Below are 60,948 nucleotides of genomic sequence, written 5' to 3' on the forward strand. Positions count from 1 at the left end.
TTACATGGGGGTCAGAATGGGAAAAAGCCTTCAGAGCTATAAAAGGGCCCTTGGTTTTGGCTCCAGCTTTACGACTTCCAGACTACACAAAGCCTTTTGATCTGTATATATGTACAAAAAAAGAGTGAGTAGTGGAGTATTAATCCAGAAATCAGGACCTCATCAAAGACCTGTGGCATTTTATTTTATCCAGCTGGATCTGGTGGCAGCTGGAGCTCCAACATACATTAGATCTGTGTCAGTGGCAGCTACAATAGGAGGGGAAACTCCACCTTTAGAATTAGGGCACCCAATATACAATCTATGTGACGTATAAAGCACTAAAGACACAAGCTCTGTGTATCACACTTTGTGCACAATGTGCACAGAAATACAGTCTTTTAAATGTAAATGTGTGATTCCACCTGGCAACACTATTACCAGTACCAGGAGAGAGGGAACAGCTCCACTGATGTGACGTGGTGATCCAGACTATTAGTGAGGCACAAGCAGATCACACACAGACAAAACCCAGGTCTTGTTTTATCCACAGATGGATCATCCTACTGCAGCCAGAAAAAGCCTGGCTACCCAGTTGTGGAACAGTGGCAGGTTGCAGATGCCAGAGCTCTCCCAGCAACAGCTAGTGCTTAAGGGGCAGAGTTAATTGCCTTAGCCTGAGCAGCAGTGCCTGGGAAGCAGAAAGTGAGTACTCATACAGGTTCTAAGTGTGCTTTTGGCATATGCCACACAATATTGTGGAAGAACAGGGGTGTCCCACCTCCTCAGGAAAAGGTGTGGCTAATGGAACAGAAATTTGGGACTTGTTGGACACAATCCAATTTCCCAAAGAAATTGCTGTGGTTTGCTGTCCATTCTGTGCAGGGGACACTACTGTAATCACCAAGAGAATGTCCTAACTGGTGCAGCAGCCACAGTTCCTCAACCTGCAGTGAGCATCATGGCAGTCACTTCAGATCAGAGCTCATGGCCTGATGTTGGCCATCCAGAAGGATTATGGCCAATCAGGTGTGAAAAGTGAAGAAAAGGAACTGTGGAAAAAGTTGGAACAAGTGCAAGACTGAAGATGGAATATGAGGAATAGGAACAAAACCTGTCTTAGTGAAGAAATAACTGATAACTCAGTGGTTCCATGATGAAGCTCAGGGAAGAATGGAAGTGGTGGCTAATCAAGTACAACAAGTATGGGCAGATCTGTGTGTCTACACAGCTGCAAAAAGAGTTACTAATACCTGTCCCACCTGTCATAAATTATTACCCATAAAATTGATTTGTGAAATCCACCACGAGCATTTTTCCCATTCCAAAGGCTGCAAATAGATTACATGGATATGGCTGCAGCATGTAGACATAAACACTCACTAGTGACAGCAGCTTAATTTTATTAGCTTCACAAGGGAGGGCATGCACAATCAGTAATACCAGTTGTTGCATGTACATTGACCAGAGTGGAAGGACTTCGGCCAATGCCCAAAGCTGTGGGAACAAGTAAAATTAATGCAAAAAAAAAAAAAAAAAAAAAAAGACAATATTTTGTCACTTTTTCACCAGTAATTTAGCAAGAAATATTGGCTCACCTCCTGGTTATCAGATGAGAAGCTTGGGCAAAATGAATTCGTTATAGGTTATTCATTTTTATGATGATCTTTGAAATAATGTTTGTTTGTATTGAATGTGATAACTCTTGCTGTACTCAACACCTTAGGGTATTCTGTTCCCATTTAAGAGCAATGTTAATAAAAACAAAGGGAGGACTTTTGTAGAAAATGTTAGTTTCAACTTAGCAGTAGTATTCTGTTCCCATTTAAGAGCAATGTTAATAAAAACAAAGGGAGGACTTTTGTAGAAAATGTTAGTTTCAACTTAGCAGTAGCAGTTTAAACTTTAATAGCTAGACTATGCAAAGCCTGTAGATTGTGGTATATGTGCTGTGACATCCACATTACAGCATGTGAAGTAGCTAACTGCAGAACCAGAGAAAACAGCCTAAGAGGATGTGAAACAGGATACAGAACCACTGTATATTGTGTAAGGAGATGCCCACTTAGTACTGTCTACTCACAAAACAGCAAGAAAAATCAATAAAAAGTAAGAAGCTTCCAGGCTCCAATATTACCATTGGTCCTAGCTGTCACATGTGGAGTGAACTTAGATTGTAAAGGTGCAATTGCCAAGGGATTTCTTTGTTTGGGTCCATCTTTGGAGGTGCCTAGTTTGATCTGGAGCACTGTTAATAAAAAGGACTTCATAGAAGAGTCTGTTTTCGACTTACTGATTCTGCCTAAGCCTAGAGCTGAGCCCGGCTATGGTGCTTGCTCTGCAGAACTTCCACAGCACCATCTGCTGGACAGCCACTACCTCCCGAGATCCCTGCTCTCCAGCTGTGGGAAGGCAGTCCACCACTTCACAGAAGATTAGGACGGTCGTGACATGTGGGACACAAATTCCCACAGGGTACAACATATCTTCTAGGTTTTAATTTCCATTTTACAGTCATAAAATCTCCTGTTCTGTTTAGAAAGTACATATCTGTTACAGCTGCATTGTTCCAAGTTTCACCATTCATACTCACTAAACCAGTCCATTGTCATCTTTGGCACCACACCAGGTTTGTCACTGCTTTTCTTCCACAGAGATTTGGGGACCTTGTCAAAGCACACTTTCTTCCACCAGTAATTTGTGTCCCTGGCTCATAAGATTAGGGATTAAGGTAGGATTGAACTCAGTCAGCTGCAGTTTTGGAACTAAGCCTGATAACAGCCTGAAGGTGTGGTAGAGGCAATCAGCAGCTGACAATCTCCCATGAGATCAGAAACACCAGCACAGGATATGCAGGAGAGGTGCCAGTGACTGTGAAATCACTGTGCAAATGAGCACGTGTGGACACTGAGTAATTTGAACCTAGGCAGGGTCCTGAAGGAAAGCCAGGGAATGGCAGAAGTGCACTGTGAGATGCTGGGGGCAGCCCCCACGGCTGCAGAATCCACCTCTGCAGACCCTGCTTATGTGGAAGGCCTCATGACAATGCTAGAAGCATGACAGGGCTGTGTTGCAAAAAAGGAGTACTTTGGTGAGGACATAACAGGAAGGACATAACAGGTCCTTTAAGTATTTTAAGAGTATTTTGGGGAAGATCAGATTCCTCTAGGTTACAACAGTTATTTAATCAAGATATCCCATAATGATATTTTCATCTGCAGTGGACCACATTGCTTCTCAAAGTCGAGGAGTTGGGGTTGTTTTTACCTGGGTGACCTTTCAGGCAGGCCATGAGTGGAAAAAGAAACATTGCTTCTTCTCTTTCCCTGGGAAGCAAGGGATGATGTCACTTATAGTGAAATTGAGTATGTAAGGAATGGCACTGAAATAAACCATAGGGGTTTAGGTTAGAATGGTCTCTGCCCACTACTGCTCAGTTATGGAACATCCCCCCTTTTGGCTGGGGAAACCTGCACATTGGAGCTGATGGTAGGAATTATTTTTCTCCATCCCTCCTTTCCAGTGGCTCCTGGCTAATAGCTGGAACAGGCTGGCAGGGAGAAAGCAGAGACAGGATAAGGTTGAAAGCAGCCCCTTATGATTCACTCCCTAGGTCAGTGAATGCCACGGACAACCAATCCCCTCACACACCACCAGGGCAAAGGAGCGATGTTGCCAACAACAGACAGAAAATCTGTAACTGGGTTCAAACAATGGCATTGAGAACATATCTGATGGTCTGCAACAGGAGCAGTGCCTGCTTTCCTCCTGCTCTGACTCCTGTGATCTGCTGAATACATTGACCAGAGATTTTCTACTTATGCTGCTTCCTGTGTGGATTTTACAGTGCCTTGTAAGATCCTGGCTCACCCACCGCTCGTCCTTCAAGCTAGTGCCCTCACGAAGCTTCCTCATCTAACAGGCTGCTTTCACAAAACCTGCAGGAACATAATCGTCCGTGAAAGCTCTGTCCCTTTATCTGCCTGAAGTAGCAAACTCAGCAAATGAACACAGCTGGAGGAAGAGCATTTCCTCTGCTTACAAAACTGCTCTGATTACATGTGTAGATTTTTACCTGTCATGTCTTCTTTACTGCGCACAGCAGCTTTTCACTGCCTCGCTGTAAAACACTAAGGACTAGAAACCCAGAGGGGGATGAGCTTTAATGCATTCAGGGATTTTCCAAAACGTCTGCTGCAAGAGCTGCCATCACTGCAGGGAGTGTACAATACTCAGGGTATACAGCAAAAGACAGAAGGAAATATCTTACACTTTGTCTATGAACCCTACAAGGATCTAACCAGAAGCAATTACAGAGCATATAAATGAAAAAATGAGAATATTTTATTAAAAAATTAATTAAGACAAAATAATTTCCAAGAAAAACTAGAGATTTTGTCCATTCACAGACTACCGCATCATGGCACCAGGACATTTGGTGCTCAACTCATTGGTTGCAGCATTGTGTTACCTTTCTCTCAATCTTTGTTAATTTTAGGACAGAATTTCTTTCTAAGGTATGCCTAATGCTTCTCTTGCATGGGATGCCATCACCATTTTTGTGTTTTCATGGTTTCCAATAGCCTGCACTTATAAGAACTCAAGATGTGAGATTTTTATAGGATTGCAGTTATGAGTGGCTGTACACTGGACCGTGAATCTGTAGAGGTGAGTACATTCCCACAAATGGGCATGATTAGCAATCTTTTCTCCCTCAAAGAGGTAAGTTGACATTAATGGTGTGAACAGGATCATCACAGTACTTGCCTTTTGATTTCACACCTTTAGGGTCACATCCCCCTGTAGAGCATGATCATGCCTGCAGCCAAATTCGGAATTAGACATATTTTAAATTTTTGCTCTCACATGTTTGCTGAGGGTTCACCCTCCAAATTCTGAGAACTCTGTTATGTCTGAAATACTTTCCTGTTCCCAGGCTCTTCCTGGTGAGAACAGAACAAGAGGCAACAGGCAGAGACTGAAGCACAGGAAGTTCCACACAAACGTGAGTCAGAACATCTTTATGGTGTGGGTGACTGAGCACTGGAACAGGTTGCCCAGAGAGGTTGTGGAGCCTCCCTCACTGGAGATGCATCAAGAACCATATGGATGCAATCCTATCCAGCTGAATGGATTCAGGACCTTGAGAGGCTGGAGAATTAGGTGTACAGAAACCTAATGAGGTCCAACAAGGACAAGTGCAGGATACTGCACCTGGGGAGGAATAACCTCAGGTGCCAGTGCAGGCTGGGACAGACGTGCCAGAGAACAGCTCTGTGGAGAAGGACCTGGGACTGCTGGTGGATGACAAGCTGACCATGGGCTGGCAGCACCCTTGCGGCCAGGAGGGCCAGCGATACCCAGGGGTGCATTGGGAAGAGTGTGGCCAGCAGCTCAGGGCAGGCAATCCTGCCTCTCCACCCCTCCCTAGTGAGGCCACATCTGGAGTGCTGTGCCCAGTTTCGGGTTTCTCTGTACCAGAGAGACAAAGAGCAGAGATGATGAGGGGTCTGGAGCGTCTCTTACAAGGAGAGACTGAGGGAGCCCTGTTCACTCTGGAGAAGACTGAGAGTGAATCTCACCAATGCGTATAAATTACCCAAGGGCATTTGTCAAGAGGATGGTGTCGGACTCTCTTCGGTGGTGCACAGTGACAGGGTGAGGATAGCCACAAACCATCAGAAATTCCACCTCAGCATGAGGAATAACTTTACATGGGAGGGTCGCAGAGCACCGGGACAGGCTGCCCGGGCGGGTCGTGAACTCTCCCTCTCTGGAGACACTTCAGCCCCGCTGGGGCGGGTTCCTGCGCCACCCGCTCTAAGTGCTGTCACCGGCTCCTTGCAAGGGGGGTTTGGACAAGATCCAGAAATTTCTTTCAGTCTTAACGAACCCGTGACTCTGTGGCACGTTCTCTGAGACAACCGTGCTTTAGCAGGGAAATCAGCCCCGACAGCCACAGCCGCCCTCCACCGGCGCGGGCCGCGCTCCGGTCCCGCGGATCCCGGGATTCCGTGACCAGGGGGCGGGGCCTTGGCCCGGGCCAATCGGCGGCCGGGCGGGGCTGTGGGCGGGCCCGCCGGTGACGCCACTCGGGCTATGGTGGCTGAGTAGTGACACGTCTCCTTGCGCGGCCTGCCGAGGGGCGGGCGGCCGGCCGAGCCTGCGATCTCGCGCGATCCCGGGGCGGCGGTACCGGGGGCCGCCGGCGGCAGCGGCGGCGGGGACGGGCGGGCGGCCGGCGCGGCCATGGCGGGGCAGCAGTTCCAGTACGACGACAGCGGCAACACGTTCTTCTACTTCCTCACCAGCTTCGTGGGGCTCATCGTCATCCCCGCCACCTACTACCTGTGGCCGCGGGACCAGCACGCCGGTGAGCGGCCCAACCGCGGGCACGGCCGGCTCCTGCGCCGCCACAGAGCGGGGCCGGGCCGGGCCCACCGCGCTCGGGGCTCCCGTCCGGCCCTGCCCGCGGCCCCGGGGCCGCCTGGAGGGGCTGGAGGGGCGGCGGCCCCGCGCTGCGCTCGGCGGCGGCCATTTAGCGGTACCTGGGCCGGAGGAAGGGTCCGGGTCCCGGGGCCGCCGCCCCCCGAGCGAGCGCGCCCGGCTCCGCGCCGCGGCTCCTGCAGAGTCATCGCCGGGCTCCGCGCTTTGTCTGGGGCTCGCGTTTTCCCGTGGCTTCCCGGAGTGTTTCAGCGTGGATGACCTAAATTTTGGTCGTGGGGAAAGAGCAAGCTATTGAGTTGGGGACGAAGAGGAAAAGTTACGGGTTCAGCTTTTATGTGCCATAAGGTCACAGCGGGTGCGAAAATGGGGATTTGTTTTTTTTTCTCATTGCAAATCACAGTTAAATGTCCGAAGGGCTGAATTTCTGTTTCACCCTTCGGGATGTTGCTTTGTGTCCCTGAACGGTGTTATAAAGTTTCTTTGACTAGTTCCGAATCTCATTTCCAAAGTAATTTTCCACTTTGTCTTTCCTGCAGCCCTCTATTCTTGGAAGGAGAAGGCGTTTTGGTATATAGGCTGCACAGGAATGCATTTTTAACAGCAGTTATAGGATTAAAAAGGCTGTAGAAATTGTGTTTAAACGCTGGGTGGTAAGTGCTTAGTAAAACAGGGATGCTTGATACTGGTTCCCTTTGTAGAAACCTACTGACTTCTTAAGAACAGTTCTGCTTTGCCATCTGAGCAGAATCCCTTTTGTTCCTTGCATCTTTTTACATTCAGTATCTGATGGTTACTTAGTGGCTTTGATGCAGTTTTAAAGGGCTTGCCAGGTTCTGCTTAACTTAGTTTTATATGTAGAAGAAATACCTAGCAATGGAATCTTAGTCCTGTGCCTTCTAGCGAGGAGTAGGATAGAACAAATGTTGTTTTGGTGCCACATGACAGCTGTTCACAGTCTTGGCTGCTGGCAGACCTGCCGGTGGCCTGTGGCAGGGCCCTGGCTGGAGAACCTCTTTGGAGGGTTGGTCTCTGTCCTCCAGGTACTCACTACCTGTTGTGCAGCTGAGGAGTTGGTTCTCTCTTCTGAAAGGAAAGGTTTCTCTGCCTCCTCTTTCTGCATCCTGACTGTTGCAAGAGGGAGGCGTTACTGTTGTTGAAGGTGTTTTGTAATCTTCGGGTTGCTCTTGAGGAGCGGGGAGTCAGAGAGAAAATGCTACTTCTGTAACCTTTTTCCAAACACCAAGATTTTTATTTTTGTTCTGGTGAAGGTTGGGAGGCAGTGGGGGAGAAAATCGCTTTTTATCTTGAATGATGCTTTCCGTCCTCCATAGTTCTTAAAAGCTGCTTCTTGGGAAAATGATTGTGTCTTGCCTGAGATACTGTGCAGAATGGTATGGCCAGCAGGGACACTGTGATGTTAGCATCAGTTTCAGGAGGCTGACAGAAGCAGGAAGAGCTGTAGAAATGCTGTCAAACTTGCAGCACTTTACCAGCCTTACATAGGTGATTGTCAACTATCCTTACAGAAAGTCAGAAAATGAAACCTGACTTTGGAATATGGCTGTATGGATTTCACCACATTTCCAAATAGGCCTGCCATTAAATTTATTACTAATTTCTTTCTGTCTAGCCAGCATTGTCCAGTATGTAGAGGGCCTGCTGCATATTATTCTGCATTCAGTGCTAGATTCTTCCAAAGCTGTGTCAAACCATACTTTCCAAAGCAAAAGGTAGATTTTATCATGCTGTTGGTGCAAAGTAATGAGTCAACTAAGTGAAAATCACCGGTGGAAATGAAGGGAGATGGAAGAATGATTTCTGCCTCATAATTGTCTTAATGGATTTTAAAATGTGAATGTAGTCCAGTTTTTAGCATATGCATTAATGGCATGCCTGCAGTCTCTTGATTGAGTTCTGTTCTTCAGGCTCTGTTTAAACAAAGAGTTGAGGTGTCATACAGATCATCATTTGGGACTAATGTTGGTCTGCTAAGTAAGTTCTTATGAAGTAAATCTGCTAAGTAGCAGAACATTGGGATGTTTAAGTTGTTTAAGTGTATGGTTCTTAGGCAAGTAATTTCCAGCAAAATCCTCTGAGTATTTTTCTCACAGCTTTTTTGTATGTATTCAACCATGCCTGTTCCAGCATTTGAACAAGATTTCAGGAATAAATTAAAACCTTGTGATGGTGGAAAATACTAATTGTTTAGCCACTGCTTCTTGTTTTCAGTGTAATTCACTACTTTAAAAAAACAGCAAAACCACTTATTTCAGAAGCAGAGAGAAGGCCTGTGTCTTCAGAAGAGAAATCTTCCAACACTAGTCCATCCTGCTTCCTTTGATGGGCAGAAATATCTGGATGTTGATGTGAGATGTTATTTTGATGCTAGTTTAGAGTGGAGTTTCCAGTACTGAGGCTCAGTATTGGGCCAAAGAGAACAAGTTCTGCTAAGAGCTCTGCCCTCTGTGTGTGGAACCAAGTAACATTTTTGTTCTGGGGTTGTGTTCTGCCCTTCCTGTGCTAGAGAGCCGAGCCTTTGTCACCCCTGGTGGATTGGGGAGCTTGTACTGGTGAGCTCTTTCAGCTCCAGCTGCAGGAGCAAAGAACACCAGATCAGGGGGAGCTTTTGAAGCAAATCAATGCTTGTCCTCCTCACTTCAGGACCCCTTTGCAATGCAAACCAGAGCATCCAAAAGACACAGAGCAGATTCCTTTTTTGGTAAAAACTGTGTTGGAAGAGGAGCTTCAGCCACGTTGTGTTGTAAGAGCAGATGAGAGCTAGCGTTTCGCAAGGGTGAAATGCTCACTGCAGGAAGGTCACACCACTGGTGCCTGCTGCCTCCATCTGCAAATGTGCTGCCATGGTTTGCTGGTATGTGATACACTACAGAGTGCCAGTGGAGGGAGAAGTACAGCAAAAATCTGGGAATTGCTGATGGCCTGGAATATTTTAGGATTTGTTCTGTGCTGTAGTTTTGTAGTAAATGCTCATGTGTGGGATCTCAGCACCTCAGGACTGATGTGCAGAGTGACCGAGACCACCCTTGGGGGGCTCGGGAGTCCTGGAATGTTGCCAGAAGTGTCTGGTGGCTGGACTTTGATCCTGCACGGGAGATGACACCTGTATGAGGATGGGAGGATTTCACTGGGGTGAATGGTGAAGGGATAAGTTAGTTAGAGTGAAACACAGGGTTTAGGATTTCTGTACAGGGGGGTCTAAAGAAGTAAGATGGAGGAATTGGGGTGTGTCCTGTCCTCCTTCTTCTTCTTCTTCTTGGCCTCCATCTTTTCTGGTGATGTTGGCACTTTGGGATTGGTTATTACTAAAAGTGCACTGGTTAATAAGGGTGAAAGGTATTGGGGAAAATTGATAAATATTGTATACATAACTTTGAGTATAAAGATAGGTGACCGCCCCGGGGGCTCTCAGTGTGCTCATGGCTGGCTGCTGAGCAGACCTCTGTCGGGCCGAGAGAAAATCTTTTAGATAAACAATTAATAAACACCGAGACCGAGAAAAGATCTGAAGTCTCTCCTCGTCCTTTGAAGCATGGGCTGTCCAAGGCCATCCCTGGGCCTTTCCAGGCCACCTAAACAGCCGAGAAACCGACACTCATGGAATGAATAACCCCCCCCAAAACTCCGTGTTTGTTTTTGCTATAGTGAAGCTTGGAAAGTAAGACTGGATCTATATTGCTTTACTACTTCAAGGAAAATCAAAATGTGTTACCTAATGTCAAATTTGTAGTAGAATAGTTTTTTGGCAAGCCATTAACCTTTTGTTTTTAGTTCTTATAATAAACTCTTGGAAAGCCTTTCCAATACTACTGTCTGGAAGAACAGCATGATGTAACTTATGTCTCTAAAGTACTGAGAAAAATTGAGCTGCTTTTTTTCCTGAGTGTCTAAGCCTGCTTTTTCCAGGCATTCTGATGGGGTCCATATGAAGTGTTGCTGCAGCCTGTGGTAGGGATTGATGCTGGTATCTGGGAGGGTTTTGCTCTGGTGTGCTAGACACCCTGTGAACTGTCCCATAATTTCATTACCTCAGCTTTGATAAACCAAACAAGCAGGTAATTGACTTTGTAAACTGGATTTGTCCAAATGACTTTACCTCCTTGGTGTTCACTCCAGAGCTAATAAAGCCTTTGTGGAAGGTTAATTATTCAGCTTTGTGCCTTGGACTGAAGTTTCATAATAGCATCGAGGCAGCAGTGCTCTGACAGAGTTAAGTGTTGTATTTCTCCCCATCCCTTGTGCCAAATAGAGCACCAATGTATGGGAGTGGAAGAATGTAATTTTAACTAAAATTGATTGTTGTCTCTTTTTTCTTTCTTCTGTCTTGTTGTCCCTTTTTTCTTTCTTCTGTCTTATTTTTAAGTGTATTCATTTCTGTGTAAGACTGTGTGTAGCTGGGATGGTGCAGGATGTGACTGAGGGAAAGCAGACTGATTCTTTCAGTGTTGGTGATGGCTTCAGGTGATGGTGAATATGGCTTCAGGCTATATTGTTTATCCTTGACTTGTTTCTTTAAAACATATATGTGTGTATATATGTTTTATTACCAAAAAAATCATACTTTTTCTGGGTTACCTTTGTTTTGGGCAAATACTGGTATTAATTTAGCCTAATTACTGTGAGTAAAACCATTGCAAGGACTGCTCTTGGAACAAAGAATGTGGTTGCTAAAAAGTTATTCTGGTGCAGATTCATTCTTAGCTAAAAAGGTATTTTCTGCAATGGGAATTTTCAAGTTGTTTTTCTAAATGTTAATTGTGAAAGTTGAAGAAAAAGTTTCTTTTTTTTCCCCCTCAGCAGTTTGGGGTGGAGGAGTGTCCATCAAAGTACTTTCCTGCTGTTGGACTTGCTTTGAGGTTTCAGTGTAAGCTTGTGTAAGCTTAAATGTCAGCATCTAGAAAGGAAATAGGGAGCAAGGGGTGAATTAATTTAGTTGGATAATATGGCAGTTGTTGCACAATGCTGATATGTTTGCTGAACTTTGTGTACTTTTTGACTTTTACCTGTGCTGCTGGATTGAGGCACATAATTATAAAGCTGTGCTGAACCAGGTGGTCAGAGATTGTGATGTGCTTTGTAGTTAAGTACATGTACCTGGAAGCTTGCTAGTTCATCTCTTTTAGTTTCTTTTGGTCTTCATTAAATAAATTGTCCTGTTTTAGGGCATTGGGTATTCATAATTTGTTACAAAGCTGATGGAAAGAATGGAAGTATCTATCCTGAGTTTTTTATAGTAACTTGAACAAAACAAGATGTTGAAAACATTTCCCAAACCCCTAAGAATAACAGCTGTGAATTCAAGGATAATGCTAGAAAAAGATTGCAGTCTCTTCTCTGAGAGAAAAGAGGCTGTAGGAACTGTTCTGTTTGGAATGTAGATCTTCCTTCTTGAAGTTTAAGAACATAAAAACCTACTGTTGGGAAGGGAAGAAAACCAGATGAATGGCTGCATTTTTGTATCTAGAAAAAGTATTGATATGAAATAGATAAAAGCTATTTTGATAACTTTCATTATAATAGAAATCCATACAAAGTCTATGGTGTTTCAAAATTTAAAAAAATATATTTGTTTGGCTTTTGTTTGTTTTTTTTTGGTTTTGTTGCTGCTCCCCAGCCTGGCTATACGTTGTCCTGTTGCTCACTACTAACATTTTTCCTTTGCACCCTCCCCTCTCAAGTGTTTCTGTGTGAGATATAAAGTTTTCTTGAAGAACACTGGGCTAATACCAAGAAAAACTTCTAAAAATCTGCTTAAAGAAGGCAATTTCCTGCTAATCTTTGAAGTTGCCATACCTGTAGCAAGTAGCATAGGCAGTTAGAGAACCCTAAAAATATTGCAGCCATTTTGGTATTGAGGGTGGACAAATATACAGAAATATTTAAAAATGACAGCTTACTTGGTGACTGTTAAAAGGGAGAATATAATACCATGTTGATACTTAATTTATTTCTTTTATTTTTTACTGTACTGCTATTTTGAAGCAGTAGGGCTTTTTGGGTAGCTCTCTAGATGGTTTAAATGTCAGAGACAACTACTAAGGTTTAAAACCTTGGTCAGAAGTCCTGAGAAAGTTGTTCTGTAAAGGTTTGCTTCGTTTTTTTGCTTAGTTCTTAGGAACCATACTTCTCGGTGTATCTGCCCACTATACTGGATATGTCTATAGTGTCAATAGTGAAGGTTTCTCTGTAATTTTTTGGTGTTTTTTTCATCTGTGTCAGTTGAGGCTGACCTCAGAGAGTCTCACATTAATCCCCTGCTTTAAGGTGCAGGTAGGGAAACTGAGGCAGTGACGTTTATTTGGCTGAGGACAGCAGTGAGTGTGCAACTTGCATGTGACTCAAGCCGGTGCAGAGAGTGCAGGCAGCACTTCTTCAGTTTTATCAGTAATGGACTAATGAGCACTTGTACCTCACAGCAGCTGAGGGAGAGGAAGAAGCATTGCTGCTGCTCCCACTCTGGGTAGAATTCTTCTGTGATGCTCCTGATCCTCTGGTGTGAGATAAGATTGGTTGGAGTGGGTTAACTGTGATGCCTGTCCTTGCCCACAGCTCACTGAAATCTCATTAACCTTACTCCAAAGTATTTCACAGCATTTTGGCATATGGTTATTCAGGATAAAGTACAGGATGCTGGTAAAGGACAGGATAAAAGGACAGGATAAAACCACAGGATGCCATGCTCATTGCTAATGTGGTGGATAAGAATGGGTGTGAAAAATTGATATCTGTGAATATAAGCATTTTGTGTCCGTATGTGTGTGCTTATCCTTTCCTGTTAATATAAACCTTTTATCATTGTGTCAGGAAGTGGGAGGAGAGCCAGTGAAACTCAGTTATGCATCTAAGGACTGTTACTACCTACAAACTGAGCTTTTTGAGAGATTGAGTATGCCATGGTTTGACATAAACCATTTCAAGTTCTGAAAAATACAGTTTATTAGGTGACTGTTTGAAGGCAGAATATGATGTAATGGTGATACTTTACTTTGTTTTTTTGTTTTTGTTTTTGTTTTTGTTTTTTTTTTTTGAAGCAGTAGGGTTTTTTTGAGAAACATTTGAAGACGGGGCAAACATAATGAGATGTCACTAGAAATGTCTAGCAATTACCTCTAAAAATATTTTTCAAAACAAAGCATTTGCACAGAGTTATCCAAATTTCTCTGTTATTTGGAAAAAAAAGCCTGTCTTTTCATGGAATTTTTAAAAAGTATTATAATCTTACTATAACCACTATAGCTTCCTAGCAGTAAAATAAAATTAATAACCCTCTATTAGAGATTAGTTTAGAAGCTTCAAGACTGTCCAGAATACAAAATGCTGAAAAGCTTTTTTGTGGCCAGTTAAGGATCAAGCTGTAAGAAGAACTTTATCTTTCATTACATGTACATAAAAATAAAGTACTTTCTATTTTTAAAAAAATCATCCTATGTTATGGAAGCTTATGAAAACAGTGTACTGAAGGTTTTATTGTACACTTTGTTCATTTAATAGTTGCTGCAAGGTTGTCTTGACAACTCACAGAGATGACACTAAACTACCAGGTTATACAGGCTATGCATTAGAGAATTAGATTCAGTTATGGTTTCATGGGCAGCTAAGCTGTTCCTGGAGAAGCAGCAGGAAATTTGAGGGAGAAGCAAGGTAAATGACAGGAAATGGAATCAGTAGTGATTCCATAGTTTGGGTTTGTTGTTTTTTGTTTGTTGGTTGTGATTTTTTTTTTTAAATTTGCGTTTCAAATTCATGCCTGTGAAGAAGGGTTCGGATCTGCAGCAATTTGAGCAACTCTTGACTGGGGCTGATGCTGCATCCTTGCTCCCTGTGGTGCTGCTTTCTCCCATTGTTTATAGGGGTTTATAAACCTTTCCCTCAGTTACTAGTCAGGACCTGACATGTATCTCAATTTCATGGTGGGGAGGGTTGTGCTGGCTGGAAATATCAAGAGCAGGGTACAGGTACAAGAGCACAAAACAGGTACCAAATTTCTTTCCCGAGCAAAAAGATTAGTGTCTGCACCAGTTTTTAAATAAGTGTACAATTAAGAAGATTTAAGAGGTGTTTTCAGAGTTTCACCTCGTTATTTCTCTTTTGCAGGATATTGCTTACAGGCATTTTAAATTCAGAAGATTCCTTTATCATGATTGGCTGGATAAACTGTTTGAAACTAGGATATTTGTAAGCGTTGTGCCCTGCCAATAAAGTTTCAAATACCCTTTTTTCTTTGGAAGCAAAAGCATGGACATAGTGGCTCAGATCAGGTGGGGTTTTTTATGTAGTATCACAGAAGTGAGTGTCTTAAGGAAGGAATAACAGGACAAGCATAAATGGTGTTTCCTTTGCATATTCTCTGTGTTTCCAGTGGTTTTGAGTTCAGTAACTTTTGTTATAGCATCTGTACCATCCTGTGTGAAGGGGGTCACTGTATCTGCTGCCCACACCACAAATAATCACCTTTGTTTTGCAGCTGCTTCTGATGTTGCTTAACAATCCTTATTTGCTCTACTGGAAGAGGAAGTAAACATTCAGTCCTGGCTGTCACTTAGGTTTTTTACACCCTTCCATTACCTCTCCTTGCACTTTACTCTCTCAGCTAGAAGATTTGTGATAATATTTTGGCCATAAATCTCCTTATACATTTCATGGCCCTTGTTCACCTTAATTGAATGTTTTCTGGTTGAACCTCTTTAGGAGGTGGGGCTAGGGCTGTGCATCACATTTGAGGTGTGAACAGCCTCAAGGTTGGACATACCTCCAGCTTATGTGGTGGAGTAATAATCTCTTCCTTTTCGCACAGGAATGCTCTAAACACATGCTCTGATTTTTATTTTTCAGCTGAGTTTTACATAGAACAGTTTCTCACAACACCAAGATTGCATTCTGAGAGGTAATGGTCAGCCTTGAGCTCATCCTTGTATCCACAGAATTAGAGTAGCCCCCGCTGGACTTTATGTTTTCATACTCATGATTGCATGTGCCATTCAGAAGTGCACTTGCTTGATCTTTACAATTCTTCAGGATGCCCTTGTCCTTGTTACCCAGAATAAGTTCATATCATCCAGAAGCTTTATTTTACTGCTCACCCTTTTAGTCTGATTACTTATTAATGAAATGTGTTGTAGTTCCAACACAGATTCCTGCAGAGCTCCTGGCGATTTCCTTCTGGTGGGAGAATTGGTAATTCACTCTGTCTTGTAGTCACATATTTATTTTTGCAATAGTTAGATGGTTGTTCCGAAAGACTTGTAAAGGGAACCTTTCAAAAGCCTTTTGGAAACCACAGACTGTATCAGCAAGATCTGTTCTGTATGTTTACTTCCTTGAGAGGACTTTGCCAAAGACTGTACTGATGCTGGATGGATGTATGCTACTTATCCTTGTGTCCACTAATTCTGTCCTTTATTAGAGTTTCTTCAGGGTGTGCATCAGAACAGTACTGACTATAAGCATTTTAAATGACTAATGATACGTTTAGTGACTTTTGTTTGCATTTATTTTGGATTGAATGTGTTCTGGTTTCCTCCCCACACCAAACTGATAAAATTCAGTTAATAGTTAAGAGTGTGTAATCTCGGAGCCCGGCATTGTTGTTGGCTTTGTCTGAAATTGATAACCTTGACTCATGTGGATGTTGTTCCATGGTAAAATGTCCAGTTTCCTGATTCCTCTCAGGTTCTGTTAAAGTTTTGCAATGCAGCTATAGCTCCAGTCCTACTATAAATCTGATAAATTAGGTGATGGAGCTTAAATGTTGTTATAGTTAGTTCCACTGACTGTTTTGTCAGTGTGCTAATAGGAAGGACAAGGTTTGGAAGTGGCTTGATTAGCAGTAGTGTAATGTGGAACTGTGCCCAGCTGACTGTAAATACAAAGCTTGGGTAAGTAAACTCTGAAAAGAGGTTAACTTCAGGATATTGAATTGTCTTATGCTGCTGTTTTTTAAAGCTATTAGTAACAAATGCTATCTTTTGGTCAGCAAATATGTGTGGGATTCTGGGAATGGAAAGTTAGGTTACTTTTTGTTCCTTTTAAGCTTTATCTAGTTGCTGCAAAACATGCTCTGGAAAAAAGCTTTGCTGTTAAGTATTTTGTAGGTCTCTTTGTAGTTAATGAACTGCTTGGGTTTTAATACTTAAAATGTTACTCAAAACACATAATTTTTTGGCTTATTTCTGTGAATGTTTGCTAGAGAGAAAAATCTCTTTGAAAACAACTAGGGTGAGATTATTCAGCTATAAATGTTTTAGTTAAGAGGCTAATCTGGACATGACCTCTTTATAGATAAATAATGAGGGTCATGAGGACAATTCTTATAATGATAGACATTAAGGTTAGAAAGCATCTATCAGATGGTTTAATTCTTCACTGCTGTGGTACATTTAAAATCCTGAAACATGCTTTCCATTTTAAATTTTTTTAAAGTAATCCCAGTGGGAACACTAGTGCTTATTTGAAGGCTTTTGCATTTAAGCTACAGCGTTTTTGAACACTTTAAAATCAATTTAATTTGCTTCATGCCTCTTAATTTGGAGTTTTACTGTAGAAGTCAATCCTATTATAATAAAGTTGAAATTGCTCAGTACTTCAGAGGAGCTGCTGACTGTGAGTTTGCTGTGAGTTTCAATCCTGCCTCTTGGTTGCTGGCAAAGATGGGTAACTTCTTTTACAACATAGTTATAAATGTTTGTCAGTGTCATTTTGAAAGTAAGTCTGTGGGTTTTTTTCCTCACCCTGTGACTTTTAAAATTATCTCAGATAAAATAATATATCCATGTGGATTCTTTTTCAGTAATAATTATCAAGGAAACTGTCAACAGAGTTAAGCATCAATGGCCTAGTGAAAAAGTAGGGTAGCCTTTTCCTACTTCAGCTGTTATCTGAGAAATGGTTAAGTGCTGAAGAAAGTAAATTTTTACAGAGAGCCTCAGTTCAAGACCTCACTAAATAAGTTGTTCATACAATTATTTGATTTCTGTTATTGTTGAAGTAGAAAGAAGCCCAGGAGTTCAGATTTTGCATATATATATATATATATATATATATATATATATATATAACATTTGTGTATAACATATATATACACACACACATAACTGTGGAAAGTAAATACAAGCCTACTTAAGTGTACAGTTTAGAGGATTAAAACTGAGTAAAATCCAGGAAACCTGGAAGCTCTGGAGTATTTTGACTGAGCCTGTTGCCCTCAGTTTTAACAGAACAGATGTAATGCTTAGAGCTGTGGCGTTCCTGTGCTGTAACCTTTACTCAAGACTTGCATGCTGTGTGTATTACTTGCACCTCTTGATACTTTCCACAGGTACAAGTTTTCCATTCAGGTGTAGAGAGAGGATGACACACTACAAATGAGTTTTGTGAAAGTCTGGCTTTAAAGTGATCTTGGCATTTCCTAGGGCTGCGGAACTCTGTCGCTCTGTGTTCCTTGCTGAAAGAAGTAATTTTCTTTCAAAACCATTCTCCTTTGGGTGAATTGTCTGCACCTGGGTGGCAGAATATTTCATGTGCACCTCCTCCTATTTCTTTTCCTGACAGAGTCCACTGGAACTGTATTCTGGACTATGTGACTTTGCTTTTTGTAGTAGCCTGGAGGTAGAAAGAACACAGGAGGCTAGGATGTATTTCTGTCCTTTCCTGCAGTTTGGGGTAGCATAATGGAAGACTGGTGGCTTCTGTTGATTCTGATATTAGCTTTTTGCTTGCTTTTGGCTGTCATAAAAATTGACTGATACTTTGAAACTTTTATATGCTTTAGATATAAATACTGATGCCAGTAGTCTTATTTGTGGTATTTTTTTCCTGAAACTGACCTTTGTTTGTTGCAGCTGAAACAAGATTCTGGGGATTAAAACTTCTCAGTATAATTGCCAGCTGTACCTCTTTTCTGTTCTCTCTCTTCTAAAATTGCCTGTGTCCAATAACAATAAATGTGCAATCTTCTCTTTTTTCTTAGAAGGATGGAAAATAACCTCCCCTTAGTTTTTTTTTTTTTTTTTTTTTTTTTTTTTTTTGCTTTGCTTTGCTTTGCTTTGTAGTTTTTTAAAGCACTTTTTGGAACCTCCAGAACCTGGAACAAAATTATTAGGTTTAGGTAGGAATCAATTGTCAAACATTCCTGAAGATTGGGTGTATCCTCCTGTTTCTTTGGAAACAGGTATGTAAGATAGGTGAACTTCAAATCCAAACTTAAGCCAGGCATGGCTGAATTGTAAACCAGGTTGAATGTAATCTCTGAAAATTGGAAATCCAACCTGTAATTAGCTTTCTTCTGTGTCTGTATATCCTGTGTCCTCACCCATTGTGTGATTAGTAAATCAGAGCAGAGGTTGAGACAGATATGAGAAATTTTTGCCACGTGAGGATGGTCAGACTGTACAATATGTTGTTCAGAGGCACAGTGAGCTCTGTCTTTGAAGCCCCTCCAAATGCCTACAGCCAGACTTTGAGCAGCTGCTTTTTTGACTCTCCTCTGAGCAGCAGGGTTTTTATTAGGTGATCTCCTGAGGTCTTCTCCACCCTTTCCAACCTGTTAGTGTTCTGTTTTACTCAAGAACTGTGTGGTCTGCGTTACCCATGCAGAAGAAGCAAATGCCTCAGGTTTAAAGAACTGGATATTCAAAAGGTTTGCATAAGTTCTGATCAGGAGAAGTCAGTTGTTTACTTTTAACACTCTACTTGTACCTGTTTTGATGCCCAGAATACAAAAGAAGTGACTGCAGCAGTCAACAAGGAAAGACCAACCTATGTAATCTACCTAAACTTCTGTAAGGCCTCTGATAAAGTCATGAAAGAGATGGCACTCAGATTTTCATTTATATCAGTACTAGTTATATTTCCTGAACTTGAAAAGTGTGTTAAGATGTAGTTTTGGCTGGACATTCACATACATTATTTAAGTTACTACAGTATGCACTTGTGAGAACCCTTGTGACTAAGAATTGTGTTGGGGAAAATCTGCTTGTGAATCTCAGGAACTTTGTGTGCATTGAGAACAATATGGAGGGAAATAAAGCAAGCATGGGATGCTTTCCCAGATTATTTACAGGAATGAAGTGGCAGTCTCCATCCTCTTGTGAGGGGGGTGCTTTAACAGTACCTTGATGCATGGAGTAGTGTTAGTGAGATTAACTCAAAAGCCCCACGGGTGCATTATGCCTTTGCTTTGCAAGGCTCTTGAATACCTATTCCTAAAACTGTAGGAGAGATTCACTATTGTGAAGGATTTTACCCATCGAGCAAGAAGTGGTTTTGACTGGAGGAAAAGCATTTCCTGCCACCCCACACACACTTGTCTCCCTGTAATCCCATATCAAAGCATGTTGTCTGAAGTGCTCTTACACTGTAATGGGAAGCCATGATCTGGACTGAGAAGAAACAAGAGAACTCTAATTGTCTGCTTTTAAAACTCTGAACTTTTTTCCCTGACAGAATATGGATTCCAGAGCTAAGATCCAGAGAAAGTACAATTCATATTTCACTGCAGAGCTTTACTTTGAGGAATGTGTGAGGTGTTCACTGCAGTGTGATCAGGGTCTTGCATGATATTGCAGGGCAGTGGCATGGTAAATTCACTTGTGTAAAAAGGAAGCTCCTTCTGTCAGACAAAGGCAAAGCAAAACAGATCTGATTTATCCACAACTTGCTGTTGTTCCTGCTGTACTCTTTATTTGTATACAAACACCAGTTTTCCTGTGGGTTGCATTCTGTTTGTTTTTCCTGCATGCCATAGCTGACATACTGAAAAGGGAAACTTTAGGTGTTGAGTGGCAGAAGCAAAGTTTACAGGTGCACATTAGGCAAAGGTTGGGTTCACATGTGATGGTTACTATGTGGCATACAGGAAATGGAACAGTTTTAGGTAGAGAGAGTAATCTGACCAACTTCTTATGTTTATGCGTGTACAGCATCACTTAATGGATAGAAAGCATTCTTTCCTCTGGTAATGCTGGACCTTATGTTAGTCCTCCAAATGACCTTGTACTGCCTGTTTGGGGTGAGGTGGGCATGTTTGCTGTTCTGTGTGTTGCCAGCTTGGTTAATCACAGTCTCTCTATTTTTGCAGAGCAAATCCGATTAAAGAATATAAGGAATGTGTATGGAAGGTGTTTGTGGTACCGCTTGCGACTGCTGAAGCCACAGCAGAACATCATTCCTACAGTGAAGTACGTACGTTTCATTTGCATGGCTTCCCATTCAGCAATTCTTACCTTATTTTATATAGAAATGCACTGGTTTGTAATCAAAGCAGGGCTTCGTTACTTTTGCATCACTAAAGAGACATTTGCAATCTGCAATATTTCAATAATTAATAGGTAATCATTATTGTCTAGTAGGGTTTGAAATTTAGGTGCATACTTTTTGTTCTGTATAAAATACCGGAGGAATGAGACCAGTGAGCCTCAGCTGTAGAAAAAAGTAAACAATGCTTTTATTTGTTCAAAAAAATTATTCTCCCTCATTGAAATTAGTAGTGCTAGTCCAATCTTTTGATTTAAATATTTAGTATGTGAACATATATACTCAAATATAAAAGAATAATAACTTTGTATGTTTGAAGGTGAACCCTTTATCAGTTCCTTGTTATGCCCATCCTCAAAATGTTTTGCTGTCTGTTATGCACCTGTGTCAGCTTTTTGTGTTTTGTTTTTTTGTTTCTTTTAACACATTGATTTTAACTAGATCCTAGACATCCTTTAAAAATCAGAAATAATAGTGTATACCTGCTGAGGAAAGACAGTTAAAAAATGCAGACTTTGTGGTAGTGGATTGTCCTTGTTAAAAGCTAGGAGAAAAAGTGGTATTAAAACTGAAATACTAACACCTGCTTTAGTGTTTCTTGCTGTTTTAATACTATACTGTTTCTTGAAGAGTGATACAAGATGTTTCAGTGTTATTAGAATGGTGCTAGAGCTAGTAGATTTGTTGTATTTAAAAAATTCTTTTTCTTTCAAACAGGAAAATAGTCCTCCTTGCTGGCTGGGCATTATTTTTGTTCCTTGCATACAAAGTTTCCAAAACAGACAGAGAGTATCAAGAATACAACCCTTATGAAGTGTTACATTTGGATCCTGTAAGTAATAACATCTTTCACTGCTCTGTACTACTGTAACTGTATATGCTGTGTGTAGATGTTAATCTTGGACTTGTTTTTTCAAACAGAAGAAGTTTAGTGAATCTATCTAGTGATTTTGTTCTTTTTTGGCATGTGAAAGTTACTGCTGCATGTTATAGTCAGTTGTTATGTGTTTTTTGCCTATATCTGTACCAATTTATAACTTTTATATCTAGTGCCTTCAAAATGTAGTGAGGTGGGTGTTTTAAAATCCTATTCTGATGTTGTTTTTCTCTCTGTGTACAGGAAAACAACAAAAAAAAAATCTGTTTTGTATGCCCTGTGTAAATCTTCTGAATAGGAACTTTTAGGGATGCTGAAGTAACTGTATAAACAAGAATGTGAATTCATTTGATTTACAGTTTCTGTACAGAGCAATATTTGTAAATGAGAGGTTTCACTGAAGGGTGTTGGTGATGCACATTTTGATGTAGTGCAGGCTAGCTTGAATTTTGGTTGTATCTGTGAATGCAAACAACAAATTCTAAACAGTGATCTCAGCCAATAGGTTTATTGAAATTGAACTGGGATAAAAAAAGATATAGTGTCTATCTAGAAAATAGATGCAGTGCTTTGTTTATACTGAAGGACTGATTCAAAATGGATGCAAAAATTACATATCCCAAGGATAGACTTTCTGAACTTCTTTTAAACTTTTCATCTTAACCACAATACCTTGAGCAGATTGTCTGCTTATGTTAATTATTTCCTGATCCAAGGCTCCTCTTTTAAATAACAGTAGAGTCATCTTTCCAGTTCTGGAGTCTGAGGTATGTTTCACTCTCAAGTCTGAAGAAATACACTGTAGATCAGCTCAGCACAAGAACGTGAATGAGCTTTGAATGTACCTGTTTTGATTAAATGTGATGCATATTGTTAGTGTGAGAGCTTAATGTGTATGTGAACTTTAGCAAATGCATCTCTTGCCTTTAAATGACGTTGACTTGTCAGCAGAGAAAAGCAGCACCTTGTGCTAAGAAAGCCATTTATAGCAGGTGAGAAGTCTGTAGCCTATTTCTAGCTGGACAGGTAGAACACCTGCCTGTCATGTCTGGAGCCAAGTTACTGCAATTCAGCCACTGCTCAACTCACTGCTGCTGACTTGTGTTCTCCCACTGATGCACAGGAAGGAGCAATAGAGGTTTTTACTGTTAAATGGTATCTGTTGGACCCATGCAGTTTAAATGTTCATATAATTGGGTTAACTTTGATTAAAGAAATCAGGCTAGGGATTAGGTCATCAGAGTATTTTCCTTTGTTATCCTTCTGAAATTTCTACAAGAAACAACCCAGGAGGGAAAGAAAGGAATGCACGTAGTGAATTACAGATTTGTGTTTATTGATAAAAATTTGTACACGTGCTCAAGACGTGTGCAACTTACCCAGGCAAAGAAACCAATTCTGGAATCGGCCTTAAGGACTGAGGGATGGAGCATGTTCTCATAAGGACAAGCTGAATGAGAGCCAGAGATTTTAAGAGGGGGATGAAAAGATGGTTGTGAAGGTAGATAGTTTGAAGTAGGGCTCAAGAAAAGAATTCAAAATCTGAACCTGTTCCTTGCTATCAAGCAATTTCTATTAAATCTCTTGAAAGATTTTCAGTTCGGACTACGTGAAAAATGAACAGATTTCTTCTGTTACCATTCAAATGGAACTCTGAGAGTTGTAGCTGGTCCTGCTGATGAAGTGATACAGATGCTGAAGTGTAGTTAGATAATGGAACTGTTATTGTTATTAAAAAAAACCTTAAAACACCAGAACCCCCTCCCCCTAAACTTTAAAAAAATTAAAATGATTGCAGATAGAAGCACTTCAAAGTTTTGATGCACAGTAATTCACTTCTTTGCATTCATACTCTAGTCAAGATTATTTTTCATGTTAGCATATCAATTTATAACAAGAGGCTTTTATTTCCTGAGAAGAACCACAGCACCAACAAAGTCCAGATAATGTACTTACACCAGATTTTATATGCAATATCAGCACTGGGTTTTGAACATAGAATAGCTCTTTTTGAAGCATGCCACTGGAATTCACTAACACATAAGGTGCTCAAATATTAATTTTTTTATTTAATGAGTATCTGTACTGCAGTTTCAAAGCTGGGATCCAAGGCATAAAGATGAATCTCAAAAGGGATTATATACAGGCACACTCTGTGTTCCAAGCAGACTGACACCAGCTGTCCAAAGCTACTAAGCTTTTCTGTAAGTCAGGCCTAACCTCTGTAGCCTAGCTTTTGAAAATGAGGAGTAAGAATTTATTGTAGATGAAAAACTTGTCAACTTTTCTGGGATTTTGTGCACCTTCTGGGTCAGAAAGAAAAAAATTAGTTTTTTTTCTAACAGAGAGCATTCATGTGAGCCATGAAAACACATCTCAAACAGCTTGGGTTTTTTTTTCCTTCCCTTTGTTCTTCTTCCTCTACTTTTTAGCTTCTTTTCCCTATCTGACATTCTTTCGCTAGTCTTGAAACATCAGGTTTCAGTTGAAGTCTAATTTATAATGGAGTAAATTCATCCTGTGCATTAAATCAGGCATGCTGTTGAAAAATAGTGTTAGAATATGGCAGACTGTATAAAGTGAGATAAAGTAACAGCAAGTGAGGCCTTAGGGTAGTTTAATTTCTGGTTTAAATTTATTGAAACAGTACCATCATCTGTGAATAAATTCTTGTGTGTTTGTTATGCAGTTAAGGTCAGCATGCTAGGCTTCTCTGGCACAAAATACTGAAAAGTCTTGTGGTAATTGTTGTGAAAAACTTAGCAGATAACATATAGAAAAACTTAAGCTGAACTTACTATAAAGTTTTGTTGGGCTGTCTTGAGTAGTGAAGTTCATAGTCCAAGCTGGAAGTTAATGCACAAGGGATTGTGTTGGTGGCATTTGACAACACAAAAAGTAGAATAAAAATCAATCTTTCTCAGGTATAGGTAATGTATTCCCTTTGTTCAAGAAGTTTGAAATAATTTATGGGTAGGATGATTCTAGTCAAAGGTCTTTTTAAGTGGCAGGGAAATCTGCTTTTCCTGGTGACTGACAGATTTATTTCTGCATGCAAGCTGCAAGTGAACCATCATACTTGATCTGTGAACTATGCTTAAATAGAAGAATATTGCAAATGAGAGTTCCTTGTATTCATGAATATGTTTAAGATTCACCAAACAGATATGAAATCCTTCATTTTTTGTTTTTCCCATGGATGGACAAGCAAAATAATCTGGATAAAACACAGTATTCAGTCATCTGAGCGTGTTTTAGTTAGACTCTGAACTTCTGTCTTCATTTGAAAACATAATGGTTGTAAGAATTTTATCAGAAAAATAATAATGTTTTAATGAAACAGTTTCATGATCCTATGTTACAATATAATTCTTCAGTGACTGGTTCAGAAAAATACTATGCAATCTATATTAGGATTATATATAAAGAATGAATTTTATTTAAGGTATTTATTAATAAATGCAAACCTTTCCTTTTGTAGGGAGCAAGTATATCAGAAATAAAGAAACAGTACCGTGCACTATCCCTAAAATACCATCCAGATAAAGGAGGAGATGAAGTTATGTTCATGAGGATTGCTAAGGCCTATGCAGCGTAAGTTTCTTTTTTGCCTATGAAAAAAAGGGAATCATAATATTACGGGCAGAACAGCCTTTACAGTAAGAACAAGGAGGGTGCAAACAGGCAGGAAGAAATGTGTTCAGATATGTAACAGAAGTCAAAATGTGTCTTCCTGCAGTGAGTGTTTGCTTTGTACGAGTTAGGAAGGATAATTTGTTTTGAACCTGTCAGAATACTGTAAGGTGTTAGTTCTTTGTGTTAACTTTCATGTCAGCTAGGAAAAGTGTTTCCAGTAGAACACATATTAAATCTTTAAGATGACAAAGAGCAAAATGGGTGTTGTTGTTTTTAACTAACTGACTCTTTTACAGCAGTTTTGAAGTGATGCTTAGAAAATATATTTGCTGTTCATTTCACCTGCTGGTAAAGCCAAAGAAAGACAGTACTTTACTGTTCCATCCAGTGAAAAGGATGTTTTCATTCTGAATCTGTTTTCTCTCAGCTTGCCCCTATCCCTTTCCAGTTTTGCTTGCAATGCAGTCCTGATTTTTTACTTGGTGACTGTTTGATAATTCCTGTATAGTTCTTAAAAGCTGAGTCCTTGAATCTGCTTTTCCTCTAGAGTATTTTTTGGTCTTATCTCTTACAGCATTTTTATTTATTTAGTGCCTGAGAGATGTCTAATATAAGAATTTGGTATAAAGGAAATCAAAATATACAGGCATTTCAATACACAGTTCAATCACAATACCAGTGGGATTCCCATTACTGGTGTCTCTAATGCACTCACTGTCAGATGCTGATGGGAAGGCGTGTATGGCTTGAAGCCAGCTGGAGCCCATTGTTCTCTACAGAATTCAAGTTGTCTGGTTTTTATTCTCTGGTGGACTGAGCCAGGTATTTACTCCCCCCATGCTGATGTCTCAAACTTGAGACATTCGTAGCTTTTTATGCACTCAAAGAGAAATGTTTATGCCACTAGTCGATCCCTTCATCTGTTGATAGGTTTTTTTATGTAAAACAAAGGCCACCTTCATGCCCCCTTTGTGCTGAGGTGGAGTCTGCAGCAGCTGTGCTGAGTCACTGTGGTCACAACATGTCACTCTTGCCCATTTCCTCTGAGACTTCTTCAGTTACTGGGGTTTATTGGGTCAGTGACATCATCAGGGAGCCTAGCAAGTGGTGATTTCTGCCTTGAAATCAGTTGTGTATGTGGTTAACCTTACTGATGGAGATTCCTGTTTGGGAAGAGGTGGGAAGGAGAACCAACACCATGCTCACTTGAGCAGTTTGGAAATGATACTTTTTGCTTAAACACATCTGTATCACTTTGAAACTCTCTTCAGCTGGAAATTCTGGTGTGCCTTTTTGAACTCCTGAAACACGTAAATTATTTGCTTTGCAAGCCAGTCCTAACACTTGGTGCTACAGTTTGATACTTCAAACACTGGTGCACGGGCTGTGCAGAGGTATATTATGAAGTAAATAATGGTGAAGTTCCTTAGCCATGATGTCTTGAAAGACTATAAAAGCTGCTCATTTGGCGAGTCTGCTTGGCAACAAATGGGAGACTTAGAAGTGATCAGGGGAGGCCTGACTTTCTTCACTGGGTTTGTAATATGAGATAAAATCTTTCATACAGTGAAAGCCAGGTACTCTGTTTTCTAAAGCAGTATTCTTCCTTCTAGTAACAGGGATTCTGTCAATTGCCAAAAAACTGTCATTACTGAACAGATACAGAAACTGTAGCATTTAGGAGGTGGTGTCTTATTTAATGAGAGAGTAGTAAATTATAAAACTTGGTAGTTCCAGGGGAAAAACCCAACAACAAATGAAACCCAGGCTGTCAAAGGCTAAAGGTCTAGAATAAGATAAAGGCCCATATGGACTACTTCTGATCAATCTTTTTTTATTTACCCTCCTTCCAAAAAATAAGATAAATTTCAACCTCTTTCGTTCAAAATTTTCTGTGCTGTAACGTGGCATCAAGAAATATTGTATGCTGATGGGTATGCACTCACTGTCATGAAAGGGAGATGTGATTGTGCCATCTCCTGCATGGGCATCTTCTGTGTCTGATTTCCTGTCAGAGTTCTTAAAGAATTTGCTTGTGTATCAAGGAGTAGTACAGCAGTGTTGTTTCCTATTAGATTTCATACAAAAAAAAAATTACCAGAAGCTTTGTAGCTTTCCAAACCACCTCCAAAGGATAATGTGACTGACAAATTTAAAGTTTCTGTTTGTTAATGGTTTAGAGAAATGTCTTCTGTATTAACTTAATATCTCTTCTTGTAACTAGCTTAACTGATGAAGAGTCACGAAAAAACTGGGAAGAATTTGGTAATCCAGATGGACCACAAGGTAACAATTATTAATGACAGAGGTTCTGTAACCACTGCACATCGAGATGTGTAATATATGATCAGTCAAGAAGCAGTTAGAGCTTTATATAAAAACTTTCTCCTGTGATTAAAGCAACACATCTGACCAATTCTTTGTGAAACTGGCTCTGGGGGGGGGGGTGGCAGGGAAAGGCAAGAAAGTTTGCTTTATACTTCTTGAACTTTTTATTATGGTAAAAAGAGAAGAATTGTTTTAGTCAGCTTCAGTAAAGTATCTAGGGAGACTTGCCAATATTAACGGAGGTATAAGCAAAAAATAGAATACTGCTTATCAGAAACTTGTTGATTTTAAACATTTCTTGGTATTTAATCATAAATACTAGAGATGTGTATTGGAAAATTAACAACTTGCAGTAAACACACTTTAAAAGGACGCACATGGGGTTATTGTTTCTGGGCAGGTTGCTACATGAAAATAATCCTGGTGATGGTGTGTTAAAGTTTTACAGCAGGTCATCTAAACAAAATGGATTTAAGACTGAAATTTAATAGTTTTTCCCTATTTGCAGTTGTGTGAATTGCTTGTAAAACACCTTTTTGATTGCTTAAGTGGCCTACTAAGGAAAAATGTTGCCTATTTCTAGCTGATACTCATTGCAGGCAAAATGGAAATCTGCCATTTGTTAAGGCAAGTTATTCAACATATCTGTGTAGAATGAGTTACAGCCAGACTGGAAATAATAAATGGAATTTGTAACTTAATTCTGAAGTTACAGGATGCTATGAGGGTACTCTGTCATCTGTGCTATAAATTCTTTTTCTGAATTATATTCACCCAACATAGGACATTAATTTATAAGTTAAAAAAGCCAACCCTAGCCCTTGAACTGGTGTTTCAAAGAAATAAAAATCTTCCTCTTCCTTCAAAAAGACATCTTTACCAACTATATATATCACAGTCTGACAAAGGCATTTCTAATGGACTAAGAAGGTGAATTGGCTTCTTCAATCACTGTGTTTTATAGCATAACAGATTTCTATCAGCTCCCAGCTTCTACTACTTCCTTTGTTTGGCAAGTAAGAAGTCTCTATCCCTCTTGCTACAAAATACAGATAAAGTCTTTCTTCAGAAATGCTGTCACAATATCAGCAAAATGGTGCTATAAATTTTAATAGCTTTGCTAGGACCTTTGTGGATGCTAAATTGTTTTTCACATCCATAAGCTACTCACTTAGTGTTGACAAGGCATAGGATTTGAAGTTAGGCAGTTGTGTCAGTGTCCTTAAAAGGGCCTGAAGCTGTGACGTCAAAAGAAAACTCTGCCAAAACTTGAGAAGGCACAAACATCCTTGGTTGGCTTAGTGATTGTATTCACAAACCTAAGAGACTTTGGATTCCCAGAGGGCAAAATGAAATGATTTTTTGGCAGGGTAGCAGCTCGTACTGTGAGCATTAAGCCTCCTGCTCTTCTGAAAACTTTACCTCAGACTTCAGTGGAAGTAGAATTCTCTGCTTTATTTCTAGACCTCTCGTTATTGTTTGAGACATCTGAAGAGTGGGAGAAGTCCCTGAACTTTTCTCTCTCTATTCTCTAACCTTGTTCCACATTAAAATGTGAGACACTTTCTAATTTACTTAAATTCTTCTTCTCTGTATTTATAGATCTGTGGTGTAAAACATGTACCCAAGCTATGTACTCTAGTCTTCTCGTTCTGTACAGACAAAGGATGGATACAGTCCCTCATGGAGGGATTTTCTGGGCTGAGATGAAGCATGTCTGGGGTTAGACATGCCCAACCAAGTTCAATGTGGTACATCCCAGGGAGAGCATTCCTCTCTATCCAGCTGAGGCAGTGTGAGGCCAGAGGCAGGCAAACAAGGGCTTTTCTATTTGCATGCCTTGCTGCTTTACTAAAAGTAAATGCAAAATCACTCAAAGAGTGTTTACAAGCAGGTGAGGGAGATCTGAAGAGTACAAAGACAGTCTACTAAAAGTGCCTTATGATTAAAGCCTATTTCCCCCTGGTCTTTGCTGGTGCTTCAGCTCAGTGGGCATGAGTGGAGGGCAAGTAGACTCTCAGACCAGAAGAGAAAGAACTTTTTACTGAACTGCTTCTGTTCCTGGAACAATTTAAGGCTACAGTCCTAAAGGTCAAAAATATTGTAGTAAACGGAAATTTACTCCATCAGTAAAAGACAGATTTTTAGTAGATTTTTCTAAAAATCCATAATCATTAACAGATTAGAGTCTGGAGATCTTCCTTCTCCAGGGCAAGGCATTTCTTGTAACTTAATCTGGTAAATTCACTGGGTGTCATCTGGTTGAACTCCTAAGGCTGAGGTGTGGTCAGGCTTGTCAGATGTTTGGTTGGAGACTCAAGGAAAAGTAATTTTCAGCTTAGAGAGGTCACATTAGGCTTGTGGGTAACAACTGTTTATCTGAATTGATGGCTGTCACAGTCTGTTGGAGATGGCATCAGTGTAGTGCCTAACTGCAGAGAGATCCTAGCCCATCCTTATTTGAGGCATTGCTCCTCATGGATAACTGCTAGTACTAAAGAAAACATGTTTTTCTTTTAAGCAGGTTCTAGAAGTGTGTAAAGTCCTACTTTCTTTTCTTTCCCCCACTGGTTTCATGGAACTCTTAGAATTGGGATAGATAATGTTTGCAGAATTTAATTTATTACCCCCTGTGTCTGAAAAGCTATTTTGTGCTACTCTCTATTCAGATCTGTATACTGGAGATGTTAGAGAATCATATCTTCTGTTTTCTGTAGCCCAAGTTCTTTTGAATTGAAGAGCATTCCTCTTTCTTTCTTGTTGTCATTACAGTGCAAGAGTTCTATTGTCACTACATTGCAAGGGTCCCATATCACTAGAGTTTTGTACCTCCTTGATGATTTTTGTAGGCAGCTCCTCCAGGCACTGACTCTTCCTTGTCCTTACAGCAGCCAACTGACTCCAGTTCCCATCTACCAACCAATCCAGTCTTTTATAACACTCTTGTTATTTGCTACAGCTGTGGCCTGTTAACATCAGGCCTGCTCCTAGTCTTTAGTAATTGGCTCAGCTGCAACTCTTTAAGGGATAAGATTACATCCTCTACCACCTTCATTTAGCCATACTGTATCCCTCTACACTATCTTACCAATCACAGAAATTTGAGCTGACAGAGGGTTTGTGTTTACAGTTTAGAACATTTTCTTAGAGGGACAAGCCAGTAGAACTACCCATAGAAGTAATTAGCTCAGACCATTTTCTTGCAGTTCATTTACTTATTTAACTATATGTATTTAAACTGCTGAAAACTCTGCAATGCAAAACTCACAAATCTTCCAATTTTTTATATATGTATAAATAAATCTTGCCTATCTATTTCACTGCAATATGTTAAGCTAAAATACCTGGTATTTCAGGTGTTGGATTTAAGTCCTGTTATTGCATACTTAGCGTATTTCTAATTTGTTGCTTGATTTTGCTGTATTTGTTAAAATTTTGCTTATTGAAGTAATAAACATGAGTGGGTTTTTTGTGGGTTGGTGGTTTTTGTTTTTTTTTTTGTTAGACATAATGTGACTTCAAAAATGTTTCTCAGTATTTTATAGTGAACTTATTTTCTTTCATCCTACAGCTACAAGCTTCGGTATAGCTTTGCCAGCTTGGATTGTGGATCAGAAAAATTCAATTCTGGTGAGTCAGCTTACTTAGCTCAAGATTTTAAGGTGAACTTTCAAGTGTTTTTGAAAAAAAAAAAAAGCTTAATAGTGCACATTTTCAGTCAAAACACATTAATACTTTGGTCCAAGTGCACATCTTCGAAGCAAATTTCAGGAGTTGTGAGTGTTACAGTAGCTTAAATCTAACCTTTGAGAGTGAAGTATGAGTATGTTTGGATGGATCTCATTCCAATGACAAAGAGGTTCTACTGTGGTCATCCTTGCTACAAAGTGTGAGTTCACTCTTGCAAGGAAACACAGTTAGAGCTGCGTGCTGGATTTCTCTAGTTGCATTTGATTTGCTAGTGATGCTCCAATCACACAGGATCTAAATGTTCTTTCTGTTGTATTTGTTTCTGCAAGGTGTTTTCCTTAACCACTTGATTTCTTTTGATCATCTGTCCACTGCATCATAGTCTTGCTGCCAACTTTTTATTTATTAAAGAAACTGACCTGTGACAGTGTGTGAATCATTTAAACTGATTCATATGTGAATCACATTAAACTGACACTCCTTATTTAAACCATACCTAGTTATATTACTTGTAAGTTGCTCTTCAGAAATAATTACACTATTATGCAATAAGCTTGTAGTAGTACTTGACTATTTTAAAATAAAGATTCAATAAGAGTGGTATTAAGTAGGCACAGTATCTAATACAGTATGTTTTGTATTTTTTCTGTAGGTGTTGTTTGTATATGGATTAGCATTTATGGTTATTCTTCCAGTTGTTGTGGTAAGTAGTATCTGATATTCTACTCTCTGCAACCAAGTTGTAAAAAAGGCTGTCTTAGAGTTCTCATTCTTACCTTTCACAGAGAGTGCAAGTGAGCTGTTTTTTAAAAGGTGGTGTTTTATTGTGAAAAAAGTGTAGCTGCTGTAGAGTTTCCAGAAAAATGCAATGCCATAATAGAGAGGAGACTCCAGGGAAAATATTGGCTATCAGAAGAATTATTAAGTTACGTAATTTGTCTTGTAGCTTCTTTCTCAAGAAAATTATTGAGGTGATGAGCTCAAGAGGGTATTCAGTGGTGTTACAGTAAAGACTGAGATGTCTCTAGCTTGTGGTTCTAGAATGATTACTGCAGGTGGAGCAGGTGGTTGATTTGGTTTTTCCTGTCTGCCTTTGTTTAAATAACTTCATTTTTTATTGATCTTCTGTACACCATGAGATGTCTGCCCTTGACATTGCATTGTGTGAGGAATCGATTGGTAGGTGAGTGTTATTTCAGGGCTTGGGTTTGCCCTAAAGTAGTGCTTTTAAACAATTTTCCTTACCCAGTGATTGTGCATTTGGGGTGTGGCATGAAGCAAGGCTTAGAAAACTGACACCAAAAGGCCCTCATGTTCTCGAAAAGAAGATTTTAATTTGAAAAAGTGTCCTGAGGTCTTAGCAGCTGCTTGCATCAGTGTGTGCAGAGACTCAAAGGGTAGAAATAATGTCTCTCTTGAGTCTTTCTGTGCAATTGGAAATTTAGGAGATTAAATGTGGTGATTTCAACAAATGGTTGAATAAAAAGTCTAAAATCAAGGATGCAAAAATTTTTCATGCCTTTCCTTTTAGGATTCAATTGATGCTTTTTTGTATACAGATACTTTTAGTGACTTACACCAGGTTTATCATAGCTCAAGTGAAAGGAAATAACCTTACTGTTGGTGCAGACAAATATTCTGAGCACAGAAAAAATTTTCTGCCTCTTCTTGCCCCATACCAGATGTAGACTTGTATGTTCAGACTTGTCACTGTAAATTTCTTTTATAAGTAGTGAAGAGGAATAGTCATTTTTATGGAGCATGTTATTTTATTATTTAATTTGAAAGTAGACATACAAGATAGTTCAGGCCTTTAATGGGCCTGTTTCTCTTTCATGAATCAATAAAAAAGGCAAACTTAACTGCAGTGTAGTCATCCTATGTTTGATGGGCATCTAAAATAAAGTAAGGCTACTTCCACCCTTTGAATCCAAATTAATGAAAAAGGACAATAATGATAAGTAGATCTTTCCAGACTTCCTCTGACCTAAATAATGTCCTGTACATGAGGCAAGAGACAGGAGCTGTATCTGCAGAAACAGTTAGGGCAGCCTTTTTCATGTAGGTTTGGACTGGCTAGGTGCATTTTTCTTCCAATACCTGTACTTGTACAAATATTTGATAGCTGTGAGATTATAATTAATTTTTTATACAGAAAAACATTGTAGAAAGTTGTGTAATATACTGTGCCAGCATTCATCTATTCACGGATGAATCAAACCTAATTTATTAAAAAAATTGTTGGAGCCACTCCTTGAGTATTTCCCAAATAATTAAGTAGATTGCAGAATTCTTTCCATAGTGGGGGAATTCACTATTATGAAACTAATAGTAGTAAGCATCACTTAACTACTTTACTGCATGTTGCTCCTCACTGATAATAAATTTCACAGTATAGATAGAGGAGTATTTTCAATGTGTTTTCTTATGTTAAATGAGCTTTGCTTACAGGGAGGAGTTAATGACCAGATTGCAGTTTATAACCCAGCACACCATTTTTCTGAAAATATATTAGAGAGTACAACCACTGTAGAGTGAGTTCTGTAATTTGAATCACTGGTGTAATGCTAATTAGGCAATTATCGCAGTGTTTCTCTTCTTCTGTCAACCTGAAGGTGTATGGCTTAATTCTGAAAATTTACAGTGAGGGCCCCATGCCACCTCCAGATTCCTCTTCTGAAAAGCATTTTGTGGTCAGGTGACTTAAATCACAGTTTTGCAAATTTTCTCATAGTGAAAGAAATCTCTTTGTTCTTGGTTTGGTCTTGGCCTGCCTAAACTAGATTTGAATGCTGAGTTGCACTGTAAGGAGTTACCACATCATACATAGCAAGTGGTAAATCGAGTGAATTTTCTGTTTAGTGGATTTATTAAAACAACACCAGAAATAAACCAAGCAGTGTATATGTGTGCAGGTGTTTGTGCTGGGGAAAATGTCTCTAGGCTACAGGTAATTTAAAAATGTTTAATATTAGATTTTCTCAGATGAATTTATCAGTGTGCTTTTAAAGTTTGTGTCAGCAAATATATTTTTGTTCCCCTCTCCTTTTTGAAATTCAGTTCAGCTCAACATACATCATATAAGTTGGGCTGAGTTACCTGGTTGTTGACAGACACGAGGTCATGCAGTATGGCTGTTTTGATGCTTCCTTGTAGCTGACATCAAGCTGTTCCTGTTGAATATTTCAGGGTTCCTGGTGGTACCGATCAATACGATACAGCGGAGATCAGATTCTCATTCGGACAACTCAAATATATACATACTTTGTCTATAAAACCCGGAACATGGACATGAAACGTGAGTGAAAGGCATCTTGAACTGTAGATGTGTTCCTCTGGTAGTGTCAGTCTGCTGACATTAAATTACTTCTATTTTATAGGCCTTAATTAGCTTAAAGTAATGCTTCTGGTTCCTTTAGAGTGTTTTTAAAACTTAATTCTGTTGCAGGTGAAGAATACTCTGTAAAAAGTGAATGTCTCGAGAGGGAATTGAGATCTATATTTATGTCTATCTATACATGAAAAAAAAAAAAAAGAAAAAGTGGTATTGTATGTTGGGAAAAACATGCTGACCTGCCTGTAGCCCTCAGTGGCCAGTAGGAACCAACCTCTGTGTGTTTTCTTCTGTTAGTGTAATAAAAGAGGCTTTGGAATTTTTAGGAGCTTCGTAAAATTTCCGTATGCATAAAGAATGCAACAGCATTTCTTGTTTTTAGATGTTAGAATAGACAGCTAAATTTCTGTTTAAAAAATGCTATCAATTTTATGTTGTTGCTTGTTTTGTAGCTTTCAATATACTTCATTTTCTTGTCTACTCCCAGATTTTAAAGGACTTCCCCCACCATTTTTTTGGGGAAATCTGTAGGTGCACTTTGTTACTGCAAAATTGTATCTTACAGTTTGGGGGCTGGAATGAGCCTGAAGAATTGGCACAGTACTACTTAGTTCTAGATTGAATTTAACCAGATGGCATGCTCAGAGCAATTGAAAGACAGAATAGAGGAACACCCAAAACCTTCAAAAAAAGGGTTCATAAATATATATTTTCTTACTCCTTTCAATTGCACTGTTTTTTGCTTTAAATTTGCTGGAAAATTGCTGAAATCTGCTCTTGATCCATTCTTGTCCTACAGAGCAGAAATGCTGTGCAGATCATCCAAATGGTGTAGGGAATAAGAGTATGGAAAGATGTTACCCTTTTATTCACAGGACACATGGGTTTGTGTGTGAGATTAGTTCAGACTGTTTTATATCTATTTTGTCTTATGCTTTTTCTTATCTCCAGCTAGGTGAGAAAAGAGAGAGTAGGTGAGACTTTAGAAGTTTAGGAAGATCACTTTCTTTTTTCAGACTTGTTTTAACAGTAATTTGTTTCATATTGAATCTCACTCAGAACTCAGCTTTGAGGCTTGCCTTGTCCCTCCCAAAGATTGGTTAAAAGGTGAACTCTAGGTTTAAGTGGCATTATTTAAGGACTTGACACTTTTAGGTAGTTCCAGGATCAGAGGCAGGTCAGTTTTTTCTGCTGAGATCTGTTGTGCAGTCTGAATGAAAACTGGGGTGCAGCTGAGGTGGCTTAGACAAACCACACAGTGACCAGGTAAGGCTTTTGCTTGGTTGTGAATTCCACTGTAGTGTGGTATATCAGCGCCAGCAAATGTAATCAAACCAGGCTAGGAAAATGATGAGATAAATCTGCATGACTTGCCTTGTTTTAAGGTATTTTTTCAAGCTTCAGGACAAACAAATTTTCAGAATCTCCTTTCTTGGAGATTTTCAGTTGTTGATTTTAAATAATGGGAAGATATTTATAGTCATCTGAAAGTCTTCAATATGCTGTGCTGAGGAAGTGAATAGATAATTGAGCATGGAAATGAAAATTGATGCTCAGGGAACTTGACTCATTGTTTTTAGTCTGAATTCACTGGGCACTGCAGGTAGGCAAAAATAAATTTTACTTGCTCATAAGAGCACTTGCTCAAAATATAGGAAGGAAGCTTGAGTAGCTACTACTAAAAGAGTTATTTTAACTGGAGCAAATGATTGTGTGAGCTCTCTCTAGTTGTCTGTGGCTGAGGGGTCTGGTGTGTTTGTGAGCAGGAAGCTCACAATAGGACTAAAATATCCAGTTGTCTAGGGCTTTCATTTTAATTACACTACAGAATGTTTTGTGGTAACATGGACTTTTCCTAATCACATTAAGAATAGAGCGGTCCATCATCTTTGTGCAATTTGTTTGTAGGATTATTTATTGGACTGCTTTTCTCATAATTACAGTAATTTTTTTGGTGAATTTTCAATGCTGACTGAGCAGAAAATGGAACTGAAATTTTATCCTTCCTGCCTCCCTCTTCCATACACATTGTGGTACTGCTGCAGGCACGTGGGCTGCTGAGAGGAATGGTTCTGTGAGCATGCAGAAGTAGTCAAACTGCTGTGCAGTGATGTCTGCTAGAACTAATGAAATCTAATTATGTTCTTTTCAAGACATTAAGTGTCAAATGCTGGACTTCATACCATGCAAAACTGAGCCTTGAATCATCTCTTTTGTTTTGTGCCAGACATTGATTCCTGCCTCCTTGCCCTGTGGGAGTAGTAACTGACCCATTAAGTAGAGGACGTGGATATTCATGGTTGTTGGGGGAGGAACAGAAATAAGTTTTATGGCTGAAGGTTCTGAAGAAATCAGTTAGTGGCTTAGGATGTTGACATTTTCTTTGTATGACTCCAATTATCTTTTCAGGGCTTATCATGGTTTTAGCGGGGGCATCTGAATTTGATCCTCAATACAACAAAGATGCGACGAGCAGACCAGCAGACAACATCCAGATACCTCAGGTCAGTCATGTCCAGAGGTGTTTTAACTGACCCCTTCAAGGGAAGAGGGAGGTGATGCTTCTGGGGGACCAGCTGACAGAATTCAAGTTCTTCAGGCATTAACTTTGTAGTGAGGCAACTTTATCCCTTCAGAAATAGGAGTTAGAAGCTAGACTTGATTTACAACTTTTTTAAAAGAAAAGGTAGCATTAATGATGCTAATGCTTATTTTAAATTGAATTGGTTTAGTATATAGGCTGCTGTATTGGACTTTTAGGGAGGGGTAAAGTAAATAGGAAATTAGAGTGTTAATCCTTAAAATTTTTGAGAATTGACATAAAGAGGTGATCACCATTTGATGTTCTTTGAAATTGTTAACACAAATCTGGTTGAGTGCGTTGCCAGTAAAATAAAATTATTATCTGATGTCTGAATTAATAATGTCTTTAAATGTCATGGAGATTCCTCATGAATATCTGTTCCCCTCTGATAGCCTTTTATATTAATTTCCATTCAGTGTTTCCAGTGACGTCAGAGATGCCATAAATGCATACTGTGGCAAATAATTTTTACCAGCAGAGTATTAGAAATTCTTATTTATCAGAAACTAATACTTTGATTTAAGAAGTTTAAAATATAGTATACAAAATGCTTCAATGAAAATGTTTTGATTTGGCAAAAAAAGGGGGAAATAGTCTCACAGATTTAACCTATGCATGCACACAGTTGAGTTTTCATGTTTTAAATGTGACCTAAATGCAAGTCAGTCTGTTTTCTTTTACTTAATTGTCTTTGTCTCTTTTACAAATTTGTTATCATGTTGTGGACTTTGAGTAGAAGATGGAATTGCAGTGAAGTGGGGGTTTTCAGCAGTGAGAGCAAAAGGCTGGAAAAGACCTTGATCAGTGGTTCTTCACCCATGCTGTTGCCAGCATTGGCATTCTGCAAGGCCTTTTACATTTAATCATTCATTATTTAAAAAGCAGTCAAGCCTTCTGTAACCATATCCTGCTGAGAAGCTGTTCCAGAACTTGCTGTTCTAGTGATTAGGAGTCTTGTTTGTGACCAATTTGTATCCTTGGTTTTTATCATCACTATTCTGGAGTCTGAACTATTCTTGTTGTGTATATCCTTATGCATCTGTAGACACAAGCAATAGCCCATTAGTCATCTTTTTGTCTTTGTTTTGCTAAACTAGAAAAACTGCTGTCTTTCATTCCTCTCTTTTCCAAAAGGCTCATTTTGCTTCTCCTGCTGTGTACTGAACAGGGTACTGTTCCCAGCCGATAGATTTCTAAATTTTACATTATTTTTTATCTGCTTAGAATTGTGCACAGCATTCTATGTTAAGTCTTAACAGTGCCTTAGTTGGTGGCACTACTGTTCCTGTATTTCTGCAGGGGATGACTTTCAGCATAATCTTTTCTACAGCAGTTTTATATGGTGCTTTAGTACAACTAGAGGGGGATCAGTAAGTTTTCAGAATTTCCCCATCTTTGTTTTCCAGCTAACAGGTTCCCATCTTCGAGCTGCTGTTCTTGTTAGCATGCAAGTGCATGACTTTGCATTTTATGACATTTTGTTCCCTTTCTAAAGGTCCGGTACTCAGTGTCATCTGTGTTTTTTTCTGACTTTATGGCAGAACAATTCACTGAAGCATCCACACAGAAGGGTATTGCTAATAATTTCTGCTAGTGTATCCTGCTTTTGGGGCCATGATCATTGTTCCAATTTTTCACAGAATTCTCTTTTTTAAGTTTTACTGCTCTTGATCCAGGGTTACACCAGGATGTGCTCATAAGAAGCTTCTTGCAAGTTTCTTATAAGCACAGAGTCAGATCTTTTTTTCAAGTGTGGGGAAAGACTGGTCAAAGACTTTTTTCAAGTGTGGGGAAAGACTGGTTGGTGTAGCTTAGCTGTTGATACCCAAAGTTCTCTTTTTGTCTTGAGATTTTGGAATTTTTGAGCTTAAAAAGTGAAGCTTCTGGCCATGTACTAATGCTACTTTATCTGAGCTACTGTTACTCAGACCTGTTTGCACTGAGGGTCTTGGCCCTGTGGGGAACAGGAAAGGTCATCCTGAGTAAGGAACACTGTACTTTTTTCAAGATGGTGTGGTTTATAAAGAAGTTAAAGTACTTGATCTTCAGCCTACGAGGGATTTCAGGCTTGTAAACCTCCTCTCTGTTTTACATGAAATTATTCCTAGGGAAGTTTGCTGTGTCTTAGATGGGAAAGGTCTCAAGGTGATGCTGTTGCTTGTGCATATTAAGTTCAATGCCTTAGAAATATGGTGGAATCTAGTAAACCTTGGCAATAAAATCAGATATTAGAAATATTTATCTGTCAATACAAATTTACTTAATACTACATAAGACAAATTTATTGCATGCAAATCATTGCAACCACCCCTTTCCACATTGAAAAAAGATTTAAAAAGACACTTTTAAACTTTGAGCTGGGTTTTGAATAAAAATGGCTAATGTTCATCTCTACAGAAATTTCCAAGGAAAAGTTACTTAAACTATTGCTTTGGTGAGCATGCTTTTTTTCCCTTGTGAACTCTTCTCCTGTATTTGCTTGTATTTTGCAATAAAATAGCTGTTTAACTGTTTTATTTTAGCTAATCAGAGAAATTGGTGGCATAAACTTAAAGAAGAATGAGCCTCCTCTCACCTACCCTTACAGTCTGAAAGCCAGAGTTCTGCTGTTGACCCATCTTGCCCGGATGCAAGTTCCTGAGGTTCTTGAAGAAGGTAATGGCTTCTCCCCTAATTGGATTTTACTGGAAACAGAGCAAGGTGCTGCACTGTTATTATGATGCAAGCATTGCTGAATGCTGCAGCACTTTTGATTCTTGTCCTATAAAGAGTTGATTGGATCTCTGCTCAATAGTCTCTATGCAAGCCGCTTAGTTTTTCAACTTTAACGACCCTTTAGAGCATTTACTTAGCATTTCCTCACTCTCCTGGCAGCCCTGCAATGCTGATATTTTACTCTTTAAAGCTTTTGGCTGCAAATATAGCTTAGATAAATTGTTTTTGATTTTTGTAATAGAATAAAAAGTTAAACATGGAGTATATTTGCTTTTCAGAGCAAAGAAATCCAAGATCTTGCTCTCTATAGCATTTCCATGTGTATTTATTTTTGGAGGTTTTTAGCCCACTCTATGAAGTAAAGATGACAAGATTAGAACTTTAAATATCAGTTACCTGTGAGCTTTGGTGTGTGTTTTGGAATTTTTAATACTTTTAAATATTGAAACCAAAATGTTTCTAAATACATTTCTTAAGTTTCATCCATGAAAGCCGTAGTTCTAGGCTGACCAGCAAAGCTCAGATGTTCTACATTTTAATGGAAATTAAAAAAAAACCAAACACAAAGCAACAAACCAGGGAAAATGCTTTGCCTCAAATTTTTCAGTTCCTTTTAGAAGAAAAATAATCAGTTTTTAAAAGTCATGAAAAATATATAATCTTTCTTTTCCTTAGTTACTGTTTGTACTTAGAATTTCACAGAACTGCATTCAAAAAAAGTTGATACATTGCAAATAATGCTTTTGCAAAACTGGTGTTTCACTTAAAATTAAAAATCCTGGTTTTAACCTGTGATTACCTAAAGAATGTGATTTTTATATGACTGGTAAATTGTCTATGTCATCCTGTTCTTTTTAGATGGATCTAATAAATTCTGTTTCATTTGGTGTGGGAGCTGGTATACAAAATTTGTTTCCTTTTAGCACATTCATTTTCCTAGTTTTTTTAAATATGTCAGTGAGAATAAAGTGGCATTTTTCGCAATACAAGAATGAATAGCAGTGAGGACCATGCCATTAAATGATCCTGTTCATGTAAACTGATTGTTTTTCCTAAAAGTAGTACAGCATAATTGCAGCCAGTTGTATCTTGCAGATCAGCAGTTCATCCTTAAGAAGAGTCCTGCACTACTTCAAGAAATGATTAATGTGATCTGCCAACTAATAATAATGGCTCGAAGCAGGGAAGGTAAGAAAAGAAACTGTGTAATTAACACCAGTAAATATGTTTTTTCACTGTGATAATTCATCAAGTCTTTGGTTCTTGTGGGAGACTTAACCTGTGATATTTAGAAATGCCTAAATGTACTGCTGCTCTTTTTGTAATGAGAGAGTTCTCTGTTTTGAGGATTGAAATGCTGCTGCTGCTACTGCCAAGCTCTGCTCTGAAATCCTGAGTCTGTGTCCTGCCTGTAATTTTTGCAATTAAAGTTTCTCCTTAACTGCAATTGAAAACCTTTTCTTGGAGATGTGGTTTATTTTCAGTAGCAAAGCATTTAGTGTAAAGACTTGTGTTCTTTCCATTTGCACTTCTACAATTTTTTCTCTCCTGTTACGAGTGTCTCTTGTTTTTTAGATCATTTCTTTACCATTATTTCTTTGTATTTCGCTCATATTTCTCCATATCACAATTCTATGTTCTTTAGCCTGCTATGTAGTTTTATTCTGAAGTTGTAGGGGCAGGTGCTTAGCTGTATGTCTTGCCGTAGAAATTATAATTTAATTGAAATATAATATTTAAGCATTTTTTTCCACTGTAAAGAGGCAGTTACTCTCAGAAGATGGTTCCTTGCAGTGTAAGGAAGCAAAGACTTGGATATCATTACTTTTTTTGCACCAAACATAATCAAGGCATTTTTTATGTCAAACTGGTCACTGTTTTTTTTATTATCAAACAGTAATTACTGGTTGATCTTCACTAGACCAAAACTCCTTTAATGAGCATTGATAGCCTCCTAGTAAGAATGGTTTTGGGAAAGATAAGTGGTGCTGAAAATTGTGCTCCATAACAAAGGGGATGTGAGCACATAAGGATGTTGTGTGCTAGTTTAGATTATTTTTTCTTTAAATTTGGATAGTTTGATAAAAAATACCTGAACCTCTGTGGTACTGTAAAGTACTTCAAAGCTCTGAAATATACATTTTTAGATGGCCTATGTATGTATTAGTCAACTAGCAAATAGTTGTTTTCTCTTGTGCAAAATGAAACCAAAATAACACAGGCAGAAGCTTTTTTTATGCGACTGAACTGGAAGTCTTTGAAAAATGAGAAACACGCATAGTTCTTCTTGTAAAAGCTGAAATAAGACACTGAACAGAGTGCATTATATACTTTGCAACCTAAATGACCTTCAGGTAGCTGTATTGTTTTCCTCTAGTTCTGAATATACACAGAGATACTTTCTTAATTTGACAGTAAAATAAATATTTATAGATGCATTGTTCTTAATAAGTTGCTTTCAATATCCCAGAACTTTAGAATCTAAACTTAAATTAAAATAAAAGGAGACAATATTTTGAAATACAGTGGTGTAAACTAATTTTCTATTAGCACGTGAAATGGTTATTTATAAACCAAATCTGAACAACCTCTACCACTAATTTCCAGGGATTATTATTATCTCTTCCGGTCTCAATCAGTTTGTGAAAGCTGAAGAGAATTTATATCTATCATTATGTACAGTAGAAATTATTTCCCTAGATTTAGGAAAAAAGTAGGTATGTATCATAGGTATAGTTGAGGACTTGTCTGGTGTTTCTCTAACAGCTTTTCTTAAAATTATTTCCAAAGTTTGAAAGTGGTGGTAGCCAGAAATTTGTACCAAACAATCTAACATTTCCTCGTGCTTCCGTGCCACTGCTCTCAGCACATGGTGTTAAAGAGAAGGTGGTACCCAACAGTCTTTGGTCTAAAGTGAAGTCACTGCTTTTACAACTTACTATTTATTTAGCAAATCTAATGCATTGACCCTGTTTTTCATGACTGTGCCTGTAGAGAGAACTGTGTTGCCCTGGGAAACAACTGGAAAATGTACAGGTGGCATTGGTTGGGTTTTGTGTTGTGTTTTTTTAAGATGAATAAAATTGAACTTAGGTATTGAAATTTTTAAGAAAGTGCTTTGCTTGAGTTTATATTTGTCACCATAATTTTAAGTGACTTAAAACTTAACTGTAGTTGGTTTTGGGGCTAGTTCTAATTTTCACTTAGATCTAACTTGACACAGTACATAAAAGGATCACATGCTCCAATTAGTCATAGATTTTCAGCAGTCCTGGCTCTATGAATGTACAAAGGCAATGACATGTGTTAATACTATCTAAAGAAATATTTTGGGGACAAATCATACTTTGTGAAACCTAAATTGATAGTGGCATGTGAAGTCTCATTTTATGCTGCATTCCTGTCTTTCAAATATTCTGAAATGTTTTTGTTACTGTTAGGAGCTCAAAAATGTCTGCAGCAATTTATGCCTACCTTATAACCAGGTCTTTTGGAGAAAGATGCTTGATTGGAATCTTCTTGAGCTTGGCACTTGGCTTTGTTTTGTGGCATTCATTGCTTGCATCCATTGTTCTGTGGCTATTTAGCTGATACCTGAGAACCAGCAGGTGTAAATTATTTTCATGGCTTCCTTGAGATCATCCTTAACTATGATTAGTAGATAGCTGCCTTGCCAAGTGAGGTGTTTGCTGCCAAAAACATGGGATGTTCTCCAGTGTCTGCAGAAGTTAGGCATGTGTTCAGCTGTCCAGTCAAAGCACATTCCTTAATTCAGGTTGGAAGCCGCAGTGTAATTAAGAGGTTGTGGCTTAACCCAGTTGTATGCCAGTCCTTGCCAAGCAACTAAAATTTGCATTTACATTTGGGATTGACTACTTCAATGTCATATGGTGGGTTGAAACAGAAAGAGGGTGGTTTTGGATAAGAAACACTGCTTGTGAGGGTGGGGAGGCAGAGAAGCTTTGGATGCCCCATCCTTGGAAGTATTCAAGGCTAGTTGGGATGAGACTTTGAGCAACTTGGTCTAGTGGAAAGTGTCCCTACCCAAGGCAGAGGGTTGGAACTAGATGATATTTGAGGTCAATGCAAATTATTCTATGATTCTTTATTTTTTGGTCAATTTAATTACCTTATATTAAAGGTCATCTGCATTGTGCAATTTGACAATCAGAAGCTGTCAAAACAGGTACAGCAATGGCATTAATTTTATGGTAGGAGCATTTGCGGGATGTTAAAAGCTATGGTGTCCTCAAGTCCACTCTCAGGGAACATAAAGACCTGTGTTCTTCTCAGGAAACCAAGATCATACTTTCCAACTTTAAAATATTTTTCTACTGTCATATGGATGATGAGTCAATCCTTTAAAAAAGAGAATATTTTCTACTCTGACTAGTGCTCTGTAGTCTCAAAGCTCTAGGTGAATTTCCTGCAAAAGACAGTTTGTCAGAGATTATTTAGGATTCTTTTATTGACTTGGTTTGCAGTGTGTTTTTTTTAACTTAAAAAAAAAAGTCCTGTGACTTTCCTTAGCAGCAGCAGCCAAAAAAATTACAGGGGAAGTGGAAGCTGAGTAAGATGGAAAGTAAATGTAGTGTTACTTGGTTGGGACATTAATCTTTCCATTACTATTTTTTTTAAAGGTCAGAGTTACATCTTTCTTAGTTACCTCTGTGTGTAGCCAGGTAGTTCCATTTTTATGTTATATTTCTCTTTGCATTGCATATAATTGTCACACGTCCTTCCGTGTAATTTGATTTGAGAGCTGATGATATTTATAGCTTGGTGTAATTTGTAGCTAGGTATAATTAGTGAAGTAAGACAATTTGAAGAGCAGAGGGGCAGCTGAGGCAGAGGGAACAGTGATCTACCATGTGCAGTTACTATGCCTTCATAGCTAAGAAATCTGCAGCAAGATAAGAAGTGATATGAAATGAGTTCTCTAAACAGGGTTTATGAGAAGTTTTACTTATGAATGAATGATTGTCATACAAAGTTATATTGCAGTTTGTGTCTGCTTTGCTTTTTCATTTCTTTGCAGATGTGTTTAGTATTAATAATTGCTAAGTGGGTTGTTATGGTTTTTTTTGTTTTCTTTTGCTCTGTTCTGGTTAAGACTTATTTCTCCTTGTCTACTTTATAATAATTTTAATTATGAGTGTAGGTCTTTTTGTACATTAAAATATGAAAAAATTATAGGTAATTTCTATAAGAAAAGTCAAATAGACACCCCTTTTAACCAATAAGTTTATTTATAAATAAGTCATGCATTTGATATTTTTACAACTCTCCTTACTGCCTTCTAACATAATAAAATACATTCTGCTTAGCTTCAATTATAAATATAGTTTTCTTCTTGCATGTGATAGGCTGCTACCTATATGCTCGTTTCTCGGGATGGAAATATAAATAATGTATTGTAAAAGATTAATATTTCATGATAAATTATAATAAATGATACACTAAACATGTTATACACACACATACATAAAACATACAAATATAAAATAAGTTTGTTTTGATGCTGCATTTTTTAAAACTGAATTGGTGAAATTTTTGTCTGTAGTAGTTACATAGATACATTGTGCAGTTGTTCCCTCAGACGATATTAGTGTTCAGCTGTGACATCCTAAATAGAGGGAGGAAAATGTCTGCTGTTCTGTGTGGCTGGAGTGAGAGTAAAAAGTCTGCCTAGTTAATTTTACTGAACATGTTAAGATGTCTCTTTCTTTTGCTTGGAGGACTGGAAGTAAGGTTTTCTGTAATACAAGTATACATTAGAAAAGTATAAGAAGAAAAAAAATTAAAAATTATGTTGTTTGTTTCATTCTCCCCAAGAAAGGGAGTTCCGTGCTCCATCTTTGGGATCTTTGGAAAATTGCATGAAGCTTTCCCAGATGACAGTCCAGGGACTTCAACAGTTCAAGTCTCCCCTTTTACAGCTGCCTCACATTGAAGAGGACAATCTGAGAAGAGTTTCCAATCATAAAAAGGTATAAAAATGCAAATGATACTTGGTAAGATGCTATATGCTACTTCTTTTACCTATTTGTGGCTAAGGAAGCAAGGCCATCAGTTAACTAAGAGAATAAAAATATATTAATTTTTAAGGAAGTCAATACAATCCTTCCTATTTGTTCTGTCGGCTTTTGGTTTTTCAAAAGTCCATCTCAATTAGGAGGTGGGAATTAGGATCAGAGATCTGTTAATATCTATTTAATACTCTTCCAGAATGTGTCTGGAATATCCTACTGGGACTTTTTTTTCTGGGGGGGAGGGGGCTTGTTTGACTTTACATTGTTCTTAATGTACTTTGGTAGAAAATATATTTGGAAGCTTTTATGAACAGAGGAGTTCATAAAAGGAAAAAAAAAATTACTGTGGGAGGCATTTCAGGTTTTGTGATCCTTTGTGTGAAAAAGTGTCTTATAAAGCTTTTGCTACATAATCGAGTTGGGTAAGTAGAATTTAGGGATGAAAAAGAATAGTCTTGTCTCAATATCTGCATGTGTTTCTTCACTCTGTTTCACCAATTGTCTCTGCATTTCAACCTGCTTGAGTCTAGTGTATCTTCTGGTAATGCCAGTAACAGTTAGAAACAGCCCCTTGCTTCTACTAGAATCTTGACTTTTCTGATACTTTTATCACAGTGGTTAATTTGGATGAATCTTGAAAATATTCTTTTTATCTGATGGAATTTTTGTTTCACTTTAACTACAGCCTTAGGGGGTGTTTAAATGCTTCTGTGTTAGTGTCAAGACTAAGAATTCTTAGATATTGCATTTTTTTAATCCTCTCTGAAGATGCTTGTTCATGAAATATTCAAGTAGTCATATCCTTTGGATGAAGTAAAAGATTCTCTTACAGGTATCATTAAAGATTTACTTTTTAAATCCAGTCTTAAACTACAGGGAACAGATGAGGAAGTAAGCCATTTTAGATGTATTTTTTGACATGTGCATTGTAGCTAAGTGAGAAACAAATAATTTGACTGTGTTATAATCCCACCTCTGTTTGCTGTGAAAGAGGGGGGAAATCCCAGTTTTTCAGGCTAGTTTCACAGGATCACATGCGTTGAGTTCTTCAAAAATACACTGCTCTAGATTGGCAGTATGATCAGTCTACCTGGATGCATGAAATTGTTTTTAGTAAAGTACATGCATTTATAATGGTGAGGTAATAATTTGTGTTTGTTTTAGCCTTTTAGCTCTGCTCTGCAAATCTTAGAAGGAGTGGATTTAGATTTGTTGGCAGTTCAGTACAAAAAACCCCCTAAACTTGTATTTGGTTGATTCTGCTAATGTAAATCTGAAAGCACTGAGGTATTCTACCTAAATAAAACCCCCTATTAGTGAGATTTCATAGCTCAAGTTTCTGAAAAACCTGGCTGAAGTTACAATTTTATAAGAAACTATAAAGGACCATTTCTAAGGGGTGACATACTGAGGAACACACCAGTGTTCAAAGCAGTTCTGTTTAGTAGGTTTCACTGCAGCCTCTTTGGTTTATTGTTTCTCGAAACATATGCTTGCTAGTTTCCAAAGTGTAGGGTTTTTTATAAGAGCAAATGTAATGGTGTGCATGTATTAGTAATGTGGGGACAGTCATGTATTATGAAGAGCTGATTTGTGGGCTGTGTTCTGTACTACCATGGGACTTCCTTTCTTCTTTTTTTCAGTATAAAATCAAAAGTATTCAGGATTTGGTGAGTTTGAAAGGCTCAGATCGCCGCAATTTACTGCACTTTCTAGAAGATAAGAAATATGAAGAAGTTATGGCTGTCCTTGGCAGCTTTCCATATGTCACTATGGATATAAAACCACAGGGTGAGTGGGAGGTCCCTTTGTTCTGTGTATGTCAATCTTCTGACATTTTGATAGTCTGCTGGCAGTAAGCTTTTGGAGTAAGCTGAAACACAACTCACTGCTATCGATGTGACCTGGAAATTACATACTTCTTTGGAGTATGGGTTCTTGTACATGGGAGTTACAGTCTGAGGAGATAAAATACATTGAAACATTCCATGTATTCCCTAGCCAGCAGTAGTTTCTCATACAGGAGCTTAGCTGAAATTTTGTCTTTCAGTTTTAATATTTCATGAGTGATGTGGAATTTTGGTTGAAATACCACTTTTATTAGCTATCTTAAACAGTTACAGTTATTCCAGAATTTATGCTCAGCTTTCCTCAGCAAACAGGTTCCTTTCCTCAGCATTTGTGAGGTTCCTCTGGGGTTCCTTTGTGATAATCCTGGTTTTTATATCTGGCAGAATTTGTCCAAGCTATGCTTAGCTACGTTTTGTGTGCACTATTTCAGTGAATGTATAATGCTCTCCTCTCTGAAGATTTGGGATATTGTAAGCAATTCCTGTTAGACAGACTTTGCAGTGGGAACTGAATGGGTTCTGCAGTCTCCTTTTCTTTGTGGAAGATTAGTGCTAGTAAATGTGTGATATTTGAAAGTCTGTTCTAATTCTGGTTTATATTTTCATTGTGATAGCAATGATTGCATTCAAAATGTGATATGCTTTGTTTGGGGAGCCTGATTGTAATTTGGCTTATGTGTAGTCCCCTCTGAGAAGCAAATGTTAGAAGTATCTGTTAAGGAAGCAAATGTCTGCTTATTTTGGTGTTTCTGAATGTTATTTGTGTTGTTTATTTTTTTAACAAACAAACAGAAAATGGTATGTTATTGTAGCTTAGGTTTGTATGCAGTCTTGTTAATCTGCTTAAAATTCAATCTTAAAGTACCTCCCCATGTTTTGACCAATGTTTTCCTGCCTGTACTTTTCATTTGTCACACAGCTGCACTCAAGTGTGGTGTGAAGGATTAAACTGCAGATGCTTTTCTGTTTAGCTCAGTATTGCCATTATATGAAATATATATCTGAGACAACTGAATAGTAAAACTGCTTTCACAGGGAGGGACTAGAGGGGAATAAATAAAATGTCTATACTGGAATAAAACTCTATTCCTCTCCTACCTGAGACATTCTCCATTTTATAGGTTGGAGGTATAAACTCCTCAGTGGCTCCCCTGTGGGGTTTGTTTAATGTTTCAGTTAAACTAATCATTGCTGTTCCTTTATTTTCCTTTGCCTTCTCCTTAAAAAAATAATTAAATGCATGATTGTTAATGTGGCATTGAAATTGAGTTGTTAATAATATGAAAGTCATGAAAATGAAAATTATGATTCCCAGAACAAATATAACAGGGTCCCTCTGGTCATGTGTGATATTTCATGTTTCTGAAGTTTTATGCTTTAATATATAATGCACAATATTACAGGGTTATGGTTCCCACAGCAGCCATAACTTTGAATTTTCCAACTTTCATGCAATTAAAATTTCAAACTCATTGTTGCAGTTTTATAGGTTGCTGAATTACCAGCTCTCATTCTGATAGTATAGTTGAAGTTGTAAGAGACTTATTAAATAATACTTTTAAGATATTTTTTGTTAAAAATTCTGGAATTTGAATGCTTACATTTAGAAGTAGCAGAAGCAATCTTTAATGGAGAAAAGGTCTTTAAGGAAGTCTAATAGATGTATTGTTTTTCTTTTTGCACTAGTTTTGGATGATGAAGACAGCAACAACATCACAGTAGGCTCTCTTGTCACTGTTCTGGTCACACTAACAAGGCAGACCATGGCAGTAAGTATTAAGAATACTTGTCCTTTCATGGTAGCTGTGGGTGTGCACTAGTAAAAAGGCATTTCTGCTTGTTTTGTAAACATAACTGTGAGGTTAAGATTTGAAATTGAGAACTTGTGCTCTTAATCCGTCCTTATGGTCTTGTTTCTGAATAAGAAAGTTTTCCTGGAATAAAATCAAAGGTCAGTCTGACCCATTGCAGTTGTCTAGGGAACGGTAAAAGAATACGGCAAGTGATACTGCTCTGAGGTTTGTAAACAACAGGAAAAGAGGCATTCAGAAACTTGGTTCTTGAACTAAAATAAAATATTCACTCAAGTTCTCAGGACAGTGTTTGATTTTGCTTTATATGGGCTCATAATGTTACAAATCTTGGGTTACATTTCTTGGGTGTTTTAGAAAGAACGCAGTCCAGTAGAATGCAGAATATGCGTAACTTAATATAAAGGGGGTACACCAGTGTCACATGAACAGTGTGGCATAACCAAAACAATACTATACCCTAGCAGTTAAACTTCTGACTTGTGCCTATTTTCAAGCTTAAAATGCATTAATGGCTTTCTTTGAACAAAAAAGTTTAATACACAGAACCTAAACAAGCTTTGACACATCAAAGACTGCAATGTCAATTTTTGCATCTGTACTAATGACGTAATTGTCTAAGTAAACAGAAGGTCTGAGTTACACCTCTAAGTTACACAAGCTTGAGTATTGCAGGCGAGATCAGACTATTGAAGCCAGTTCAGCAGAAAATCTGTATATATGAGATCCATGTGCTTATGCTATGGGTGCAGTAGGTAGAAAGTAAAAGCACTGTATCACTATGCTGGAATTGCAAAAAGGAAATGGCAAAGGAAACTGAAAATTATGAGGATATTGAACTGTGCTTAGAAACTAAAATGTCTAACAGCATACAGAAGATTCATTTAAGATGCTTCCTGTGTGACCTCCTCTAGGCAGTCTGGCATAGAAACACAGGACTGTAAAAGAGGAGCCAGCCTTTTGTATGATGCATGTTTTTTGTGGTGGTATTTCCCATTTGCCATCTTTATATACAACAGCTCCTTGTGACTATTTTGTTTGGGTGGGTTTTTTTTAATGGCATATATTATATTTTGAAGAAAGAAATGCCATTAAAAATCCATTTACAGAGAGGTGTCTCAGTCTACAGTATACTAACATTGTGTTGTGTCTTAACATTTCACATTTCTGATTTGATTTGTTGTTCTGTGTTCCTGAGTAGCAGAGCAGCTGTTGAAGTTTTTAATGCTCTGACAACTGGAGCAGAATTAGCATTTTACTACTGCTTGCTTTTGTGATCTAGGATTTCTGTGCTTTATAAAAGAAGTAGATTCTTTGGAACAAGGTGACATGTTGCTATTAAATTTCTTTATAATACAAGTGATGGGAAAATCTGAGACCAAATGTTTGAACTAGTGTTTAATTTTGATCTGTTAATCCCCTGTTGTGTCTGTCACTGATAAAAGAATTTGCCATGAGTAAAATATTCAGACCTGATTAAGGTGATTTAGTTTAAGTTCGAATATGAAATCATAATTTGCTCTTGGTACAGAGAGGCATTAGTAGTTTTCACATTTTTCTCTAACCAGGAAGTGTTTGAAAAGGAACAGTCTATATGTGCAGCAGAAGAGCAACCAGCAGAAGATGGGGTAAGTGAAGAGTGAATGTTCCTTTTGCTAATTAAAGAGAACTTTCTTTCAGATCTTGAATTGCTAATTGTGCACTTCTCAAGCATTTTTTTCCAGAAATGCCTACTGAAGTGTCCTTTGAACTGTGTTTTGTAATTTTGGTTCTCAGCTTAAAACACATAAAGTACAGTTGAATGACTGAAATTTTATGAACAGAATAAATATTTTAATACTGCTTTCCTGCAGCAAGGAGATGCCAGCAAATCTAAGAGCAAAGGATGGCAACAAAAGAATAAAGGAACCAAGAAAGCTTCAAAGTCAAAGAAAAAGAAGCCATTGAAAAAGAAACCGGTGCCACCTTCATTGCCACCACAGAAACAGCAGAAGCAAAAACAAGCTAATGGGGTAGCTCATAGATTCAATCATATTTATAATTTTATTCAGTTTGTCACTTGTAATCTGATGGAGGGTTTTGTATCTGTCTCTTCCGTTTCAGTTTTTGCTTTTGTGAAGTGTGTCTTCTAAAATAGCATTTGTTTTCTCTACATTTAACAGTTACTAGTGAAGTCATCAGGGAATCACCATGGTAATGTTTGCAGTGGCCACTGAAAGTTCTGCTCAAATATTTTAAAAATGTGGCTTCATAGTCTCTTTCTTACTCTTTGTTCTTGTTATGCTGCCTTCTTGGAGGTGAATTGTTCTGTAACTTCTACTTTTTCTTTAAAGATGAAAACTGAAATGAGACTTTGTTCTGGTAAATTAAGTCGCTTTAGTAACTTTATGCTCCCGCCTGCATGGTGTTTTCTCCACCTCTTGGGCTATGTTCTAGGTACTTTTTTAAGATGTCTGTGAATTTTCTTGAGACTTTATGAAATGCAGTCCCGGAGTTGTAGAATGGTTTGGGTTGAAAGATCATTTGGCTTAAAGAGCCTTTAGCTCCAGCCCCTCGCCGTGGGCAGGGGTGCCGCTCACTAGATGAGTTTGACCAGGACCCCACCCAGTCTGGCCTTGAACACTTGCAGAGATGGGACATCCAGTCTGGGAATCAAATACTGGTTTTTCCTATTCCTGTTGGGAGAGCCAAATGGAGAAGGAAAATGGCTTCTGTCCTCCTCTTAGTGGATGAGGTGGAAAGGATTAATGTTCACTGTAGACATAACTGTGACACAAGAAGCGCGTAGCTCGTGCAGCCCAAGCTTAAGGCAGGCACTGTGAATTCTGTGTACTACAGTCATGCAGACAAACTAAGTTAGAGGTGTTGGGTGCTTGTTTTTCTTTCCCATTAGGAAGTCGTTGTGAAGGAAGAGGAGGAGGAGGTCTCTGATAAAGGAAGTGAATCTGAAGAAGAAGAAACAAACAGAGACTCTCAAAGTGAAAAAGATGATGGGAGTGACAGAGACTCTGACAGAGAACAAGACGAGAAGCAAAACAAAGATGATGAAGCTGTAAGCCTTACTTTTTCTTGAAGGGTAATGTTGCCTCTGGGGTTGAGAGAAAATTCATTTTAATCCTCTAGCATCCCCTCAGGCTAGTTAACACTAGGATGAAGGAGTAATACTGGTTCTCCAGAGGTTTTCAGACCTCATTCTGGTGTAAGAGCTTTGTCATTGCAAGTTTGTTCCAGACTGAGTAGCAGAGAGTCTTTTCAGCGTGGTCAGAAAATTTAGAAATTACTTGAGAAAATGGTTAAACTTCAGGAGAAAAAATATTTCTTTCAGCTTAATTTGATTACTGTCTGCTGCAGATTTGTGACTTAGTCAGTCTCTTCTTTGAAATGTGTTCTTTACAGGCAGTGGCTGTTGCATGCTGCACAGTACATACTGAGCATGCAGTTGTTGAGCAAACTTGTACAGGTGCTTACTAAACGCTGGTAACTGTCAGGTTATGTGTCTGAAACTGTAATAGTGTAACAAAGAGTGAAACATCGTGGTGGCAGATGATTTCTGCACCACAAGTCTTACAGTAAAAGACTTGAGTGACAGCTGAATGACCTGTGCAGGGTGAGATTAGGCTTCTGATAGGAAAGGAATCATCAAACTTGTAATCAAGACTCCTATGGCTGAGGTAGAGAGTGTTTAGAGGTAGTGTTGTAGAACTGAATTTTGAAGAATGTGTGCAAACCCCACAGATCTGCTTTTTTTCTTTATAATGTTTAGTATTGCACGAGAACTAGTCACATGTACCATTTTCATGGACCATTTTCTGTCTTTTTAATGCAAAAGATGCTTTGTGCACAGTAATTCTTTAACCTTACCTTTGACAGGAGTGGCAAGAATTACAGCAAAGTATACAGAGAAAGGAGCGAGCCCTTCTTGAAACGAAGTCAAAGATAACACATCCTGTTTACAGTCTTTTTTTTCCTGAGGTCAGTAATAAAAACATTACAGCTGTGAAACATGAAAATGAATAATAATATAAATTAATTGATCCATTTATATTTTTTACTGTAAATATTGGGCTTTTGAAAAACCTTATTGTCTGGGAAAAATAGTATTAATTTTATAAAGTCTTAACTTGAAAATTAAATGCTTTCAGATACTTTTCTAAAACCTTTTTCTTCATTATTCTTTCTATTCAGTTCCCAGAGACTTGCAAACCTGTAAAACTTAAGGTGAAATATGTGGATGTTTTTAACTCTTCATCTGTCATGCGTTGGCCCTGGCACAGTGCCAGTGCACCCATGAAATATATTTTTCTCAAATGGTTGCTGTGAGGTGTGACTATCTAATTGCAAGTGCCTGTGGCTGGGGGAGGTCCTGACCCCTCCTGTGTAATCACTGGAGAGTTTATGGATTATTTGGATCTGCAGGTAGTTTTGGATTACTCGTCGACTTCAAGTCTCAGTGCAGCAATGTGATGGCAGCACAGTGTGCAGCTGTGGAAGATGGGGTTGCTTGGCAAAGCTGTCTCTTTTCACCACACTGTAGTGTGGAAGTGGCAGAAGCCAACTGTGGAACAGTCTTTTCTATAGAGTTCAAAAGTACAAGTTCTGCTCTGGATGAGTGTCAGAGGAAATTATATATTTGAGAGTGGTGACTCAATATAGGCTGAGGTGTGTTTACAGCAGCCTTTGGTGTTGAAAGTATTACCTGATAGATCAGTTGTTACTTGCACTAACAGCCAGCCACTCATTTGTCTGAGAAGCCCTTAACAGCAGTGGAACCTTGAAAAAGAGGAGATTTTTCCAAATGGAGGGTTTGTGTTCTGAGCAGATAAGTTAGGTCCTTGGGGTGACCTGATTGGAACCAGGAGGGAGCAGTATTTGGCCACATTTTCTTTCTTGGCCAGTGCTTCAAGAAATGGCTAATCAGCTCCTTTCCTTCCTTGCAGTCTGACTAAGGAACTAATCTAGGATCTCTTCTCTGTTGTTGTGCTATCTCCAAAAAGGGAAATAAATTGTCTTCCTGAAGGCCTTAGGTAACATCTAGTTTTGTAATGGCTGAGCTTGAAGCTGTATTTTCCTGACAGTTGGGTGCACTCCCATCTCTCAGTACAGCTTCCACCAGTACACCAGCATAGTGTAAAAAGGTGTGCTGGCATTCTGCTCTTCTGGCTGCCTTAGATATGTCAAATGTGCTGCAGAGTCTTAATACCTCCTTGCTGTGAAGGCAGCTGGCTTTGGTCATCAGTGGAAGCTCACAGACAGTAAGTGCCATGCCCAGTGCCTCAGGGATGCTGAATATTTGTATTTCTCTTTTACTGAAGTGAGGGTCCTTTCAGAGACTTTGCTTATACTTACTCTGTATAGAGCTGCATAAGCTTCAGCTGTGTGTAACTGAGTTACATATGGGTCTTGTGATAAAAAACCTAAATACAGCTTGCTGCTGAAAAGAAATCTAGGGCTCATCTGAATGCTTGAACTTAAAAGATACACACATATCCTCTCATGGTACTTCAGTTGTAAATTTTCCAACTTCTCTTCACTGACTTCATGAAAGTTGAATGCAGCTGTACTTTGTGCTGTAGCTGCAGTGGGAGCATGTTCAGATAGAGTTGATCTGCAACATTGGAAGAACAAAAACCACCATAGTCTGGTTTGTTTTTTTTTCTTCATCTGTTATTTAGAGTATTATTTGTACTGTGGTCATGGCCAGTTCTGAGATAAAAAATTAGAGATAAAATGCTGTGTTCCAGATTTTAAAGATGTTTAAGTAGTAGCTGAGCATAATAATACGTGTTCTCAGGAGGCAATCTTAATGCTGTTTCATCCAAGTTTTTGGGCAGTTGATTACTCTGCCAGAGATGTGTTTTTAATCTATGCAGGTTCCTAAAGAATTATCTTCTGCTCCTGCATCCATGGGTCCAGAAACTGCACAGATTGTAGTTTTGACATTTTTTAGGTAGAAACTGGCCTTGGTGTTCCAATTTCATGAACATACTGGTTCCCTGGCATGCCAAACCTTGCACCCATCTGTTAAAGGGCGTTTTGCCCACTTGCCTGTTAGTTTGCCAGATTCTCACAGGCATAAACTTTAAATTCCACCCAATAAGCAAGAGGAAAATCACAGTCCTGCACAATTGTCCTTTCTGTAAAACAGTGATGGCATTTCAGGGTCAGGAACACTCCTGTAATTTCCAAAAAATATAGAGTCCTTTGAACTTTACATCAACAGTTGTCATTTGCACTGGTATTTTTCCTCCACTTGGCTGTTATTGTTACTAGGTTTTGTGAAAAGCCATTTGATGATTTTGATCTTTGTCTCTTTCCATCACTCTTAATGGCAAGAAATTTTTTTTTGAAGAGCAGCGTATAGTAAGTCAGCACAATGTTTTGGTAAAATCAGAAATAATATTGATACAATTGCAGGTCCTTTTTGTTATGGTCACAGTCCTCATAGGCCCAAAATGGATTAGCCATTTCTGTAATAGATCTTGCTTCTGTAGCTCTTGTTCATCTGTGCTATTTATACTGTTCATCTTTCTATTCCTAGAGGCCTCTTGGCTAGGAAATAAACACTTTGACTGCCTAAGAGTCTTCTTTGCTACAGCTGTCAAGAAGATTGACAATATATTTACTGTTGAAACTTACAGATAAAATAACTTATGCCTTGTAATCACATGGGGTGGTTTTTCCTAAAGAAAATCACTTGGAATAGTTATAAGAAGGATTTAGAATTCTACACATTCTGGCATTAAATAGCATACAAATAGGTTTTTGTCCTATTCTGTGCCTGTTCCAAGAACATGAGGGAATGCTGATGCTTCAGTGTGATGCTTTTGCTTTTATACCCTTCAAAATGGGTATTTAGTATGTTGAGTTAATTTTACATTTCTCTGTTCTGGGACTCAGGAGTGCTAATCAGTGTTTTTAGTTGTTGGTGTGAGTGTCTTGCTGTTGTAAATGGTTGAATTTTTCAGTGAGATTGTGATAGTATGACAATTAGTCACTTGAAAAGATAAAAGAGTTAATTTGGCTTTTGTAATTTTTCAACATGCATGATTTAAATCTCAGCTCACCAAAACCTGGCTTCTGAAGTGTTAAAAAAATCTAAAACTACTGAACTTTTAACTACTCTGGTAGAGACAAAAATTCTTCAAATTCTACATATTAACAGCATTTGCTTCCCAAGTGTGGAATTCAGAAGTTGCCTGTATGTGATAGGGAGAAGTTATTTGGCATCCTTTACAAATATACATCAGTACTAGTCAGTTGATTGGTACTGAGTAATTTCCTTGAAGTGAAATCTCAGTGTGTTCAAATGTCATTTCACTTTTTGGAGGGGGAAACAGTGAGACAGAGCACACTTGCCTGACAAAAGACTTTTCTGCAAAGAGTTCTTTATCTGTTTTTACACTTTCCTTGCTTTAAATCTTGCTCAGCTTTTTATCCAGGTTGGATTTCTGTTGAAGGACCTAATGTTGTTTTATATGGCATGAAGTTGCTTGTGAATCCTCAGTGGACACAATTCTTGGGGGTGGTTCCATTTCCCACATGGTGGCTGAAGTTGAATACATGGAATGAAGCCTTTGGAGACCCAGCAGTTACTTGTCATTACCTGTTTGCTTTCAGTGTGCAGTGTACACCTTGTATTTTATTCATGCATATCCGAGAGTTTAAAAAAGCCACCAGACACAAACTTTCTCTCTGTATTACAAAGATCAGTGAATCCTAATTGACTGTTAAAAAGTGTAGGGGCATCTTGTTCTATGACTTCTTTAATGCTTGTGGTTTTTTACTGTTGTTTTTTTTCCCTTTATGAAAGGAAAAACAAGAATGGTGGTGGCTGTATATTGCAGATCGGAAGGAGCAGATGTTGATATGTATGCCATACCACGTTTGTACGCTAAAAGATAAAGAAGAGGTAAAGTACTTGGGGAGTTTTCTTTCTGGGATATTACAAAACTCTGTTGAAGTGTCTCTGGTATGCAAATACATGTAGATTTTAATTTTTTTAATACTTATCTCTTAAGATGGAAAACAAATTTCACTCTCTTGATAAAAAGAGAAAAGTGCCTTTTAACTATGAAAATTGATAGTGGAGAAAGAAAAAGTAATTTAAGACAACTTTGAAGTTTCTTCTGGAATATGTTGGGTTTATTTTTTTCTTGATATCAAAAGATCATGAAAAACAGTATTCTGTCACAGTGAAATTCCTAAATTTATTCAAATTGTTAGAAACATTAAGTGTTCTCTTTCTGTACAGCAGAGACTGTGACAAATTAATTAGCTTTGGCTCATATAAACTTTGCTGAACCTGTAACCTTTGGCAGTGTTCTTCGTGCCACTTGTCCAAAAAATGAAGACCTAATGTGTTTGTTCTTCCAAATGAGATGTTACATTCAATTTCAAATAACAGCAGAGTTAAGATAAAACTTTCAGCAGACTAAATATTTTAACCTGTTTGGGTTTTTGAGGCTTAGCATACAGCAGGGTGAAATTGTGTACTTAATGTAGTTACTTGGCCTAATTCAGAAAAAAAAATCATTGATTGAGTGACTCAATGATATTTCAGCTTTCATGGCAGGTATTGTGTTTGGGTATTGCTGTTCTTTTTTGCAGGTGTTTTATTACATACAGATATTCAAAAAAGTGTCCCTAGTTAGAAACTAAAACTTTCTATTTTTCTGTAGTAGTGTTCATTGTTCATTGGAGGACTCAGGTATTTGTTTCAATGTGTCATTTGAAAGCAGTAAGAACTTTATGGTATGCAATCTCTTTTGTAGGTGGAGCTGAAGTTCCCAGCACCAGGCAAGCCTGGAAACTATCAGTACACAGTTTATTTAAGATCGGATTCATATATGGGATTGGACCAGATTAAACCATTGAAGGTGATGTTTGACTCTGTTATATACTTCTGTTACATTGAAAGCTACTTCTTATGGTCATTAAAACCATAATTAACAGGACCAGAAGTCCTGTTGATAAGAATTCAACCTGTCCTAATTTTAAAACAAGTGGGAAGGATGGACTTAGAAATGGTTTCTGCCTAATGTGCAGTGGTAATTTTATGATGGATTAAATGGGACTAAAATTTGAGATACTTTCCCATGCATGTGTGTTTTAATTCATGTTTTTCTAATGTTTATTCAGTTTCTGCAGTATGGTTGGCTGTGGCTTTCTATACCTTGAGGTTTGCCATGCCATTTCTCTGCCCTTCCTTAGTCCTAGATTCATTCGGTTAATGGGAAAATCTGGCATGCCTTACTTCTGGAAGCAGTTCTTGGTTTTGGTTTGGGGAGTGGGATGGGATTTGTTTTGTTATTTAGTTGGTTTTTTTAACTGTTCTTTTGTGGGTTGCTTGTTTGTTTTATTGTGTGAATTTGTTTGTTTTCCCAAATTGCTGTTTATTGTCTGTAACCTTTTTTCCCCTCTCTTCTCTTTCCTTATCCAATTACAGCTGGAAGTTCACGAAGCAAAACCAGTGCCAGAAAATCACCCACAATGGGATACAGCAATAGAAGGTGATGAGGACCAGGAAGACAGTGAGGGCTTTGAAGACAGTTTTGAGGAGGAAGAGGAAGAAGAGGAAGATGATGATTAAACATACTATTGGTTGACTACAATATCTGCACACAGTGCAAGCTCTTGGTCTGGCTGTGGAACTTGTACAATTAACCAAGAAACACAGTACAGAAGCTTTGAGAAGGCTGAGTTTAAATTTTCTTTACCAATTAAGAGTGCATTATGTAACTTCTCAGTGGAGGTGAAACAAATCTGTTGCCATTGATACACCTTGGAATATGCTTATGGCTCATAGCCTTCAAAGTGCAGGATGGTGCATTTGTTTCAATTGAAAATAAAAGCTTTTTTATTATAAATGTCCAAAAGTGTGGGCTATGTATTGTCTGATCAGTTTAGGGTCCAATTTAAATAAAAGGTACTGTTAGCTAGGAGCAAACTTTTCAATCAATTTTTCTGCATTAGGAATTTATTTTAGAAAATGTTTTGGTATATTTGACATTACAAATATCTGTTGATTGAAGGAACATTTGCTCAACTTTCAAACTTGATTGGTTCTGTGGTATTCATTAACTATTTTGCTGTGATACTGCTCACATCATTCATAGCTTTAAGAATCTGTTTTACTTAACTTGATCATTACAAATTGGCATCATATCCATTGCCACATTCCATATATTCCAGAGGGCTGCTTTTTTTAGGACTGTTGCCTTTTTATGCCCGAGATTATAATGGAAATCATAAACTTTCTTGACTCTGCCATAGGATACTTATTAATGGCTTAAAACATTTTTAAGCCCTTATTTCATCAGATCAACAGGAGATCTGAGTCTTTTGATAAACAGAATGTCTGTAAGTAATTTTGGGACCACATGTTATGTAAGCTAGTGGCTTTTGTGTAATACCTTTATAAAAGGTACCTGCTGAAAGCCGAAGTATATTCTTAATTCTCAATCTACCTGACACCGTCAGAAACATTTTAAGGGTAAAATACAACATGCAGAGAGGGCATGTTTTGTATCAGTTTTGAATTCCCATCAATAAACTGGATAATTTGATGGCTGTTTGCATTTGTAATAGTGTGCATCTTTGTCTGAGGTTGTTGGTTTGTTGTTTTGGTTTTTTTTTCCTACCCTAGTCTTCTGCAAGGTTGTAAACAAGATAGTGATTCTGTTTCTACACCTTTTAAAGAAAAAAAAAATCAAACCTAATTAGAGAATAAATTCAGGGAGGAGAGCATCAGGGCTATTAGTGTATTCTATGAGACTTGATAAAAGCCATGGGTGGATTCCTCCTTTTCTTCCTCTGAATAAAGCAAATTAAATGTTGCATTTCTATACTTCAGAAATACTTAAAAGTGTTCTGCAAGTAGGAATAGATGTATTTCTGTTCCTGTGTATTGAACTATGAAAATACAATGCTGTAAAATGTGACAAATTCTCATGCAGGAAAATTTCCATCCTATAAAAATTGCCCAAAGTCAGAATAGGTGCACACTAATTTGCGACCTTGTTTGTTAGAAAGGGTTGTCACTTTAAATGAAAATTTATATTGTTATATTCTTTGTAATTACAATAGATGCAAATAAAATTTGAAGGTGTTCTAATGAGATTATGGTATTTTTCAAAGTACTTCTGAAGTGCACATTGTTAACTTGTAAACCATAAGCAGTGTCAGATGTTCAAACTCAAGAATGAAGGCTAGGTTTAAATTAAAGGGCTTGTAACTCCAGTTCTAACTTGCAAAATACAGCAGAGAAATAGCAACACAAAAGCTCTAGTTGTGTAGTCCATAGGCTTTTGAGCCAAATACTGCACTGGTGAGAGAAAAGACAGGAATAATGACTCTTCCTCAAGCAAATAGGCAAGATGGATGTTAAGATGACTGAAC

At 38.4% G+C, this 60,948-nt stretch overlaps 1 protein-coding gene across 1 annotated transcript; it reads left to right on the plus strand.

The window, feature by feature from the left end:
• The first annotated feature begins 6,216 nt into the window (after window positions 1–6,216).
• SEC63 (SEC63 homolog, protein translocation regulator) lies at window positions 6,217–60,114 on the plus strand. Its single transcript, XM_058020762.1, has 21 exons — window positions 6,217–6,352; window positions 20,519–20,618; window positions 21,412–21,526; window positions 25,053–25,165; window positions 27,432–27,493; window positions 31,107–31,165; window positions 31,878–31,928; window positions 34,415–34,523; window positions 36,969–37,063; window positions 39,666–39,798; window positions 40,954–41,046; window positions 45,694–45,848; window positions 47,534–47,681; window positions 49,427–49,509; window positions 51,120–51,179; window positions 51,405–51,563; window positions 52,445–52,603; window positions 53,422–53,523; window positions 57,362–57,460; window positions 58,323–58,427; window positions 58,997–60,114. Exons 1-21 carry the CDS (start codon window positions 6,229–6,231, stop codon window positions 59,138–59,140), a joined length of 2,268 nt encoding a protein of 755 aa, XP_057876745.1. The 5' UTR covers window positions 6,217–6,228; the 3' UTR covers window positions 59,141–60,114.
• The last annotated feature ends 834 nt before the right edge of the window (window positions 60,115–60,948 follow it).

Source organism: Melospiza georgiana, chromosome 3 (assembly GCF_028018845.1).
Source record: "Melospiza georgiana isolate bMelGeo1 chromosome 3, bMelGeo1.pri, whole genome shotgun sequence".
Lineage (NCBI taxonomy): Eukaryota > Metazoa > Chordata > Aves > Passeriformes > Passerellidae > Melospiza > Melospiza georgiana.

Excerpts from the sequence above, each read along its gene's own strand:
- SEC63 (XM_058020762.1), top strand. The coding sequence starts at position 6,229 with ATGGCGGGGCAGCAGTTCCAGTACGACGACAGCGGCAACACGTTCTTC. Across the intron at positions 20,619-21,411 it reads AACATCATTCCTACAGTGAA|GAAAATAGTCCTCCTTGCTG; the intron begins GTACGTACGTTT and ends TCTTTCAAACAG. Across the intron at positions 58,428-58,996 it reads ACCAGATTAAACCATTGAAG|CTGGAAGTTCACGAAGCAAA; the intron begins GTGATGTTTGAC and ends ATCCAATTACAG.